Raw genomic sequence first — 71619 nt, 5'->3', positions numbered from 1 at the left:
GGTGGAAGGTGGTATCTTGTTGTGGCTTTGACTTGTATTTCCCTGAGGCAAGTGATGTTGAACATTTTGTCATGTGTCTGTTAGCTGTTTGCATGTCTTGGAGAAATGTCTGTTCATGTCTCTGCCCATTTCTTGATGGGGTTATTTGTTTTTTCGGTGTGGAGTTTGAGAAGTTCTTTATAGATCTTGGATATCAGCCCTTTCTATGACATGTCATTTGCAAACATCTGCTCCCATTCCGTGGGTTGCCTCTTTATTTTGTTGACTGTTTCCTTTGATGTGCAGAAGCTTTTTATCTTACTGAAGTCCCAATAGTGCATTTTTGCTTCTGTTTCCCTTGCCTTTGGTGATGTGTCTAGGAAGAAGTTGCTGTGGCTGGTCCAAGAGGTGACTGCCTATGTTCTTCTCTCGGATTTTGATAGATTCCTGTCTCACATTGAGGTCTTTCATCCATTTTGAGTTTGTAAGAGAATGGTTGAGTTTCCATCTTCTGCATGTGGCTGTCCAATTTTCCCAGCACCATCAATTGGAGAGACTGTCTTTTTCCATTGGGTATTCATTCCTGCTTTGTCAAAGATGAGTTGACCATAGAGTTGAGGGTCCATTTCTGCGGTCTCTATTCTTTTACATCGATCTACGTGTCTGTTTTTGTGCAAATACCATGCTGTCACAGTTTTGTAATATAGTTTGAGGTCAGGCATTGTGATGCCCCCAGCTTTGGTTTTCTTGATCAACCTTTCCTTGGATGTATGGGGCCTTTTCTGGTTCCATACAAGTTTTAGGATTGTTCCAATTCTATGGAAAAAATGCCCATGGTATTTTAATAGGGAGGGCATTGAATGTGTAGATTTCTCTGGGCAGCACAGACATTTTAGCCATGTTTATTTTTCAGATCCATGAGCATGGAATAGTTTTCCATCTTTTTGTGTCTTTCTCCTTTTCTTTCATAAATGTTCTGTAGTTTCTAGAGTATAGATCCTTAACCTTTTGGTTAGGGTTATTTGAAGTTATCTTACAGTTTTGGGTGCTATTTTAAGTGGAATTGATTCCTTAATTTCTCTTTCTGTAGTTAAATTGCTAGTGTATAGAAAAGCAACTGACTTCTGTGCATTGGTTTCATATCCTGCCACAATACTGAACTGTTTATGAGTTCTAGTAATTTGGTGGTGGAGTATTTTGCATTTTCCACATAAAGTATCATGGCATCTATGAAGAGGCAGAGTTTGACTTCTTTGCCAATTTGAATGCCTTTTATTTCTTTTCGTAGTCTGATTACTGATGCTGGGACTTCCAGTATTATGTTGAACAATATTGGTGAGAGTGGGCTTCCCTCTTGTGTTTCTGACCTGAAGGAAAGCGCTCTCAGCTCTTCCCCATTGAGAATGGTATTCACTGTGAGCTTTTCATAGATGGTTATGAAACTGAGGACTGTCTCCTCTATCTCTATACTCTGAAGACTTTTAATCAGGAAAGGGGCTGTATTTTGTGAAGTGCTTTTTCTGCATCTCTTGAGAGGATGCTATGGTTCTTGTCTTCTCTTTCATTAATGTGCTCTATCGTGTCGATTGATTTGCGAAAGTTGAACCACCCTGACATGTAAGGAATAAATTCCACCTGGTCGCAATGGATAATCCTTTTTATGTACTGTTGGATCCTACTGGCTAGGATCTTGTTGAGTATTTTGGCAATCATGTTCGTCAGGGATATTGCTCTGTAATCCTCCCTTTTGATGGGGTCTTTGCCTGGTTTTGGTCTCATAGAACGAGTCTGGAAATTTTCCCTCTGTTTCTATTTTTTGAAAGGGCTTCAGAGAAATAGGTATTATTTCTTCTTTGAATGACAGCCTTGCTGGATAAGGCATCCTTGGCTGCATGTTCTTCTCACTGAGTATCCTGAATATGTCTTCCTAGCCCTTTCTGGCTTGTCAGGTCTCTGAGAACAAGTCTGCCATTATTCTGATGTTCCTCCTTCCATACATAAGAAGCCTCTTCCCGTGGCTGCTTTCTGGATTGCTTTCCTGGTTCTAAGATGTGCAAGTTTTCCATTTTGAATTCTCATAGTATATTTATAGAAGATTTTGTATTTTCTATGTGCACCCTCATATTATCTGTGAATAGCCATAATTACCCCCTCAATTCTTACTCTTTTTGTTTCTCTTGCCTTATAACACTGGATAGATGCTCCAGTGCAATGTTAACTTATGTAGTATTGTTTGAAGATTTTAATATACCTTTCTCCATATGTGATAGAAGAAGCAAATGAAACATTGGTAACAAATGTAACCTAGTTGACATATCTGGAACATTACATGTTAAGTAGAGAATACATTCTTTTCCAGTGGTCCTAGGATATTGTCCCAAGTAGATGAAATGTTGGGCCATGAATCAAGTCTACACGTTTTAAAACCTGAAACTAAGTAGACTGGATTTTTAGACCACAGGGGAATTGAGACATAGTTATAAGGAAAGAAAAACAGGAATTCCCTCAATGTTTAAAAATTAAATTTGCTACATATCCTAAGGCTCAGACAGGGATCACAAGGGAGATTCTCAACATTTCCTGCATCAGAGCTCACAGACAAGGCCTCGCTATATGTGAAGAGCAGTAAAAGGAGCTAGACAGTTCAGCCTTAATTAAGTCAGGGTTCTGCCTGCCCGAGCCACACGTGGCGGCCGTGACCTGTGGTCCCCCCACACTGCCCTTTGTGGTATCCCTGAGCTAAAAGGGACAACATGGCCATATGGAAATGGGAAGATCCCTGCTCCTAGTGATGATGGTGCCCCCCGCCCACGCTGCCCTTTCTGATGGCCCTGACCTAAGGGGGACAGAATGGCCATACGGAAATGGGAAGCTCCACACCCCTAGTGATGATGGTGCTATTGTCTTGTCCTCACCAGTCCAACAGCATGCTTTCTGAGTGAAATATGACACAATAACAGCTTCTTGACCTTCCTTAAGGTTTGAAAATCATCTCGTGAGTCATGTCTTAGAAATATGGGTTCAACATGTGTTCTTTCTTCAGGAAAAGAAATAGACCCCAATAGTAATCATGGCTTCCTGATCCCCTGCTCTTGAGAGCCATCACGCTGGCTCTTTGTGGAATTCTCTCTCATAAACTTCCAAATATGATGTAAATACTATTGGGCACATTGTGTAGATGGTGAGGCAGGGGCTCAGAGATGATTCAAGTCACAGAGGATTTTAGTGTCAGAAACCCAAGTGAGATCCCCAAACTGACTCCAAATCCCTTTCGTTCCAAACAGTACTATTTCCTTCTTATCTTTGGTCTTCTCAATCTGGAAATAACTCAAGTCTCAGGATTTTCTTGTGTGGTTGGTCCACTGAAATGAATTCAGCTAGCCTTTTCACCTCTGCCCATCATGATCATTAAGAGTGGAGGATTTCTAAGTAAGATACCTAGGCATAGAGACATTGGAATATTTTTCTGACATTTTAAAGTTCCTGAGAGAACTATCTTTTTAAAATTGGTTCAGACTCTGGTATGTTCAGAGTGTGCTGTAAGACAGGTCTGAAATACTATTTAAAAATACTCTGCTCAGCCTCTTCTACAAAGTGTGCTAATGCTTATAAACATCACTAAACTATTCCCTCGCTTGTGATTACTTAGTTCCTAACCATCGTAGTGTTTATGTGGTATAACTATGACTTACATGAGTCAAAATCTGCATGGGAAAAACTAAGGCAGTGTAGCCAAGCTTTAGGGGGACTTCATGTTTCAGTTAGTGTTGTGACAATGAGCTACTGTTTCATTCTGTAGTATAAGGGAAGGGTGCCAGACATCTCTAAAATGTCGGGATGTTCTCAAATTTTGACTAAGTTATCTGTGTGCTTCAGAGATTCGGGCAGGAAAAAGGGAGGAGTTCTGTGAACACCTCTGTTACCTGTGGAAGGAACTTGGAACAGGGAACCTTCTGTAGGCATCATTTTGACTTCTTGGTAGTATTGTAAAGGTGCTTTTGTCTCAAGGTCCTCTCTTTAGTAGTGCTTAGAATGATAATGGAAATTTTAATCTTTTACCATCCATGGGCCCAGATCCTGGCTCCCAGGGAAGCTATCCTTTAACATTTTTCCAAGTTCAAAATGACTGGGCAAAACCTCAGACCATGGTCCCTATTTCTGCCCCAAGCACATGTTGTACATCTGCTTCAAGAAGGAAAAGCTCCCCCCCAAAATGCCATTACAAACATAAAGATAAGAAAAACAGAAGAACCTCTCCTGCTCTCATAAAATTAAAGTCATACTGACTTGCACATACTGGAAACATAAGGAAAAGTCTGTAACTTTATGGAATGTTCTTCCTCATGATTATGTGTAACTATGTAAAACAAAACAGAAGAAATATAGAAACCTACCTCAAATGTTCCTTCCCCAGAGCACTCCCTTCCTTGTGAAGAATGTGTCTCCCAGGCAGCTATCTTGACTTGGGTTTGAGTAAAACTCTCTTCCTTTCTTTCTCAAATGTTTAAAAGGGTTCATTCATTTAGTGTCGACAATAACAATATGTTTTCTTTTTAAGCGTAAAATCAGTGTTCCTGGTTCACAATTCCCAACAGCATCGTAGGGCGGTGTTTCTTGTTCATCCTGAAGCTTCCCTGCAGAACAAGCATGTGTATATATATTCCAGCACAAATGGGCTCATTCTAGAAAGGTGCTCCAAAGGTCTGAGAAGCACCGTCCACTCCATGGGTAAAAAAGGTGAAACGTACCAGAAGAAGGTGAGTCTCCTCCCGGCTAGAACATTACTTTCTGGGTCTTAAAATTGCCATGAAAATGTGGGAAACTATTGCATTTTCTAAAGCCCAAGCCTGGGAAGGTCTGAGAGCAGCTGACCTTGTCAGGAGTCAGGAACAGCTCTGCAGGCAGGGCTGGTGCAGGAAGGGAAGGGGGAGGCCTCTGAGGGTGGTCTGCAGGAGAGGGGTCCCCGGAAGGAGCCAGATGTCTGTAAGAGGGGAGGCCATGCCCACGACCCACCCATGTCTGCCTCACTAAGCCTAGTATTAGAGTGAGGAGGCCTCTCCAGAAGCACCTGAAAAAGCAGGGAGGTGCGGATGTAAGGGCGAGTCGCTGGATACAGACAGGTGCAGCACCTAATGGGCTCACGGAACCATCCTCCCTGACCAATCAGTGCATGGCGGTTGAGCTACATCTTCCGTGGGCAGAGCTTGAGCTGCCACAGAAAGCAGACACGGGGAAGGTGAGGGGGCAGGGGAGAGGGCTTGGGTGGGGAGGTCCTGAGTCCTTAAGTTCACGCTGTGTACCCAGGGCTGGGGGGTGCTTCCGCGGGTAGGGTCTTCAAAGGGCGGGTGAAGTGAGTTCATCATGATGACTCGGGTGGAATTTATTTTTCCCTTAAGTCTTTCCGCCCCATATCTGTCAACTGGCCCTATCCCCCAGACCAGTGAACTCCAGGGCGTCCACTCAGCCAAGCTTTTGTGGGATGGGTTGTGGTCATTTCAGGGTTCCCTGTGTTCCCCAGGAAGAGAGCATGTAAAGACAGCACACAGCCCCCAACTTCAGTGGGGTGCCTCTGTCTCCTGGCACAGTGCCAGTAATGGAACTTGAGCAGCCCCCAGGTCAGCAAGTTGTCCCCTGCACGCCCCACCCACAGGTGTGGCGCTAACAAGCCGCAGACCAGTTCCCTAGCTTCAGCATTTTGCGCCCAGTCTGTAGGTTTGGTGGAAATGGGCTGTCAGGGTCCTGCAGGAGGGTCCTCCAGGCTCCTGCCCCCGAGGCACAGTCTTGGCGCTAATAAACCCTGGAGCCCTCCCCCAGCTTGAGCAACTTGCCCCCTCCCTGTTCCAGGAGGTGGTGGTTGGGCTGTCAGCATCCTGCAGGAGCGTCCTCCTGGTGGGGGCCTGGAGGCTAGCGGAAACCAGATCCCACTCAATTTGATGAGGGCCGAAGAATTGGGTGTTTTTTTTGAAGAGTAACTTCACTTCTCCAGAAAGGACGGTGGCATTGTTCAACTTTAGAATGAAGCTAATTACTACGTAAGAAACAAGCATGTGTCTCCCGTCCTCCCAGGGACTGGAGCAGGCGTGCAGGCCTTGGGTCGGGGGTGACTTCTTATCTCCACCTGACAACACTTCCCCACCCTGGCTCCACAAGACCCAATTTTGAACTCAGCATCTGAGTCAGTCATGTGGCTTGTCACCGGACGTCAGCGTTCAGAGAGAGCAGCAGGTACATTGGGAGAAACGTCACATCCATTGTGGGGCGGGAGGTAAAACTTCTCTTTAACCCCAAACCTCCTGGGCTTTTCCCTTGTCTCTAGTGGAGCCACGAAGTCAAACCGAAGCAGCTGTCAGCAATCTAGAGCGGGTGCCAGAGTTCCTGAGTTTCTCTGCAGGGAGAACGGGGCAGGGGGTCCCATTTTCTCTGTTTATTTCTGGCTTACGAAGGTATTTGGAACATCTCTTTGGTAGGCAATCGCTTTGATTAGATAGAAAGGGAAGATGAGATTTCCTGTTCGTGTTTTTAACATGTAATGTGTTCCTTCATCTAATGGTGTTTATTTCATTGGGCTGAGGTTGTGGTGGCATGGCCGGCATCTAGTTAGGTGGCTGTCTGCGTTCAGGTAGAGACTTGGGTGATGTCTTTTCATTTGTGTGATGTTTCCTAACTGATTAGTCCTTTCATCAGAAGAGTTACAATTAAGGAATAATTCAAAATTATTCAGAGCAGACTTTTAACATTTAAAAGTTAAACTTGACTTTCTAGTTTCGCTCAATGGATCATCTAAATATTTGGACATGCTGTATTTTCTCTGTAGTCTCATTTCTGGTGGAGCCAGCAGGAGAGTCTTTGGGAGTTCTCCTGGACAGAGGCATGCTGGTGGCTTCAAGGGTCTTGACATGAGGAGCCCTGGGGTGAGTTCTGGAACTGCTTGCCGGGTGCTGGGTGAGTCAGGTTATCGCACAGAGTTTCTGTTTCCTCTTTATGAAATTGCTGGCAGGTATTATCTATGGAAAGCCTTTTTACACAGAAACTGTTAAGCCTAATGAAGGGCAACTAAAAATGACATGATTTGGGCTGTATTATTCTGTAAAAAAATAATTTTAAAACCCCCTGTCATAGGATATGGTACTTCATTGCACAAGGAGCCCTTGGACAGCTGCAGGGAAAGACTCAGATCTCAGAGCACGTTCATGTTCCATCGAAACGTGACTTACAGTTTGCCCAGGGAGGAAGGTAAGTGCAGAGAACCACGCCAGAAGGGGAAAGGAGGTGTTAACCGTTCAGGAAGGAGCCTCCTGTCTTTCTCCTGAAAGCCCTGGGCCAGTGTAATTTTGGAAGGGGGGGATCCTGGAGCTCTGCGGCAGACAGGGGAGCTCCAGGGCTGGGCAGAGCTGACAGGGGTCCCGGAGGAGAGCGGAGTGCATTCTGCAGGAGGCTGTGGGCAGGGCTGGCTGTGTGTCCCCTGACAGGTCAGGGCGGGGAGCAGGTTCCTGGCTGAGGACAGGTGAGGCACAGGCGGAGAGCTGGCAGAACACCTGCTTCTGTGCCACCAGCCTCCCCCAACGTGCACAACCTCGTCTGTCCCTGTCACTCCAGTTCAGACCTCTCTGCATTGCCAGGCCGAGACGCTGGTTTGGGCTTTGTTCTTTGCATGTGGGTGACATTTCAAAAGTCGGATGGTAGAAATGATGGGTCATCGGAACATCTGTTTCTCTATTATTTCCTGCTCTTCTTTCAATCACTATGTGAATCAGACCTGCCAGTGGAAGGAGCAATCTTTATGTTTTCGTTCCCGTTTTAATTAAACAATGGGAAAGCAGTCTTCTGAAATTGTCCAAGAATCCTTTGTGGGGGTCCATGTTTTTCCTCTTCCGTGAAACACGTCTGATATTGGAAATTATTTTTCAGGGGCGCCTGGGTGGCTCAGTCATTCAGCATCTGCCTTTGGCTCAGGTCATGATTCCAGGGTCCTGGGTTTGAGCCAGGCAGGGGGCTCCTGCTCGGCGGGAAGCCTGCTTCTTCCTCTGTCACTCCCCCTGCTTCATTCCCTCTCTTTCTGTATCTTTGTCTGTCAAATAAATTTTAAAAATCTTAAAAAAAAATAGGAAATTATTTTTTAAAGTGAAGCACAGCCTCAGGGGTGTAGCCAGGTTCAGTGCCTTTTGTGACAGGGAGAAATGGAGGAGCAGTGTAGGTTGTTTAGGAGCCTCGGGAGTGGCTCATTGTGCTCCCAATGGAACACAGGCCCCTGTTAGCCTTCTCTGGTGGCAGGGCCATGGCGGGGAGGGGGCGTTTGCTGCTCACCTGGTGGCCCATCCCGGGCTCTGAAACCTGACTGAATCACTTTTGACTTGAACTGTGAATTTATGAAGAAAACAGAATGAACCCAGAGGATGCCTGTATCTCTGCACTTGGACAAGTCCATGGAGCAAAGGAACGTATCCCCCATGAGGCATGTCAGGATCCGGCATGTCATGATCTGCTCTCCTCCGGGCTTTGCTTCATGGGAAGAGTTTCTGTCTTCATCCTGATCTGAACCGGAGCCATGTTGTCTGGTTATGGAGACCCAGACCTTTACGTGACCATGTCATTATTATTCTTGTGATTTTAAGAAAGCAATCCAGACAATGACTTTGAGATACAAATATCAAAATGAAAAATATTAGGTCAAATATGTATATATGAGGGCTGAATTTGTGGTATCTCTCATTAGTACGGGCAATGCAGGGCTGCCCGTGTGAGAATGAATGAGGCATTCTATTTGGATAGAAGTGTGCTGTGCCCACTTTTCCTTACTTCTCTGAAGGGAAAATAGAGTGGTGATTGGAGCTTGGTTTCTGACTTGAAGAAATGGGAGACAAGAGATTTGAAAGAGCAGGGTTCATGCTGACTTGGTGCTCCGTGCCCAGTGAGTGAGGGTTTGAAGCTTGGACTGGGGAGCATTGGTGTTCAGGGGTATATTGTCTGAATTTCCCACACCCAGAGTCACTCAGCTGCTCTGCCTCATCGGACCCGTTCCTGCCTTTTGAAGGGCAGCTTGAAGGTAGCTTGAAACCCGAGTATCTGAGGAATGATCTGGAAGGCACACGTGGGCGGGCCTGTGTAGACAATCCCAGGGAATTCTGTAGCTGATGATGAACACGTTTCTGAGACTGGAGTTTCTCTGAGCTTCTCTGTAAGCAGCACTGAGCTGGGGAGGAAAGCAGTCTCTGGGTCATAGGAGTCACTAGGTCAGCAGGTGTGAGCCCGGCAGGGTGGTCAGACTAGATAGATGGGAGGTTGTGAGGCCTGGCGGTGGGCCTTTGCTTGTGATGGGTGGACCAGCCTGCTCCAAGAATAGGACTCTGCTCCCTGGCCATCCCTCCTGCTGCAGATGTGATACAAAAATTGCTTCCTGTTGGCTTCTCAGGCCTTCATCTCAGCAGGGGCCTGATGGGAAGCAGCCCACAGGCAGTATTATGGACTCTTGCCCTCTGTTCCCCTTGCTTCCTTAGCTGAGGCACTGCAGGTCCTCTGCCTGGCATCTGTGAAGTCAGCCAGCAGCAGCACTTCTTCTAGAGCCACAGCCCTGAGAAATGCTCCCCTTTCCTGTGCTGTGTGCAAGAGGCCAGTTTTCATTTGGAACTGAAAGCTCAGCTCCTGCCATTAGGCTCCAAGCCACACAGCACACCAGTGTCCTTGATGCTCTAGTTCCACATGGGCCTGACGTGCAGGGCTGAGACTGAACATAGGGGGCCTGCTGCTGGTTCCTTCATGAAAACTGCAGCAAAACCTGGTTTGTGATGACGTTCCAGGAAAGAGGGACAGGTGCACCCTTCTGCCCCAGCACAGGAGGATGCTGGATGTCAATCACATCACACAGGTGGCTGGTGCAGGGAGGAGAGATTTCTGTTTCCTGGACCTCTGCCAGAGGGAGATTTGGACCCTGGGATGCTTCTCTGCTCAGCTTTCTCGGATGAGCACATCAGGCAAGGGGAGGAAGTGTGTAGTCACCTGGGATCGAGGAAGGTATCTGCCTTCAGGTTTCATGCACAAGTGGATCCTCTTATGGCTCATTTTCCTGATGGTCTTCAGGGTGCAGTAGGGGGACCCATTGTCCCGGGCATCTTGGCTGTGCAAGAGCTCTGGTCACCTTTTCTCACAGGGCTCTGCACTAGGAAACCATCCGAGTAGGCCTTTGTTTCTCCCTTGCTGAGATGGCCTGGTGACTGTGATAACTGTTCTGGAAATAGAAAGCAGGAGACAGGGCTGGAGGGAAGTGTTGCTTGCTATTCACTTAGGGGTTGGGTAGACATCACTACAAAGGTGATGCTTGAGTCAAGTTCTAAAGAAGGTGAGTGACATCTCATCAGGAGCCTTCTAAATGGAAAGGAAAGCATATTCAAAGGCCCTGGGGCAGGAGTATGCCTGGTATGTCCAGGACCAGCAAGAAGGCCCTGTGGCCACAGGAGACAGCTTAGGACATGGCCAAATGGAGGTGACAGTAGGATGACAAAAATCCATTACAGGGCCATGACCCCATGGGACTCTGTTTCACTGGGCCATCCTGGCTACACTATTGAGAACAGATGACATAGGGTTGAGGATGGGCAAGTGAGGTCAATGATGAAGTGTTCTAGGAACTTAGGCAAGAGATGGGCTTTGGTGTGGACCAGACAGGTGGCCTTGGAAGGAATGGTTAGTCCCATTCACGGTACCTATTGAAGATGGAGCTCACAGGATTTGCCAAAGGGTACGATATTGGGAACAGGAGAAAGGAGGAATTGGGGTAACTCCCAGCTCTTGTTGGTTGTCTTGAGCAAGGTGAAGGAGATTTCTGGGGGAAGGAGGTAGTCCATGTTCCACCTGCTGAGGAAATTGCCTTTCACAGTGGTTCTGCTGATGTTTGTGTCTGGGAGAACTTTGAACCTCTACCCTCTCAACAACATTCAAGCAAGTCTCCCCCACTTTTCTCAAAGTTCTTGGTAAGATACTTGGCTTACTGAAAAGATCTACGTTATTCCCCAGCTCCAGTAGCAGGAAAAAACCTAAAGAGGATTTCCCTCTTATGAAAAAGTCAAAAAGTGGGCATCGCATTCAGCATCTGTTTTGTGGGGAGCCACTACAGAGGCGGCGTGGGCACTGCTCCTTCCTGGGCACTGCTCTCCGCATCCAGCCACCAGCACTTTGAATTGGGTCTGTGAGCATCTGCTGGGCTTTATCTCCATTTATTTTGGGTTAGGATGTTGTGTGCTGAGGCCTAAGAGTCAAAGAGAAGGAATTTTTGGAGTCTGAGCACGCTCACTCATTTTTCTATAGAAATGAATGGTAATTCCCTTTTCAGTTTACACCATTTCTGCTGTGAAGGGTTTACTAGGAACCTTGTACTTTCAAATAGCCTGGGAGTCTGTACGCCATCCTGCGGGGGTAGCTTTAGTCTCCATGCTGCACAGAACATTCCATGACTTGCGGATTTTATCACTCAAACATGGCACCTTTGACCACCTTCACCCCTTTCCCCCCTTCCCTGAATCTGATGACCACCAATCTGTTGTCAGTATGTATGCGTTCAGTACTTCTTTGATTCCATGTGGAAAGTCCATGAAGGGCCTCGGGTGTTGGTCTTTCTCTATCTGAGTTACTTAGCATAATGCTCCCAAGGTCAATGTTTCCATGTCTGGTTATTGTGAATAATGCTGCAGTGATCATGGGCAGAATCTCTCTTTTTGAGTGAGTGTTTTTGTGTTCTCCAGAGAAATACTCAGTAGAGCAATTACCAGGTCATGTGGTAGTTGTATTAATTTGAATTAATTAATGGATACTGCACCTGTATCCATTCCCACCAACAGTGCACAGGGTCCCCTTGTCTACACCCTCTTGACCACACCTGGTGTCTGTCTCTGGGATGATTGTTGTTCTAACAGTTGTGAGGTGACAGCTGATTGCGGTTTTGACTCATGTTTCCCTGATGACAATTAGCAATGTTGAACAACTTTTCCCGTGTCTGTTGGCCACCTGTGTGCCGTTTTTGGAAAGTATCTATTCACATTTCTCCCCAGTTTTTATTCAGTTTTTGTTTAGATTTGAAGGAGTGTTTTGTGTATTTTGGATATTAGCCTCTTCTCACACGTAAGATTTGCAGATACTTTTTCTCAGTGGGTAGGTTGCCTTTTAAGGGTTTGATAGTTTCTTTTGTCATGCAGAAATTTCAGTTTTATGTCCTTACACTTGTTTATTTTTACTTTTGGCTTTTGGTGTCTGATGTAAAAACTCTTCACTAAAACCAATATGGAGAAACTTACTACTTGTGTTTTCTTCTTGGAGGTTTACGGATTCAACTCTTATGTTCAGGTCATTCATCCATTCATAATTTTTGTGTGTGGCTTAAGACAGTGATCCAGTCACATTCTTCTGCATTTAGTGTCCACTTTTCCCTGTACCATTTACTGAAGACACACTCCTTTCCCCACTGTATATTTTCTGCTGCTATGTCATAAGTTAAGACCATACATGTGTGGATTAGTTTCTGAGATTTCTTTCCTGGTCTGTCTTTCTTTTCTTTTCTTTCTTTCTCTCTCTCTCTCTCTCCCTTTCCTGGTTTCTTTCTTCCTTTCTATCTTTCTTTACCTTTCTTTTCTTCTTTCATCTCACAGTTTATTTGTAGGGAAATTATTTTTCCTGTCAGAATATATGCAGTGTGGACTTCATTGGTGACATCTTCACACTCTTTCTTAGGACTTTTCTCTGATGTCTGTGTTTTTGTAACTGACTAGCTGGCTCTATAGCTTTCAACAGGTTGAACATTGGAGCAGAACTACTTAAGTAGTATTCTATTCTTCCATCAGACACCAGATTGTGTCTGGTTGTCTCCTTTTGTGATGTTCTCAGTTGTGATGATGGATATCTATATTTCCTTTTCTGTGGTAGGTTTAGTAAAGTGAATTTAATGTCTCTTAAAAATGTGATTCTAAATCATCCTTATTCTATAATATATTTATAGAAAACAGTGTGTTTAAGGAAATGCATTTATTGGAAGCAACGGTTGGCACAGGACATAAATGTTACTAATTCCCATTCAGAGTTAATAATTCTATCACAGTTAAAATTAATTATTTTTATTAAAATATAATGTATTATTTGTCCCTGGGGTACAGGTCTGTGAATCGTCAGGCTTACACAGTTCACAGCACTCACCATAGCACATACCCTCCCCAACCACCCTCTCCATATAAATATACTTTGAATATACTAATGAATAAACTTTGCCAAAAGTACTATGATTATCAGCTTCTGAGCTTTCTGTTGTGTTCCATTGACCTGTGTGTCTGTTTTTATGCCAATCCCATACTGTTTTGATGACAACAGCTTTGTAATGTAGCTCGAAATTGGAGTGTGGTGACTCTAGGTCGCTCAATCGCTTGTTTGTCTTCTTTCTTTCTTCCTTTCTCCCTTTCTTTCTTCAGTAAGATTATTTATTTATTTGTTTTTACTTAGTTTACTTATTCATTATTAATATTTTTCTTTCATTTCTTTTTTATTATGATCATATAATGTGACATTTGTTTCAGGGGTACAGGTTTGAAGTCCTTCAGTTTTACACAACACACAGTGTTCACCACAGCACATACCTTCCCCAGTGCCCATCCCCCAGCCACCCCATTCCCCCAACCCACCTCCCCTTCAGAAACCCTCAGTTTGCTTCCTGAGATTAAGTGTCTCTTATGCTTTGCCTCCCTCTCTGGTTTCATCTTGCGTCCTTTTCTCCTCTGTTCCCCCTATGATCCTCTGCCTTGTTTCCTAAATTCCACATATCAGAGGGATCATATGATAATTGTCCTCCTATGATTGACTTATTTTGCTTAGCATAATTACCCTCTACTTTCATCGATGTCATGGCAAATGGCAAGATTTCATGTTTTTTTTTTTTTTAAGATTTTATTTATTTATTTGACAGAAAGAGTGATCACAAGCAGGCAGAGAGGCAGGCAGAGGGAGAGGGGGACGAGCAGAGAGCCCGATGTGGGGCTCAATCCCAGGATCATGAGATCATGACCTGAGCCAAAGGCAGAGGCTTAACCCACTGAGCCACCCAGGTGCTCCAAGATTTCTTTTTTTGATGGTCGCATATCATTCAGTGCTATACCATCCATCTGTCGATGGATGTCTGGGTTCTTTGCATACTTTGGCTTTTGTGGCATTGCTCTATAGATACTAGGGTGCAGGTGCCCCTTCAGAGCACTACATTTGTATCTTTGGGGTAAATACCCAGGAGTGCATTTGAAGGGTTGTAAGGTTGCTCTATTTTCAACTTCTTGAGGAACCTCCACACTATCTTCCAGGGTGGCTTCACCAGCTTGCATTCCCACCAATACTGTAAAAGGGTTCCTGTTTCTCCACATCGTCACCAACATCTGTCATTTCCTGACTTGTTCATTTTAGGCATTCTGACTGGGGTAAGGTGTATCTCATTATGGATTTGATTTGTATTTCTCTAATGTCATGGGATATTGAACACTTTTTTATGTGTCTGCTGGCCATTTGGATGTCTTTTTGGAGAAATATCTGTTCATGTCTTTGGCCTATGTCTTGATTGGATTATTTGTTCTGTGGTTGTTGAGTTTGGTAAGTTCTTTCTAGATTTTGGATACTAGCCCTTTATCTGATATGTCATTTGAAAATATCTTCTGTCGTTCTGTTTATTGTCTTTTGGTTTTGTTGACTGTTTCCTTTGCTGTGCAAAAGCTTTCAATCTTGATGAAATCCCAACAGTTCATTTTTGCTTTGGTTTCCCTCGCCTTTGAAGATGTGTCTAGCAAGAAGTTGCTCTGGCTGAGGTCAAAGAGGTTGCTGCCTGTGTTCTCCTCAAGGATTTGGGTGAATTCCTGTCTCACCTTGAGATCTTTAATCTATTTTGTGTCTATTTTTTGTGTATGGTATAAGGAAATGGCCCAGTTTAATTCTTTTGCACGGGACTGCTCCATGTTCCCAGCACCATTTATTGAAGACACTTTTTCCCCCCACTGGAGAGTCTATCTTGCTTTGAGGAAGATTAGTTGACCCTAGAGTTGAGGGTCCATTTCTGGTTTCTCTATTCTGTTCCATTGATCTATGTGTCTGTTTTTGTGCCAGTACCATACTGTCTTGAGGATTGAAGCTGTATAATAGATCTTGAAGTCTGGAATTGTGATACCGCCAGCTTTGGTTTTCAACATCTGTTTGGCTATTCTATGTCTTTTCTGCTTCCATAGAATATTGGGGATTATTTATTCAAGTTCTGTGAAAAATGTGGATGGTACTTTGATAGGGATTGCATTGAATCTGTGGATTGTTCTAGGGGGCATAGACATTTTCACAATATTTCTTCTTCCAATCCATGAGCATGGAACATTCCCCCCCCCCCTTTTTTTTGGTCTTTCTCCATTTCTTTCATGACTATTCTATAGTTTTTTTGAGTACAGATCCTTTCCCTCTTTGGTTTGATGGGTTCCTAAGTATCTTGTGGTTTGGGGTGCAATTATACATGGGAAGGACTCCTTAATTTCTCTTTCTTCTGTTATATTGTTGCTGTGGGCAAATGCCAGTGATTTCAGGGCATTGATTTTATATCTTGTCACTTTATAGAATTTCTGGATGAGTTCTAGCAATTTTGGGGTGGAGTCTTTTGGGTTTTCCACAGAAAGTGTCCTATTGTCTGCAGATGGTGATAGTTTGACTTCTTTGCCAGTTTGGATGCCTTTTATTTCTTTGTTGTTGTCTGATGGCTGAGGCTAGAAATTCTAGTACTATGTTGAACAATAGTGATGAGAAAATGGGCATTCCTGTTGTGTTCCTGACCTGAAGGGAAAAGCTCTCAGTTTTTCCCCATTGGGAATGATATTCTTTGTGGGGTTCTCATAGATGGCCTTTATGTTGTGGAGGTATGTACCCTCTATCCCTCCCTGATGAAGAGTTTTGAACAAGAAAGGATGTTATAATTTGTCAAATGCTTTTTCTGCATCTATTGGGAGGATGCTATGGTTCTTGATCTTTCTTCTATTAAGACAGTGTATTACATTGATTGATTTCCGGTTGTCGAACCACCCTTACAGCCCAAGAAAAATTCGATATGGTCATGGTGAATCATCCTTTTAATGTACTGTTGGATCCTATTGGCTAGTATCCTGGTGAAAATTTTTGCATCCATATTTATGAGGGATGGTGGTCAGTAATTCTCCTTTTCGGTGGGGTCTTTGTCTGGTTTTGGGATCAAGGTAATGCTGGCCTCATCAAAAGGGTTTGGAAGTTATCCTTCCAGTTCTATTTTTTGGAAAAGCTTCAAAAGAAGAGGTATTAAATCTTCTTTAAATGTTTGGTACAATTCCCCTGGGCTCTTGTTTCCTGGGGGATTTTTTTTTTTTAAAGATTTTATTTATTTATTTGACAGAGAGAAATCACAAGTACACTGAGAGGCAGGCAGAGAGAGAGAGAGAAGGAAGCAGGCTCCCTGCTGAGCAGAGAGCCCGATGCGGGACTCGATCCCAGGACCCTGAGATCATGACCTGAGCCTAAGGCAGCGGCTTAACCCACTGAGCCACCCAGGCGCCCTCCTGGGGGATTTTTGATGATTGCTTCAATTTCCTTGCTGATTATGGGTCTCTTCAGGTTTCCTTTTCTTCCCGGTTCAGTTTTAGTCATTTCTGGGTTTCTGGGGATGCATCCACTTCTTCAAGACTGCCTGATTTGTTGACATAGACTTGCCATCCTATGTTCTTATGTTTGTTTGTATTTCTTTGGTGTTGGGTGTGATTTCTCTTCATTCATTTGATATTTTATTGATTTGGGTCCTTTCTCTTTTCTTTTGGAGAAGTCTGGCCAAGGGTGTATCAATCTTATTAATTCTTTCAAAGAACCAGCTTCTAGTTTTGTTGATCTGTTCTACAATTCTCTTGGTTCCTACTTCATTGATTTCTGCTCTAATCTTTATTATTTCTCTTCTCCTTCTAGGTTTAGCTTTCTATGCTGTTCTTTCTACAGTTCCTTTGGGTGTAGGTTGTTGTGTATTTGTCTTTTGTTGCTTCTTGAGAAAGACTTGTAATGCTATATACTCCCCTCTTATGTCTGCCTTTCCTGCATCCCAGATATCGAACAGTTGTGTTTTCTCATTTGTTTCTGTGATTTTTAAAAATTCTTCTTGAATTGACTGGCGGACCCATTCATTCTTTAGTAGGATGCTCTTTAACCTCCATATATTTGAGTTCCTTCCAACTTTCCTCTGAGACTGAGTTCCATTTTCAAAGCATTGTAGTCTGAAAATATGCAGGGAATGATCCCTATCTCTTGGTACTGTTTGAGATCTGATTTGTGACCCAGTATGTGATCTATTCTGGAGAACATTCCATGTGCACTATAGAAGAATGTGTATTCTGTTGCTTTGGGATGGAATGTTTTACATACATCTGCGAAGTCCATCTGGTCCCTTATGTCATTCAAAACCTTTATTTCCTTGTTGATCCTTTGCTTAGATAATCTGTCCATTTCAGTGAAATGTGTGTTAAAGTCCCTACTATTGTTGTATTATTGTCCACATGTTTCTTTGATTCTGTTATTCATTGAGGTTTGGTGATGGTAAATATCTTTTCATGGAACCATTGGCCATCAGTATTTCTTCCTTGGAGAAGTGTCTGTTCATGTCTTCTATTTTTTAACTGGATTGTTTGTTTTTTTTGGGTGTTGAATTGTATCCATTCTATACATTTTGGACACTATTCCTTTATTGCATAGAATATTTGCCAATATCTTCTCCCTTTCAGTAACTTGTCATCTTATTATAATTACTTCTTCATAGTTCTTCTGCTGAGCAGAAACTTTTTATTTTGATATGTCCCAGTAGTTTATTTTTGCTTTTATTTCCTTTGCCTCAGGAGACAGTCTAGAAAAATGTTGCTTTGGTCCATGTCAAGAAGTTACTGTCTATGCCTTCTTATAAGATTTTTATGGTTTCAGATCTTCCACTGAGATCCTGAAACTTTTCAGTTTATTTGTCTGTATGGTGTAAGGAAGCAGAGTAATTTCATTCTTTTGTGCATAGCTGTCCAGTTTTCCCAACACCGTTTGATGTAGAGACTGTCCTTTTTCTTTTCGATCTTGCCTACTTTGTGGAAGATTAATTGGCCACAATATTGTGGCTTTATATTTGTGCTTCTATCCTGGTCCTTTTGTCGCTGTGTGTATTTTTGTGCCAGTACCATACTGTTAGGATAACTACAGCTTTGTAGTATAACTTGAAATCTGGAATTGTGACTCCTCCAGCTTTGTTTTTCTTTCTCAAGATTGCATTGGCTGTTCAGTATCTTTGGTGGTTCCATTCAAATTTTTAGGAGTGTTTCCTTAAGTCCTTTTTGTTTAACTTAAATTCAGCATATAATAACATGTCGCCAACATATAGCACATCATTAGTTTCAGATGTAGTGTTCAATAATAGATCCGGTGTGTATAACACCCAGTGCTCGTTGCACCATGTGCCCTCCTTAATGCCCATCACCCAGTTACCCCATCCCCCATCCACCTCGCCTCCAGCAACCCTCAGTTTGTTTCTCTAAGAGGAGTCTCTTATGGTTTTTTTTCCCTCTCTAGTGACTTCCCATTCAGTTTTCCCTTCCTTCCCCTCTGATCCTGTGTGGTGTTTCTTCTATTTTACATGTACCGATTGTCTTTCTCTGATAGACTAATTTCGCTCAGGATAATACCCTCCAGTTCCATCCAGGTGGATGTGATGCTAAGTCTTTATCCTCTCAGATGGCTGAATAATATTCCATTGTAGATATGAGCCACATCTTCTTTATCCATTCATCTCTCTGTGGAATCTGGGCTCTTTTCTTAGTTTCACTGGAGTGGATATCGCTGCTTTGAACATTGCGGGAGAGGTGTGACTACTTTTCACTCAATCTGTATCTTTGCGGTAAATACCTAGTAGTGCAATTGCTGGGTCATAGGGCAGCTGTATTTTTAAGTTATTGAAGAAACTTGATGACATTTGGCAGAGTTGCTGTCTGAGCTTGCATTCCCACCAGCAGTGTAAGAGTGTTCCCCATTTGCCACATCGTCGCCAACATTTGTTATTGCCTGCCTTGATAATTTTAACCACGCCAACTGTTTTAAGGTGGTATCTCATTGTGGTTTTGATTTGTATTTCCATGATGGCTTTTGATGTGGAGCACTTTTTTGTGTGTCTCTTGGGTGCTTGTATGTCCTTTTGGTAGAAAGTTGTGTTCATGTTTACACCTATGCCTTAAGCTGGATAGAATTAGTCCCAGAAGCATGGAAGATGTGATCTGCTTAGTTGTGGAGACCTTCAAGGACATTTGAATTAAGCACAATTGATTCAAGGACAATTAATTCAAGGACATTTGAATTAAGGGTAGAGTTAAGGACAGTATCAGGCTCAGGCTTTGCATTCAGTATAGTATGAAAGTATAAATAAATAATTGGTTCTTCTCTGTAAAATACTCTAAGAAATGGTTCAAGATTTCATTCAGATTTCTCCTGTTCTAAATCCATTCTAGGGTCCCAAAAGGTATGATTGATAACTTTGTTGTAGGAACACCTGCTTTGGCCAGATTCTCTGGGGGAATTCAAGGCAGTCGTCTGTACGTGGTCCTTTAAAAAAGCCAACCTAGGTTTAGGGTTGTGGCCTAGGATCATGGCAAATTCAGTCTGCCAACTGTATGGCAAGACTCCCAGAGCGCTGTGTTGAGGGCTTAGGTCAGGGGGAGTGTCAGGCTCCAGGCTGGTATGGAGTAGCCTCAGGTGTGCATGCTGATTCCTCATGCTCTGAATCACTTCCAGAGTTCCAAACTACATGGTTTCCTTCTGGGTGGCACGCAGAGTCTTCTGAATTGCTCAGGTGTCCACAGTACCTGGCGCTTTGGCAGAGGTCTCTGGGGATGCACCCCTCCAAGCCCAACCTAGGGTCAAGGTTGGGGTCACATTTAGGGTCAGGTTTTATGGTCACATGTTAGGATCAGGGGTTAGGGGTAGGGGTAGGTTTAGGAGTTTGCTAGGGTAAATTTACTTGCCTTTTAATACAAGATGTCCATGTTTAAATAAGACATTTTAGAGTATTTTACAGTGAGTAAAGGTTAGCATGTAACCCAGATAGTTAGGGAGAAGAACTAAATGTTCGAAAGCAACTCTTAAGACAATATTTCTTGCCATTTATATGGCAAGATAATTGAATATAGATAATTGAAAATAGAGTTGCTTGTCACTTTTTTCACATATGGGTTCACTGGCCCTGTCTTTCTAGTCTTGGCTGAAAAACATCTTCTTAATAGGCTTCCTTAATGGTTCTCTCTGAATAGCATGGCTCTCTTAGCCCTTAGCCTGCATTCCTTCCTATCGTTAATCTATTCATTATATCCCACGCTAGGACTAAACCTGTACATTTGCACTGAGTAGATACTCCAGAGTATATTTATTAATTGAAAAAGTGTGATTTTCTTTTTAATCAAAAATATCCATGTTTTATTAGTGAATTTTTACTGTTTCAGAATATATTTGGAGAAATCTGTTGCTCCATGAATACACATCTGTCAAGGCTGTGGCATCCTTATGCTCTGTGTCATGCTTCCCTGAGCTAGCTGGGGCACTCATGGCCCATGCATGAAGCTCAGCTTCAAACCTTAGGGGTGAGTTCTGTGAAGGGCCTGGGGAGGCATCTGGGGGACTTGTGCTGCTGGACACCACCGTGTCATCTGGGGCCAGATGGGATGTGAGCACCCCCTATTTCACTAGCTTTTCCCATCTTCGTCTACCCTGTGTCATCATGTGGGTTTCTACCCACCATATCTTTGCAACAGACTCTGAGATGGCCTATGGCTTGGGACTCCATTGACACCACAGAGTCCTGTTATAACCAGTTCAGAGGGTTTTGTGGCACTGACGTGACATTTGTTTGCAGAATATGCTCCACGAAGAGTCCCATGAGATTCTGGGAGTCCAGGAAAGATAAATGGGTGACTGTGGCTCTAGCTAAAGCCACTATGGGGATCATGCTGGAGGCCACCAACATCGCAGGCTGGCTCTTTTGCTGATTTGCAATATGACTTGGGAGAGTCACTTCCTTGGAGTTTCAGGCTCATCATTTCTAAAACAAGGAAATGTTTTTAGATTAACTGACTCATTCAAGACTATGGAATGAACTCCTTGGAAGTTCTTGGCAGTCTCCAAGATGGATTCTATCTCAGGAGTTCTGACTCCCAACCTCCCTGCTCCCACTGACTTCCCCATTGGACATAATAGCTGTTCCATGGAAATTTTGCAGGGCAGCATTGGACTGGCAGGTAGTTCAGGGTGCGCCCCCCAGGCCGTCTGATGTGGCTGAGGGGTCATGAGCAATTCTGAACCCAAACCAAAGTTTTGGCTGTGCTGTCTTACTTGCACGAAATCGCAGTGCCTGGATCACGGCTTCACTGCAACAGCTGAGCTGGCTTAACGAGGACTTTGCCCAGGACACTAGTCCCATGACACTGTGAGGGCACTCGGAGTCCACAGTTAAGTCATGCAATGCGACAAGTACATTGGGGTAGATGATGCAGAGTATAGTTTCACAGCAAACATGAAAAAAAATTTCAGTGACAGAATAGTATGTAGTTAAATGTACCATATGGTATTGCAGTGACGGGAAAAGTGAACGAAGAGGACTGAAAGGGGGGTGGGAGTTCCAAGAAGCAGGTTGAGGTGGTCAGCGGGGAGGGGCTGTCTCGTGGAGGAAGGGACCAGGAGGCTAGTCATGGGTTCCAGCAGTGGAGCTTCAGGGTGTGTGCTCTGCCTGACCCACGACTCCTAAGGCCACTGGGGGGCATTCTAGCTCCAGAGGATCTACAGACTGCATATTGGCCTGAGCAGAGCCTCAGTGTTATGTCTTCTTGGTTCTTGGGTGTGGCTCTTTCTGTGCTTCTTTGAAGCTGTTGGTGCTTTTATGTTCCTCTGAGCTGCACTATTTTGTGTGGGTTCAGTACTGTTAGTTGACATGAGTTCTTCCTGAAACCAAGTGGAGTAGAAGTCATCCTTGTTTCCTAAGTAGACCTGAATAGTTTCCACAGGACTGGCCTTTTCCCAGGCCACTGGGGCTTCATCTGCTCGCCAACTCCAAGACTTTAGAAAACATTTTTCTATTATAACAGATTGAAAGAATGAGTTTGGCTTTTAAAGAATTCAGCAAAGTCCCACTTTTCATAATCTATAAAATGATGTGTAAACATTGAATGGACAAGGTCTGACAGAACGAAGGAAGAATTGGCTTTGTACTGGGGTTTGTGCCGCTGTTTACTCACTGTTGCTCCCGTGTGGCCACTCTCCAGATAGCACATGGCCAAATGTTTTCCAGTTTACCAGACTGTAAGGGCATTAGGACAGAAGAGGGTTGGTCCCTGAACTCCTTAGCTCGTTAAAAACCGTCCTCTAATTTATGAGCGATCTTCTAAATCAAGTGTATCTTAACTAGATATTAGAGTTAGGCTCAAGGTCACATTGCATACATCAACTGTGGACAGCTTTTCGGATGTCAATCTTAACTGCCTAAAGTGTTTTATAAAATGGGAAAGGATATAGTCACCAAAGCACTGAGCACATTACCTGTCGCAGGAAATAGGTAAGGAAACATAATTATTGTTTCATCTCAGCTGAGGCAAGGGGCTGGTCCTACAGGTACCTGGCAGGTAGCATGTGTGGCCAGCTGCCCATCTCCCCCGATACCCACACCCAGCTCAGCACATCCTCTGCTGTGGTCAAGGGCAGCAAACAGATGGACCAGATGCAACTGTGACTCCCTCCTGTCAGGCATGGCTTGCTTCCGACAGGTAGAGAAGTGGACCAGCTCACATACACATGACATGTTCTTTGGTCCTTGCTATCAGACTCCCTTTTCTTTCACCCTGGTCCTGAACCTTTAGCTCCTGTGAGAACTTGGGTTTACAGGTTTCTGGTGACATTTCAAAGCGTAGATCTGTGTTGCCTTTGTTCCCTGTCCTTGGATCAAAGATGAAGGCAGAAAAAGTCATCATACTCTGAAAGCAACATAAAGACATATCAAGTGTACTCTGTCCCCGGCACCTCGACATGAAAGCAACGGCAAACTATGGACTTCATGTTCTACCCAGTGAGCTTTAGGGACTCCTGTATGCATGTAAAATGTAATTGTACTGAAAACACATCGTTGCCAATCTTTAGCCTTGCAGAAGACAGTTTAGGGTCACTGCACCTTGCCTACCTTTTCATTTCCGCTTTGGCCAATGCCTGGTCACACTGACACATGTAGCCGTACAAGGGCACATCTGTGACATCCTCTTGGTGCAATCCCAGTCCCCCCCACCCCTTGGTCTGGCCAATTCTGCACACCCCCAATCGTCCTGAGCCTCCCCTGGAGTGACACAGCTGTGATCATCCTCCTGGATCATTCCAGGTCTCCCTGCCCCCAGGTCTGGCCAATGCTGCACACTCCCAGGCCTTCCGAGTGTCCCCTGTCATGGCATCTGTCACACAAGACTGTCATTTATTTTCTCTCGGTCTGTGCTTTCTGCATGAGGTAGATCTCTCTCACAGATGCCTGTCTGCATGACAGGTGGAGGAATGCTTTCGGGATCTTTTGTCCTGGAAGAGCAGGCATCCTTCAAAACCCTGATGGCCAGGGGGAGTCTCTGTCCCTCTGTGTGTCCCCAGCCTCTGTGGAACATAGCGTCCAGGATGAGGGATTTGGGAGTCCTCACAGATGAAGTTTGTTCTCTGAAGGTGGCCTCCTTCTGAGATCATCATGGAACCCCATTATGTGGCCGTTCCTGTGGGACAGGAAGCACAGAAAGTACTGTACTGTGTTCTCCTTGCACACTGTGGCTAACATAGAGGAAATATACACTCACACTCACAAGTTCACACTTACACCTCCGTTTCTGAGCATCACGATCATGTAAACTACACTGAATTCCCACGGGCAGCAGACATGTGGACGTGCCACTCAAGGTATAAATACAGGAGGATGGAGATGGAGTTCTGGCTAAAAGAATGGAAGTCCTTGCCTCTGGGGATGAAGAAATTTGATTTTACCCAGAAGGCGCTACATTCCACTCAAAGAAGTGACGTGACCCTAGGATCTTTGGGATCAGCACAGACTTTTCTGTAAAATCTTATGTAAAGATTTTCAGGTCAGTGTTGCAATCCATGTGGTCTCTCTGACAGTGACTCCACTCTTATATTGAGGCTTGAAAGCAGTCACATACCGTCCACACCAAATGTTCCAGCCACATTTGATTGACAGAATACAGGGGGTGGTCCCATTTGGCCCTTGGGAGTAGTTTCCCACACCCCAGATTTGCAGCATGGTGGATGGTGGGGGGAGAGGGCTCTTCTTTTCCCGTGGCAGTTGGGAGTACACTGGGATCTCTCCTGGCAGACCCGGCCCCTCCACTTGAAGGGAAAAAAAGATGATTGTGGGATTGGCTAACAATTAAGTCCGCAGGAATTCCCCCACATTTCTCTGTAGGCCTCGCTTGCCAAAAGATGTTTGTCTGTGGTTGAATTCCATGTAGGTATTGCTTCGCTAAGTATGCCCTTATTGTCTCGCGGGTATATCTGTGGGTTATATACCACACAGATGGTCATCTTGTTCAGGCCAAGACCATGAGCACATTGAGGGTTCTCCAGAGTTAGCAGAGGTTCTAGCATGTGTGGGCCTCAGGACAATTCCAGTTCAGCCCTCAGCAATGTTATGGAGCCCCTGGCTTCCTGGGTCCTCATTGGCTCTGGCACAGGCTTGGCCTAGGCCACTTCTGTAGTTGTGATGGAAAACCCCTGGTCTGGGTGGTCCACCCCATGCCTGGCTCTGCAGGCTGACACCCGAGGTCCTCCCACCTCATTGGCTTGGACAAGGTCACATGTCAGTGGATGAGCCAATCCCTGGAGCCAGGGAGTGGAGCAGTGGAGGCTGGCACATGTTGTTAGGACCTCTGTTGTAATGATTTTTCTAATGGCTGGGGTGGTAAGATCTTCTAGGATGCATCTGTTAATAAAATGATTATTAATTTCTGATAATACATGTGTCCAAGATGCTGGCTTAGCACCTCGCACCTCAGTCCCAGCACCTCAGTACTACTGTACTACACTGCAGAGGCGATGGCTGAGAATGAGCAAGGTGGTTGGAAACTGGTCTGGAGTGCACAACGGAAGGGGGTGTGTGTGTAGGGGATTGGGGATAATAGCTCTGGCCAAGCTGTATCTCCAACTTACTTAGGTTCAAGAAGGTGCAGGGAATCCATGGTGTTTCACCTTCCATCATTTTGCAGATGAAGAATATGGCTTTTCCGTGGACTATGGCAAGACTTCTTCCAAGTATCTCTAGTTGATACAGAAGTCGGGGAGAGCAGAACCCTCCATCTGCTAGGATAGGCGTGAGAGGCTGTGTGCTCTCTAGAAGGGGTCTGGCTTTCGAGGGCTCACTGTGAGCCTGCATGCAGGACTAATGAGGGCATTTCATGGTTTAGTTCTAAGGATGGAGTATTGGAAGAATGTGGTGTCCCATGTAATACTGGGAAGAGGACAGGTCTGCAGTTCACTGTAGAGTTACTTCATGGGAGTGGTGGTGATCTGCAGTATCTGCCTCATGAGATGTCTGTCCTTTATTGAGTTCTGGGTGTGCTTTCTGGAACTGTGTTCTAATGGCTGGGATTTCCAAGGAGTGGGATTTTTTGGCATCACTGTAAGAGTTGGTCCACCAGGAGTGGGCAAGTCCCTTTCTGCTGCTGAGAATTGTGTCTCTAGCGGTTGGAGTGTGTATTACAAACCCTAGAGGTCAATGGTGAGGTGGTTACAGTGGTGAGCCTGCTATTGTTATTGATGATTTTTTTTTAAAGATTTTATTTATTTATTTGACAGAGAGAAATCACAAGTAGATGGAGAGGCAGGTAGAGAGAGAGAGGAAGGGAAGCAGGCTCCCTGCCGAGCAGAGAGCCCGATGCGGGACTCGATCCCAGGAACCTGAGATCATGAACTGAGCCGAAGGCAGTGGCTTAACCCACTGAGCCACCCAGGCGCCCCTGTTATTGATGATTTTTAAGGGTGAATTCCATAGGATGAGATGTTAGATCTTATGGTTAGGGATCCTCATTAAGTACCCAGAAAGGTGCTTTTTCAGAATTTCATATGTCTTTTTTATTACTTCTAATAGTCTTCCTCGTACTTGGTGTTCCAATGAGCAGTGCATTACAACATTGCCTGCATTTTACCCGTGTGTTAATGGGGATTTGAGAAAAGAAAATGTGTCAGTGATTCTACAGATTGTACACTGGAACAGCCAAATAGTGAAATTTTTTTTTTTTCATTTTTGACACAAGGTAGGATGTATCCTGCTGGGATTCTTAATTTAAACCAGGAGAGAGGGTCCTCTTTTGGTACTAGTTTTGAGTACCATAGGCCTTCCTAGGGAACATTATCAGATTCTGTTGGAAATTTGGTCTTTTTATTGTGCAAGAATCAGGAGTCAACCAATTTTTGTCTCCTGTTTCATTTTCTTTCTTTCTTTCTTTCTTTTTTTTTTAAAGATTTTATTTATTTATTTGACAGACAGAGATCACAAGTAGGCAGAGAGGCAGGCAGAGAGAGAGGGGGGGTGGGGGGGAAGCAGGCTTCCTGCGGTGCAGGGAGCCCGATGCGGGGCTCGATCCCAGGACCCTGAGATCATGACCCGAGCTGAAGGCAGCAGCCCAAACCACTGAGCCACCCAGGCGCCCCTCCTGTTTCATTTTCCATGAACATTTCCATGATATTTGGTTTCACACCTCTACCATTATGAAGTCATCCCAGCATTGGCACCAGTTCACCCTTCTCTGCCAAGGGGATGTTTGGGCCAAGATGAAAGCCGTTTCTGGGTGACTGGTAAACTCTAGTACCAGAATTCTGTCAGTAGGGAATTACTGGAATCCTAAGTTCCAAACCAGCTCCTGACAGCAAACGAAATATATTTCAGATTTAGACATATCAGAGAGAAATTTTGTGTTTACAGTGAAAACTGAAGAAAATGTGTCATCACTAAACCTAATGTTAACTCCTACCATTGATGCTGAAACCTAACCTGACTCTATAACCCAAGCTGGAACCCTGAATCCTAAAACTGAAATTGAGCCCAAAGCCTGGACTCTGAATCTGAGTCCTGGATCCAAGCCCGGAGCCACAAACCCTAACCCTAAACTAGAACTCTGAGTCATGAACCCTGATCTGAAATCCCAGCATGAAGCCAACCCCCAAATTTGACCTTGAACTTTTTACCATAAGCCCTGAAACTTAGACCCTAAATCATAAACCTAAAGCTCTAAACACTAACTGTTCCCTTGCCCCTCACTCTAAATCCTCACCCTAATCTTAAACCCTCTCCCTGATCTAGAATTCTGACTGAAACCTGAACCTGAGCCCAAATTCCAACCCTTCACCACACTTTGCTTATGCATTCGTCATTGATAGATATTTACAGTTTCTACCTTTTGATTTTTGTGAACATTGTTTAGGTTGAGGGCTAGGGTTAGGGTGTTGGATTGGGGTGAGGGCCAGGCTTGAGAGCAAGTTTAGGTCTGATTGTGGGTTTGCTTCAGGGCCAGTGTCATGTTCGGTGTCACTGTTTGAGGGACTGTTGTCATTCCATATTGTTTCCAAGTCACTGTTCCTTAGCAATTTTTGGAGAAGCTGGGGGTATATTGGGCTCCATGCAGCTTGAATTTCCGGAATGAAGTGGCTTCAGCTGGACCCTGGGGAGGGAGCAGGTGCTTCCATTGAAGGGTGAGCTCCCCTAGTCCTGCACTGCCCTCCCTCGCCAGCAGAGGGCGCAAGACCCCAGCTCCTGCCCTGAGCCTGACCTGGGCAGCTGCACTAGGGACAGGAGCCCAGCCTCATCAGGGCCTGCTGGGAGACTTCTGGAGGCACTGGAGTCGCTCCCACCCTGACAGAGGCCACTCCCGCCCTGACAGGAATCGCTGTGGAGGATGTGGGGTCGCGTCCACACTTACAGCAGTGCAGCCTCCTCAGGACCAGCCTCTGGAGGAGAAGGTGAGGAGAAGCCACCTGAGCGGAGACAGGGAAGGGGGTGTGTGGTCTCAGGCTCCCAGGGAAGAAGGGCAATCTGTGTACACAATGGGGCTTCCATGGTTATGTGTGCGGTGACGTGGCCTCCCGCAGTGCTATGTGCGGCTGCGGGTTCTCCCCTTTCTAGGCTTGGATGTGCGCCCCGGGTCCCACCTCTGTGTTTGGGCACATGCGGATTTGGTTCCTGGGGTTCCTCAGACTACAGTCAGGGAGCGGCCTCAGTGCTCGTCGCCCCCCACCCTGCCTTGGCCCTGCGGGGTCCTTCCCATGTCCACACCCGCTTCAGGGTTGGTCCAGAGTCTGGAAGTTCAGGAGCGACAGCGTGGACTCTGTAGACAGCTTTGGGGAGAGGATGTATATTCCCGGTGTCGGTTCCTCCCTGAGCACAGAGTGTTTCCCCAACTCCGTGTGTCTCCCTCCATGTCTGTCATCAGTGTTTCACGGCTGTCAGAAGACAGGTCTGTCACCTCTTCGTTCAGGGAACTCCTGGCTTTTTGGTCTTTTGGATGCAGTCGTAAATGAGATTGTTCTCCGTAGTCTCTTTCTGATGGTTCCTTTGGAGCATGTAGAAATGCATGTGATTAGTGTATATTGATTTTGTTCCTTGCAAGTGTCTGGAATTTATGAGTTCTGTTTGCCTTGAACTCAAACTGCCAGTTATTTGACCAGCCAGATGGGTTTATTTGGGAAGAGCAGAGAACGGCAGTCTGGGCTGAGCAAGCTCCGGTTCCATCACAGGCAAGTGCAAGAAACAAAGGAGAGGAAAGTTATTTCATGGAGAAGGAGGAAGAAGTTGGGAGGGGTGCTTGGAAGGAAAGTCCACTGAAGAGAGGCGGGGGTTCGGGGTGATGGAGGATTCTCCCTGGCTGAGCTGCAGGGATGGTGATTTCTGGTAGATGAACCTCCAGCTTCCCCTGTGGGGCCTGGAAGGGATGAGTCTCTCCTGTGGGGGATTCTGATGTGGGGTCTGTGATGGGCATTGAGCGGCAAGTGCCCCCTTCCACCCTCCCCTTCTGGAGTGCCTAGTCCGCTTTACTGAGGCTTCCCTTCATGCTAACATGTGGCCTCCTCCAAGGGTGAGTGGCCTCTGCACGGTGGGTGACCTGGATCTGGGAGGGCTTGGCCTTCATCCCGAAGTCCGATGTCCTCTCTGCTTCTGTGACTTTGTGCTAACATGGATGTTTGGGAGAGTCATTTACTCTGCGGTGAGTTCAAAGTGCAGGCATCTTGTCACAGCTGCACACATGCACTTTATAATTTTACCTCTTACATTTAAGCCTTTAACTTATTTTGAGTTAATGTTTATATATATGGTATTAGGTAAGGGTCCAGTTCCATCCCTCTGTGCGTGGATAGTCAGTTGTCCGGCACCCTTTGTTGAAAAGACAATTCTGTCCCCCCAGTGCAATGTTGACCACCCTTGTAAAAATTCAGAGGACCACAGGTGAAGGGGTTTATTTCTGGGCTCTCTATTAACTCCTACTGATCTGTATGCATACTTATTTTTTAAGATTTATTTATTTATTTGACAGGCAGACATTGATCACAAATAGGCGAAGAGGCAGGCAGAGAGAGAGGAAGAAGCAGTCTCCCTGTTGAGCAGAGATTCCCAATTCAGGGCTCCATCCCGGGACCCTGGGATCATGACCCCACTAAAGGCAGAGGCTTTAACTCACTGAGCCACCCAGGCGCCCCTGTATGCATACTTTAAAAAATTTTTTAAATTTATTTAAAAATTTTCAAATTTAAATTTAATTTATTAACATATATGTAGTATTCTTTTCAAGGGCTATGCATACCTTTAGGACAGGATCACAATGTTTTAGTTACTGTTGCTTTGTATTAAGATTCAAACATTGGAAGTATGACCTTTCGCCTTTGATTTTCTTTTTCAAGATTGTTTCGGCTGTCCTGTGGTCCCTGAAAATTCCATATGACTGTTAGGATTAGCTTGTGTGTTTCTTCCAAAAGGCCTTTGTGAAATGTCTTGGGAACACACTGAATCTCCACATTGCGTTGTGTACTGTTGCCATCTTACCAATAGTATGTCTTTCATCACCGTGGGGAGTCCTCAGACTGATGTAGGTTTCCGTTACTTTCTCTCAGCAAAGTTTCGTACTTTCCAGTGTACAAGACATGCACGTTGATTACCTCTATTCCTAAGCATTTTGTCAATGTTGGTGTTTCCTAAAATGGAATGGTTTCCTTAAATTCCATTTTGGATGATTCATTGCGTGTGTATACAAATGAGAGATTTTTGTGTATTGATATTTTGTCCTGGAACTTTGTAGAATTAGGGTATAAATTACAAAGGTGGTGGGTCGTGCACAGAGCATTAAAGTTCTGGACAGTCATTGCCTTGGGGTCCATCTCGTGGGTCTTGCTGGCATCTGGGAGTGGTTATGCTGGAGGGGTCATTGTGGTGCCAGTCAGGTCTTTGACTCTTTGACTTAAGAGATGAGCCTGAAGGAGGGAGGTCATCGGTTAGGAAGGTCAGAGTGCAGGTGGGTAAAGGCCTCTTTAGCTCAGAGAGCGGGAAGCTTCAGGCCCCTGCAACACACCTTGCCCTGTTCATTGCTTCCAGGTTCCTGGTCGTGAGTTCTGGCCTTCTAATGAACTGGTGAGGTAGTCAGTAACACGTTTCCCTGAGTTCCATGAGCCGCTATTAGAGCAGACTGCGAGCAGACTCTTAGAACCTGAGTAGGAGATTGTGGGGACCTCCGATCTGTAGCCCATAGCTCAGAAAAATGTGTGACCTCTCTGCCCAGCCACTGTCTGACCCCTAAGGTAACAGCATAGGGATCCAGTGACCCCACACAGCAAAGAACACAGACTTGACAAAGATTGCTCAGAAAAGTCACTGAGCCAACAGTAGCAACTACAACGAGCAGCCAGAAGGAGGCCTCGTGTAAGGAGGGTCTGATTTCAGAATGCTTCCATGAAAATATTCATCGTCACACCCTGAACTCATCAGTAGGGCCAAGTCCTCAAGCTGGGGTTCTGGTAGCTTCCAGGTAGCTTCAGGTTGCTTCCCAGGAGAGGGCAGATTTAACCAAGGTCCGGAAGATGGGATGGGCTTCCTGACTCCCCATCACCACCCCCTACCCAGGGCTGCAAGAGAGGACAGTTTCCTTCAGCCTCTCTTAAGGTCCCTGGTGGGGTCTGGAAATTGACAAAGAGAGGTGAACAGAGAAAAGCAGGCAAAGCGTATTGATTTTTTTTTGGTGGGAACCTCATATGAACATGGAGACCAGCAGAGGTGACTGGAGCAGGCGGCTCTTCTCCCTTTTAGACAAAGAAGCCATGGATGTGGGAAGAACTGAGAGAGACAGGGGTTGGGACTAGGGCTGGTAAATGATGAAGAGGTAACTAGGAAGATAAAGGTTCAGTTAAGCAGGTTTGTTCCTACAGCCTTTGGGGCCCTGATATCTTCCTTGACTCTGGTGAGAAGCATGTCCTCCCTGCGGTCTGGGCAGAGCAAGTGCCACATGGGAGTTTTCTGACCTGCTTCAGGGAAGAAGGGCTGATGGCTGGGGATCCAAGGAACCTTTCTGCTTCTGCTCAATGCAAAATTCTTTCCGTTTCTGTGTTGCCAAGGTGCCATATTTGGGGTAGTGTGTCCTGACCCTCACCGGCCTGGCACTGTGCTCCTTCTCCTCCTCGTATCCAGGACATTGGATGTGCTGCTTTGGAGATGTCCCAACCCTGGGGCCGTCCCTTGTTCAGGGAGCACCTGCCTGCAGGGTTGGGGGGGTGCCTACGACTTCCCACATGGGTGCCCGGTTGCTATGGGTGGCCACCCCTCCTTGGGGAGATAGTGTGAGAGTGTGCCGATCTTACTTCAAGAAACTGTCTTCATTCCTGCAATGTCTACCCGGTGGTGGGGTCATATAGGAGTTCTAATGTTAGTGTCTTGGGGAAGCTCCATTTCTTCCCACCATGGCTGTACTAACCAAAGTCAATTCTCGATGATTTTACCTAAAGCCAGAGATTTTTCTAGAACCTCACCAGCAGAGAACATGAGTACATTTTCAAGACCTTGCTAATTATACTAACCACAGGAACAAACTGATAACTCAGAAACTATTGAAATGAAGAACTGGGTCTCCTTCTCCCATGTCTGGCTAGTGCGCTGCGCTCTGGCTCGATCCCACCTCAGGCAGCTGGAAGGTTGACCTCCCAGGTCGGCTGCCACTGAGATGGCTACTGTTTCCAGAAATTCTTCGGGGTGTGGTCGGTGTTGCACACCTGTGCACGGATCATGTTGGCGACCTCTGACAGTGGAGCCACAGGTCCTCCAGACATGGTCCCTCCCCTGTCCCCCAGTGGAGCCATCACACTGAGGGTTTAATGGGACAGGAGCTGCCCCCAGGGAAAACCACCCGAGATTCCCACTGTCCCTACCTGACCTCCAGATGCTACTCAGTTACTCCTGAGCTTCTGGTGTCTTCCTGGGACCCTGACCTGGCTGTTTTCAGACAGCTCATCCAGTGGTACCCTCACTTTCTGGGATGGGGATTTGCTGGAGTCTGCAGTGTGTCAGGCTGCCTCACCTGGATCGCTTCTTAAAGGTACATCGTCTGCGCCATCTGAGGACCCAAGACGGTGGGTCTGTGGCCTGGAGGGTTTCTGAGCAGAGCTGGTGGGATGGGAGGGCTGTAAGGCCCAAGTCAGGTTTCCAGAAAGCTGTTTGTGGTCCCTGGCATCCTAGCAGTTTTGAATCAAGCCCTGAGATCTTTAAAATGTCAGCAGTATCACAGCGTGGGCCAGAAAATCAGGTCTCTGAGCGCCTAACCCCACCTAAACTATTGCCACTTTTTGCACTTGAGCTGAGGACAGAGGATTTGGAGTCGGGGTTTGAGGGGAGATTGTGGGCCAGATTCTGTGTTTGGGGACACAGGCCATCCAGAAAGCTTGTGCTGAGCCTGAGGAGGGGGCCTGTGTGGAGACCCCAGCTGCAGACACTGCTGTCTGCCGATGCCCCCTCAACCTGCCCCAGGGCACCTGCTGCTGGGGGAGCACCTGGCCCTCTCTCTGCGTCAGTGGTGCCACCTCCCCTAACAGTCACCGGCAGCCCGCAGCCTAGGAGGGTGGATACTGCAATGATGTCCAGCCCTGGGGACAGATCCCCTGTGTGTGGGACATGGTCTCCCAGCAGGGCTGAGTGCCAGGCCCCCCCGGTGCTCGCTCTCCTCCTGGGGGCTCAAGGTGGCACATCCCCAGTCAGGCTCCCTGGGCCCAACTCCTCCCCTTCTCAGAGACCACCCCTGGCCCAGGCTCCACACGCTGGGACTGCATCAGGTCATCTAGACCTTCTGGACTCGTGCTCCCATGGCCGTGACATGGGCACAGGCTGGCCTCACAGACTCGTCAGAGAGGACCCAGTGCAGGAAGATGCAGGCCACTGCAAGGGAGATGCCAAGTGACCCCGAGGGAGCACACAGGCCTGCACAAAGCATGGGGCTCTTGGAGCCCAGTGTGCAATGTGGGCACCCAGCCAAGGGGCACAGGAAATCCTGGCGAGGGTGTCCCGGTGGGGGGAGATAGACCACCAGAAGCTCACAGGAGAGGCAGGAGACAAGGAACATGACAGAACAGAGCTTCCCAAGGAGGTCGGTGGAAGGATCAGAGGCTCGCAGAGACCCTGGGAACACTCGGAGGCGCTGGAGATGTTGGTTGAAACACTGTCATTTGGTCAGAAACATTGTGTCACAAACCCACAGTCATCGCTGGATGATTTACTCTTTGTTGCTTGTAGGAATCAGGGAGTATAGAGCCATTAGCACTCATGGTGCATGAAGTCTAGGATGTATTTACTTTTCATCAATCTTGGGGACTAGATTTTCCTAGAGGAAGTGCTAAGCATGGGTCTCTCCATTGTTTTCTTTGTGCAATGGGCCTCTGTTTTAGGAGCAGATTCCTGGTGCTCATCACCACGGCTAGCCCTGAGGCCTGCCCCATCACCTCCCCCAGTGGACATGACCACGTGGGCTGGGGGTGCTCCCTGATGAAGCCCCAGTGGTCCTGCGGACCCCAGATCCTCTGCTGAATGCAGGAGGGCATGAGAGAGGGAGGGGGAGAAGGGAGGGAAAGGAGATGGAGCGGGACAACAGGGAGGGGGAGAGGAGGAAGGCAGGGGAGGGGGTGGCCGAGATGGGAGGGGGGCAGCGAGGGGGAGGGCAGAAGTGGAGAGGAGGAGGAAGGTAGGGTGGGGAGGACAGGCTTGAGAGGGAGAGAGGAGCACAAGGGAGGAGTGTCAGAGGGAGGGAGGGAGCATGAGAGGGAGGGGGGCAGGGTGGGTGATGCAGTGGGGAAAGGGGTGGAGGGGAAGGAGCAGGGGGTGGGGGGATGATGAATGGGAGGGTGAGTAAGTGGGGGAAGGAGGGAAACCCCGAAGCCAGGTGCACACATCAGGAACCATTATTTAGGGTGAGGTCGGAGGGCATCACAGCCCGGGCCCGGGATGGTGGCACTGGGCACGTCCATCTGTCCTCTCGGTGCTGTGCTTCCTTCTCCTTGGCCCCTTGTCACCCTGGATCCTCTCCACTTCCTCAACAACTCTGATGTTCCCAGGAGCAGGGTGGCAGGAGGGGGTCCCAGGAGGTGCTTTCTAGATCTCGTGCCCCCGATGACTCTGGGACAGTAGCTACAGGACATTCTGCCATAAGGACTGGGACTGAGGATCCCACCATGTCCTAGGGCGTTAGCGCTGTTCCATTCCCGGTCTTTCCCCCACCATTGCGCTGAACACTCCCGAAGGTACATCCGTGAAAGACCGCGCCAGAGTGGCCGGGAGTGAGTGCCAGGCCGGGCATGGCTAGGTGTGGCTGCACCTGCTGCCCAGGATAGGTGCTGCTCACTGTTCCCAGTCACCCTTCTCTCCAGGGGACCTGCATCGACCTCCCGATCTTCACCTTCTCCCCAGGGAGAGAGAAAGCAGCTCAGGGGTGCAAGCATCTGGGCTGGAAGAGAAATGGCCAGGTAGGGCTTTGGGTTCAGGGTCTCCTTTGGGGAAGGAGATATCCTGCAGCAATGTTCTGTCATGTGGTGGGTAAACACTGGGAGTGTAATTATACTCATGACGCGTGTAATTGAAAACAAGTATTTTATTTTTAAAACGAATGATAAATAGTATACAGAACATGTAAAGACAAAATCAAAATCAGTATGTAGCAGAAAGGAAAAATGTACACGTCGGGCACAAAACGTTCCTGCAGGTTGCCAGGGTCGGGGGATAGAACAAAGAGTAACTGTTTGTGGAGCAAGGCTGTGGGCACCAGAAGGGGCTCTGGGCGCTCCTCAGGAGGAGGAGTAGGGGGAGGAGCAGGGGCAGATTCCAGAGCAGAGGCACAGGTGTTGTCAGGGGCAGGATCCATAGCAAAGGCAGGCCCCAGGACAGGGGCAGACCCCAGCTCTTCCCGGACAGAGTCAGCCTCGCTGTGGGCAGGTTCCCAGTCACCTGCTGGCTCCGGGTCTCCTCCTGAAGTCCCTGCAGGCACCATCCCCACCTCTGGAGCTGTGGATGCAGGTGGGGCCGGCTCTGGCTCCTCCGACGGAGAGGCTATGACAGGAGGAAAGCGCACCAGCATGCCTGTCTCTCCATGTGCTTTTGCAGAGACAGAGCTCAGCCCAGGGCCTCCCGGAGAAGCCGCAGCCACGGAGGAACCCTCACCGGGACATCTCCCTGACTGCGGTCCGCCCGCTGCGAGCTCTGAGCCCAGGCCTGGCTCCTGGCCCCACACCAGCCTCTGGGGTCTCCTGCCCTTGGGGCCCGGCACCGACCCACCCGCAGACACCCACGTGCCCCAGCCCCGGCCTTCTCACCCTCAGGCTTGGCCTGCATGGGCTCTGGCTCCTGGACCACACGGTGGTGTAGGCACGCAGGCAGTGTCAGCGGCCTTCCCCCGGAGTCCCCAGTCCCTGCTTCTGCAGAGCCCGGTACGGTCACTCTCCTGGTCAGGGAGATGGAGCGGGTGTCCGCCAGCCTCCTTCCTATTTCATCGTCACTAGTGCTCTGCACAGACAGACCCCGGGAGCCAGCCCCGACCGTTAGAGCCCTGCCCAGCCGTCCTCACTGTCTTCCTGCCCACCCCCCTGCCGCTCCCAGATCAGACCCAGACGGTGTGTGCACAGCGCCACATCTGGCACAGGGACCCATACCTGCAGGACACGGGGTGCACCCTGGGGGGAAGCTACTGTCCCTACTCTCACAGGAGGCAGCCTCCCACGCCCACAACCCACCCAGCCAGCCTCGACCTGGGTGTGAACATGAACTGCCCACCGGGCATCTGACCCCTTGTCAGCCTGTTCTTGAATGGGGTGGGTGCACCTCACTAGAGCCTTTATACACACACACACACACACACACACACACACACACAAGCATGGGGAGGGACCTAGCGCTGTACAGGTTGAATCAGAGCATGTGGGGCTGGGGGCTGGCTCTGGGCCTCATGGTGTTACCTTTCTCTTCTTTTGGCCAAATGGCCAGAGCCATCGGGGAGCCTTAAGACAACATCCCCAGTGAGGGAAAGCATGTGCAGGGCATGATTTCTTCAGCTTGCAGCCTCCACATGTAGGAACACAACAGAACATGTTGCTTATTCAAAGATCCGCAACAAAATGAGCTGGGCGGGGGGCTGTCTCTGTGTGTGGGTGCCTGGTTACCTGGGTCCCCAATTGTGTTGGGCTCCATTGTGAGGAAAGTGAGGTCACCACTGCCTGGGGTCTGCTTACCAACCACTTCCTCCCACACAAGAGCCCCGCCCGGTGGGTCCCCCTCCCCCGCGTGCTCAATGCTCAGCCTCTGCTCCATGCCCTGTCCATACAGTCACAGCCACACAGCCCACCCACAGCACCTGCGAGGCCTGGGGGCAGCCAGTGTCCCCACTGTGAGAATACAGGGCTGGGTTCGGACTGGGTTCCTGCTCGTGCCCAGGGCTATGAGCCTGGACAGACCCTGTGCTTCTCAGGGCCTCCCCTGCTCCCCGACTGCCCAGTGGGGGCTTCTGGTTTCTACTCCTAGGGACGCATTCAGGGGTAGGACCTCCAAATATGTTCTGTACCTGCTCTCACAAGAGGCTGGTACGCACCCGTGGGATGCAGGGATGAGCAGGGGGCTGGGCGGGGCATAGAACACAGCTCAGAGGGGCCTCGATCTGCTCTGGGGACCAGGCAAAGCCACCCTCCTCCTGCCTGTCTCCCAGCCCTGTGGGAAGGTTGCAGTGAACTGATTCCGACCTTGTCCTCTCGTGACTCAGACTTCCAGGGAGGGACTCCCATTCGGTTTAGGCTCAGGTCCCAGGGCCTCTTCGGCACCCATGTGCTGGGCAGTCCACACAGTGGTTCTTGGCAATTCCCGAATCCTGGTCCCACATCCCTGTGGAATTCTCTGCCCTCCGGGGGGATGGCCTGTTTGACGGCGCTCTCAGGACTAGACTAGGGCGAAATCATGGGCTATTGTTCCCAAGCCAGTTGAACAAAGTCTTTGACTTCTCCTGGTTCCCTCTCTTGTGTTCTTTCTCTTGTAAGTCTTTGACTTCTCCTGGTTCCCTCTCTTGTGTTCTTTCTCTTGTCTCTGCCTTCTCTGTGTGTCTCCCTCCGTCTCTCTCCCAAGAACAGGATCTGGGAGTTCTGGGGGTGATGTAAGAAACCTCAGAAGACTCCCTTGTCCCTGTTTCTCTCTCCTGTCATGTGCTTCGTTCCTTCCTAAGGCCTCCTCACCCTGACCAGAGCCCTGACTCTGGAACCTCTTCCAAATGGGGACACTGAGGCTGCAACAGTATGCAGGGGGGCGGTTCCTGAGCTTGGTCCCCAGACCAGCGGTTCAGTGCTCTGCCACATTCTGCCAAGCCAGGTCATCAGGCGGCCGAGTCCCCAGGCTGTCCTGTGCTCAGAAGGACCTCCAGGGAGTACAAAGCATTTTCCCAGGACTGGGAGCACAGTGGGTCAGGGATGGAGACCCAAGGCCAACAGACTTTTCTACAAGCCTGCGGGAACCTAGGACATGCCATCTCTGCAGCCCAATTGACAGAAGAGTAAACTGAGGCCCTTTGTGCTGAAGCCCCATCTGGACTTGGGCATGGGGGAGTTATCTCTTCCTACTTCCAGTGGCCCAGGTGGTGATGGACCCCAGAACCCAGACCCTTCTCCCAGTGCCCTGGCACCCCCCTGGCCCTTTGGGGAACCCCCGACCATCAATCTGGCCTGTCTCCCCTCCCCATGCTATGGATCTGGGTTCTTGCCAGGGGTCCTGATGCCCCTGTCCCACGGCTCGGCTCTCTCTGACCTCTTTTTCCTTGCCTCCTTGTCACCCACCTCACTCCCAGGATGTCTTCCCATCTGATCCCCATCTGGTCAGTCTGAGTGGTGTGTGTGTGTGTGTGTGTGTGTGTGTGTGTATGTCCGTCCGTCCGTGCAGGTGTACATTTCTCCACCTGTCTGGGGATGTTGAAGTTCATGTCCCCACATGGGCCAGGGTGGGTAGCTATCCTCAAGAATCTGTGGGGCTCTCACCCCCAATGCAAACCTCATGGGGGGGGGGTTGGGGCTGCCCATGGCTGGAGAGCATCCCCGCTCCTTGGACTCTTTACCCCTCATTTGTCCTAGGCATGTCCCTGCCTCTCTTGACCCCACGTTCCCAACTCTCCCTAAGGGCTGGACATGGAAATGCTTGAACTTGGCCACTCCTCCAGGGGTAGGTGGAGGACAGGTGCACCAGGCCTCCCTCCCGAGAGGGCCAGTTGAGCACAGGGGCCCTGCACACAGTACCTGTACCATGAGCCAGCCCTGCTGTGCACATGAAAGAGACCCATGTCCTCACCTGACCGGGCCCCCACATTTCCTCATCACCACCAGCTCTGTGGCCCCAAAGTCCTCTGAGCCCCCGAATCATGCTCATCCTGGGCAGCAAGGCTCCGTGTACAAGGTCAAGGTACAAGACATCTGGGTATGCAAAGGTCACTGAATATCCCTCATCCAGGGGCCAGAAATGCATACTCAGTCCCAGGGTCCAGCTAAGTGCAGGCCTGTCCGCAGCCAGTCTTCCCTCCAGCCCCAGGAAATCCAGGAAAGCCAGCCCTATGGGGCCTGGTTTCGGGTCCTGGAGCCCCACAGTGAGGAAAGCTGATGCGGGACCGGAGCTGGGAGAGGACAGGGGGACTGTCCCTTGGGGCTATGGCTCCCTGGTCCCGCAGACTCTGTTGTGTGCTGGCCCCTAGGGCACCCAAACGCCAGCTCCAGGTAGGCTTTGGGGAGGGAGACCAGAGTGTGGCTCGTACTATGTCATATGTGTCTCTCTATCCTATAGCTACAGCCTGGCCCACCAGCTGCACTCCATCTCTGGCAGTGCAGCAACACTGAGTGGGCCAATTGCTGTCCATACATGTACACGGACAACATGCTAAGGAAGCACCAGAGGTGATCCTGGGTAAAGGGCCTCTGGCCAGCGGGACTGGTGGCTTCAGCACCCTCCAGCAGGCCCCATTTTCCTGGATGGGAATCCTCCTGGCGTCTCTGTCCTCAGAGCTCCCTTCCTGCTGGTTTCAGGCCCAAGGAAGGGACTGTGGTGTGTCTTAGAAGGCTCCACCCCAGCCTCCCTCCTGCACACATCTCTGCTCCCCCAGAAGCAGGGGCTGCTGCTCCCACATGCCCTACACAAGGCTGGTTTAAGGCACTCGTTCTCTCCAAGGCCCAGCTCCTCTGGCTCTGTCACATACATGGTGGCCATGGCTGCCTGGCTGGGCCAGAAGTTCCAGGTAAAGCTCTCCTTTCCCAGGATTAGGGTTCATATTCATGGCCAGAGAAAGAAATCCCATCTGTCCTCTGCCAGAGAAGGTGAATTCCTAGGCCGTTTGGCCCTCAGGTGCCTGAGGACATGGGTGTCCCCTGGAGAGAACGGTGATGGGAGGCCCATCGGGGTGAGCAGCGCCTAGCCCAGGCCGCAGGTGCACCCATCTCCTAGCCATGCTCGTACTCAGACTCACCCCAGGAAACTCTGGCATGATTTTTCACAGATGTATTTTCAGGAGTGTTCGCCACTGTCCCCAGCAGTGCGGGAGAGAGAAGGGAATGCACCCATACTAATGCCCAAGGAGATGGGGGTGTGTGTGTGTGTGATCAGTCAGTTAAGCTGCTGAATCTTGATTTTGGCTCAGGATGTGATCTCATGGTGAGGGACTGAGCCCCATGTAGGGTCTGTGTTCAGTGCAGTGTTAGCTCACAGTTCTCTCTTCCCCCCTCCTGCCTCTCCCACCAGTTTCGTGCCACACGGTCGCTCTCTCTAAAATAAATTAATGAAGTCTTTATAAAAATGGAATCATACAGAGTGTACTTTTAAAAAATCATAAGGAATCCTAACATTGATTTTGCCATTTTAAACATTTTCAGTATAAAGTCCGGTTTTGTTAAGTATATTTACACTGCTGTGAAACGTGTCTTGAGAATATTTCATCTTGCACATCTGAAATTCTGTACCCATTAGTATATGCTTTTCATGTAGAAAGCATTTTTCTTTATTTATTATGTTCAGTTAGGCATCATCCAGTACAACTTTTGTTTTTGATGTAATGTTCAATGATTCATTAGTTGCATGTAACTCCCAGTGCTAATCACAACACGTGCCCTCCTTAATACCTATCACCCTGTTACCCCGTCCTACTCCCGTCTGTAGCCCTCACTTTGGTGCCCAGAGTCCAGACTCTCTCATGGTTTGTCTCCCTCTCTGATTTCTTCCCATTCATTTCCCCCTCCCTTCCCCTGTGGTCCTCCACACTATTTCTTACATTCCACATATGAACAAAACCATCTCCGCCAGACTTATTTCATTCAGCACAATCCCCTCCAGTTCCATCCATGTCAGGGCAAATGGTAGGTATTCATCCTTTCTAATGGCTGAGGAATATTCCATTGTATAGATGAACTACATCTTCTTTACCCACTCATGTGTTGAAGGTCATCTTGACTCCTTCCATAGTTTGGCTATTGTGGACATTGCTGCTGTGAACATTGGGGAGCAGGTGTCCCTCCTTTTCACTATGTCTGTGTCTTTGGGGTAAATACCCAGTAGTGAAGTTGCTGGGTAGAAGGGTAATTCTATTTTTCACATCTTGAGGGACCTCCATACTGTTTGTCAGAGTGGCTGCACCAGCTTGCTCTCATCCTCGCCAACATCTGTCATGTCCTGACGTGTTCATTTTTGGCCATTCTAACTGGTGGAAGGTGGTATCTTGTTGTGGCTTTGACTTGTATTTCCCTGAGGCAAGTGATGTTGAACATTTTGTCATGTGTCTGTTAGCTGTTTGCATGTCTTGGAGAAATGTCTGTTCATGTCTCTGCCCATTTCTTGATGGGGTTATTTGTTTTTTGGGTGTTGAGTTTGAGAAGTTCTTTATAGATCTTGGATATCAGCCCTTTCTATGACATGTCATTTGCAAACATCTGCTCCCATTCCGTGGGTTGCCTCTTTATTTTGTTGACTGTTTCCTTTGATGTGCAGAAGCTTTTTATCTTACTGAAGTCCCAATAGTGCATTTTTGCTTCTGTTTCCCTTGCCTTTGGTGATGTGTCTAGGAAGAAGTTGCTGTGGCTGGTCCAAGAGGTGACTGCCTATGTTCTTCTCTCGGATTTTGATAGATTCCTGTCTCACATTGAGGTCTTTCATCCATTTTGAGTTTGTAAGAGAATGGTTGCGTTTCCATCTTCTGCATGTGGCTGTCCAATTTTCCCAGCACCATCAATTGGAGAGACTGTCTTTTTCCATTGGGTATTCATTCCTGCGTTGTCAAAGATGAGTGGACCATAGAGTTGAGGGTCCATTTCTGCGGTCTCTATTCTTATACATTGATCTACGTGTCTGTTTTTGTGCAAATACCATGCTGTCACAGTTTTGTAATATAGTTTGAGGTCAGGCATTGTGATGCCCCCAGCTTTGGTTTTCTTGATCAACCTTTCCTTGGATGTATGGGGCCTTTTCTGGTTCTATACAAGTTTTAGGATTGTTCCAATTCTATGGAAAAAATGCCTATGGTATTTTAATAGGGAGGGCATTGAATGTGTAGATTGCTCTGGGCAGCACAGACATTTTAGCCATGTTTATTTTTCAGATCCATGAGCATGGAATAGTTTTCCATCTTTTTGTGTCTTTCTCCTTTTCTTTCATAAATGTTCTGTAGTTTCTAGAGTATAGATCCTTAACCTTTTGGTTAGGGTTATTTGAAGTTATCTTACAGTTATTTGAAGTTATCTTACAGTTTTGGGTGCTATTTTAAGTGGAATTGATTCCCTAATTTCTCTTTCTATAGTTAAATTGCTAGTGTATAGAAAAGCAACTGACTTCTGTGCATTGGTTTCATATCCTGCCACAATACTGAACTGTTTATGAGTTCTAGTAATTTGGTGGTGGAGTATTTTGCATTTTCCACATAAAGTATCATGGCATCTGTGAAGAGGCAGAGTTTGACTTCTTTGCCAATTTGAATGCCTTTTATTTCTTTTCGTAGTCTGATTACTGATGCTGGGACTTCCAGTACTATGTTGAACAATATTGGTGAGAGTGGGCTTCCCTCTTGTGTTTCTGACCTGAAGGAAAGAGCTCTCAGCTCTTCCCCATTGAGAATGGTATTCACTGTGAGCTTTTCATAGATGGTTATGAAACTGAGGACTGTCTCCTCTATCTCTATACTCTGAAGACTTTTAATCAGGAAAGGGGCTGTATTTTGTGAAGTGCTTTTTCTGCATCTCTTGAGAGGATGCTATGGTTCTTGTCTTCTCTTTCATTAATGTGCTCTATCGTGTCGATTGATTTGCGAAAGTTGAACCACCCTGACATGTAAGGAATAAATTCCACCTGGTCGCAATGGATAATCCTTTTTATGTACTGTTGGATCCTATTGGCTAGGATCTTGTTGAGTATTTTGGCAATCATGTTCGTCAGGGATATTGCTCTGTAATCCTCCCTTTTGATGGGGTCTTTGCCTGGTTTTGGTCTCATAGAACGAGTCTGGAAATTTCCCCTCTGTTTCTATTTTTTGAAAGGGCTTCAAAGGAATAGGTATTATTTATTCTTTGAATGACAGCCTTGCTGGATAAGGCATCCTTGGCTGCATGTTCTTCTCACTGAGTATCCTGAATATGTCTTCCTAGCCCTTTCTGGCTTGTCAGGTCTCTGAGAACAAGTCTGACATTATTCTGATGTTCCTCCTTCCATACATAAGAAGCCTCTTCCCGTGGCTGCTTTCTGGATTGCTTTCCTGGTTCTAAGATGTGCAAGTTTTCCATTTGGAATTCTCATAGTATATTTATAGAAGATTTTGTATTTTCTATGTGCACCCTCATATTATCTGTGAATAGCCATAATTACCCCCTCAATTCTTACTCTTTTTGTTTCTCTTGCCTTATAACACTGGATAGATGCTCCAGTGCAATGTTAACTTATGTAGTATTGTTTGAAGATTTTAATATACCTTTCTCCATATGTGATAGAAGAAGCAAATGAAACATTGGTAACAAATGTAACCTAGTTGACATATCTGGAACATTACATGTTAAGTAGAGAATACATTCTTTTCCAGTGGTCCTAGGATATTGTCCCAAGTAGATGAAATGTTGGGCCATGAATCAAGTCTACACGTTTTAAAACCTGAAACTAAGTAGACTGGATTTTTAGACCACAGGGGAATTGAGACATAGTCATAAGGAAAGAAAAACAGGAATTCCCTCAATGTTTAAAAATTAAATTTGCTACATATCCTAAGGCTCAGACAGGGATCACAAGGGAGATTCTCAACATTTCCTGCATCAGAGCTCACAGACAATGCCTCGCTATATGTGAAGAGCAGTAAAAGGAGCTAGACAGTTCAGCCTTAATTAAGTCAGGGTTCTGCCTGCCTGAGCCACACGTGGCAGTCTTGACCTGTGGTCCCCCCACACTGTTTGGAACGTCAGAGGCAGATGACAAGGTTCATAACTACCCCCTGCTGAAGTCCCTTTAAGTATACCTGGGCATCAGGGGCTTCTACTGGGTGGGTCTCCCCTCCGGCCTCAGCCCATGTCCCACAGGGAAGCCCCTTCTGGAGAGGCCCTCATGCACAACACTCACTGTTCTTTGATTTTATTTGCTGCAGTCCTTCCAACCTCCTTCGTGTGGGCTTGGGCTTTGCATCCGTGCCACAAGTAAATGAGGGCTTTGTTTACGTTGAGGACAACCATGGAAGTCCTGGACCTCAGGCTACTACAGTGACAGGCCACTTCCAGCAAGTTTCCTTCCATGGGCACTTCTCCTCGCACACAGTACAGCCTCCACTCGCCTGCAGGGGGCACCAGCGGCACAGAGTTAGGCCGGGTGCTGCCAGGACAGCTGCCCTCCTTCCGCAGTCACCAGCCAACACAACCCCCCAGTCCGGCCCAGCCTGTGGGGAGCAGCAGCCAGCCTCCTGGTGGCCCAGAAGGGACAACTTTTTGGAGTTAGAAGCGGTTTATGATGTAGAAAGACCATTTTTACAAAATTTGTAAATACCCAAGTAAATCCTATAACCGGCATCGACACTAAGCCCTTTCTTTGTGGGAGGGGCAGGGATGTTGGCTAACCCAAATCTCAGCTTATAATGGACAACCCACTTAACTTTCTTCTCAAGAAGAGACAGAGTCATTGTGAGAATTCAGTTTAAGGTGGAATCATCTTCCAGCCTCCTACATGCAAAGCCGTATCCTGATGAAACTCCAGAGGACTGCGCGTGAGGGGTGGTGGGGGGGGTGGGGGGTGGTGGGGAGGGTTGGGTTTCCACTATGAGCTCCCCATACAGCTCATTTGCAAGGCCAACGTTAGGAGGCTTTCAGGAGTAAAGACACACCTATATAAAAGGAAATTAACTCTGGCCCCACTTTTATATAAAAATATCTTTCAGGAGAGGGAGAAAATACTAATTCCTACAGTAAAGTGACTTACTTTGTGCATTTTCTTCCTCCTCCTCCCGTCTCCCAGAGTGCACGACCATCCCCCCTTGGAAACACTGCAGAAAGCAGGGGGGCTCCTTTCCCTGCAGAACCTGGACCTTCCAAGGTAAACATACTCCAATAAGTAACACGTACTGGGTTTTCAGAGTCTTAAAAATAATACAGGCCTATGGTAGAAAATCTGGAAAATATCAAGAAGTGCAAACAAAAGCCAGTGATAATACTATTATCTGTCTCCAGATAACCACCATAGAAATTTTACAGCCTAGCTTTCCTTTCCAAGTATTTTTCAGATATATGTTTTTCCCAAGCAAAAATAGGACTGTTGTTTTATCACTTTATATTGATTTTCTTCGCTTGATGTTTTTCGGTCACCAAAGGCTCTTGAAACGTGAGTTTTGACGTTTTAATGGTATTCCATGGTGGAGATGTAACATGACTGATTTAAACACATTTTAAACAAAATCTGCTTCTCAGTAAGGAAAACGACTGATCACTTAGTAATTCGGAAGGGAAAGAACAGTCTCTTTTGCCACTGTGCCCAGAATCCACTCACGGAGCCATGTGCCTGCTGACCCCAGACCACAGCCTGCCCCTCGCCTGTGAACCACCATGTTCCAGCAGGTGGTAGCTGCTTAGTAAACCTGTGGGTTGACTCCACCCACTCTCACTTCTGCTAGACAGTTTGCTTTAATGGGAGACTGCTGGCTGAGCCTGGCAGTTGGGGCACACTGAAAGGTAGGAAGCATTTCCCACCAACTGTTAACCTGCAAATCTCAGGGCCTGTTCTGCGTAATTAAGTGCCATTTTGCAGTAGTGTTTCATAGGTCCGAAATGTTCTTATATCAACTGGCTTGACCCAAAAAAAAAAAAAAAAAAAAAAAAGCAATGCTCAAACTCGAGAGGTTAAAGCTCAAAATTCTAAAGGGGATTTTATAGGCATGATTAAAACCTGGCCTTTACGAAAATTAAAAAGGCAGTTGAGATGATCCATAATTAAGAATAAATTAAAATACAGTGGTCTCTAACAATTATTTACAATTATTATATGGTCTACAGGAGGAAAGGTATATCTTTTAGGGAAGAGAAGTGACTCTTAGGAAAAGCTAAGTGAGTGTTAATCTATTTTGGAGAAAATTCCTGTTCTCTTCCCTTTTTTTTTTTTTTTTAATTTTTATTTGTTTAGTGTTCCAAGATGCATTGTTTATGTACCACACCCAGTGTTCCATGCAATACATGCCTTCCTTAATACCTACCACAGGCTCACCCAACCCCCCACTCCTCCCCTCCAAAACCCTCAGTTTATTTCTCAGAGTCCACAGACTCTCGTGCTTCGTCCCCCCAACCCTGCCCACCGATTCCCCCAATTCACTTTTCTTTCCTTCTCCTAATGTCCTCCATGTTATTCCTTATGTTCCACAAGTAAGTGAAACCATATGATAATTGACTTTCTGTGCTTGACTTATTTCACTCAGCATAATCTTCTCCAGTCCCAGCCAAGTTGATAAAACTTCATCTTTCTCTTCCCTTGTGCTATCATTAACTACTCATTTAAGACCGTGAAGATATTTGTACATGGTATCATGTTCTCTCAAGACCCCATGGTCAACTCTTAATTCCTAAAGGATGGGACCTGATGCAAAGATAATCTGAACATCAAAAAGAACTGTTTACAAAGTCTTGGCACTGGTATTACACAGGCCCTGAGGCTATAATGGTGGGGAAGAACAGCAGGCACTGTCTCTTCCATGCTTGTAGGAAAAGGCAGATAATAAATAAGTAAACACAGTGTGTTCAAAATGTAAACGAAATGACAAATTGATTATGTGGTTTTAAGTAGTGGTAATAATACAAGTGCTATAAAACATAGTAACAGGACAGAGAATGGGAAGGGATTTGGATAAAATAGGTGACATCTGAACAGATCTCAATCTTCTGAGGTTGAAAGTTACTATGGAAATAGAGGAGATTGTGGGAAGGGGAAACTGTGCAAAGGCCCTGGGGTAGGGAATGGCAAAAAAAGGCTAGAGCAGCCCTGGCCATGGTGAGGGTGAGGGGTGATGTGGGAGAGGTGTGTAGGACCAGACACGAAGGTGCTAGCAAACCACCAGGAGAATGCTTTGACTGCAGTCCATTTGTGATGGAGGAAAAGGGAATGACATGATCTGACGTGATCCAAAACATCACTCAGGCTGCTGTGAGGAATGCAGATGATGGCAATACTAATTTTCATGTTAATCTCTGATATTTCCTTAGGATAGATCTGTGTAAGTGGAAAAAGTGATCAAAGTTTATGAGAATTTTAAGGTCCCTGAGCCAACCTGCTTTCAGGATGGCTGTTTCAAGCTATCCTTCCCAATGGAAGCATCCTGCTGAATCCTTACCTGCCCTGGATCCATTCTTCACAAAATCTCTACCAGTTTTAGAAGTGGAAAATAGTATCTCTTTGTTCTGTTTACAATTCCTTGAGTATTAGTTAAGTGGAAACTTAAAAAAAAACCAAACCCACCACTCACTGGCACTCTGTACTTGATTTGTGGATTTACTGTTTGCAGATAGATCTCGTATAAGAGCACATGACTGCTGGCCAGGCGGTGGAGACATGATTACGGAAGCCCAGACTGGAATCTAGGGGAGCTGGCCAGGACTAAACGTCGCTTGTGTGATGCTGTCTTTGTTCACTGGACTGGCTCTTCAGGGGGCCAGACCACACCCCCTGGAGCTCCCCAGGAAGGCCAAGACTCTCCTCCATGGGAGCAGCCACTGTCTAGAACTTACCTGGGCACCCCTCTCCTCATCCAGCTCCACAGTCATCAGAGCCGACGTGCCCTTCTCACTCACGGTCGACTGCCGGCCTTGCCAGAAGAAGTAGACACATTTCTCCTTGCCAGCCACCCGCACTGAGTGTTCTCCCTTTTGTCGACTTCCCACTGCAAACATACAGAAACCAAGAGGGTGAGGTAAACAGCTGAGAAGCCAAAAGAAGAGCAAATATATGGCTTTCTTCTCCAGGCTCCGTGAGGACAAACTGTGAAGAAATAGCTTTTGGCCACGGGGCTGAGGAGAAAAACCATCTTTCTTCTAGTTAACTGATCCCAAACCTCCAAACTGGAGAAAAAAATGATCTTGCCTTCTTGATACCCTGAGAAAAACACCTGTCATCCTACAGGAAGGCAGATCACTCCAAGTGTGTGACAGAAAAAAATGGCGGCTGCCAGAGCAGGCCTCCCAAAGACACAAATGCGTTTTCCATATCATGCCATTTTTTTGGCATAAGATTAGCCAGTAGAGAAAAGATATTAAAAACAACAGCTGGGCCAGCTTTAAGCACAAAGGGAAAAACTTAGTCTGTGAAAATGATTCAAGTTAAAAAAAAAAAAAACACTCTGAATTTTCCAAGTTCTGTCAGAAATGGAAGAGCTCTATTGCTGACATATCACTTCCATAAACGAATCTGGGATTTCAATTCTATCTGTCCCCAGGATGGCAGCCAGGATGGAGTGCCTGCTGTCCTTACTGTCCGCCACCTCCCAGGCACATTGGTCAACATTACCAGCACCCAGGACACAGATCTCATGAAAGAGCAGGTGTGGAAAGTTCACTGGTCAAGTGGTCATTTTAAAATGGCCATATTTCAGACCTTGCCTCGCTACTTTTAGGTTTATACTGCACTCCAGACTCCTCTCATTCATTCATTCATTCAGCAGATAGTCACTGAGCACCTGCAGAGGGCCGGGGCCTCTTCACAATACCAGGATAAGCAAGACACACAACCCCCTGCTTTCATTCTGACCAACAGATGAGCAAGACAGTTTCACAGAGTCCCAAGTGCTCTGAAGAAGACAGACAAGGGTATGTGACCCAGGGCAGGGTGAATACCGATGGGATTCCCTATTGAGGAAGGCCCCTCTGAGAAGGTGACCGATGACAAGATGACAGGACCTGCAGGCAGACCATTCTGGAATGAATGAGGTCAGGAGACTAAGCTGTTACCTCAAAATGCCTGCCTGGGTGGTCCCAGATAGTGGTGGTCCACAGGGGAGAAAACAGTTATAGCCCCCACGCTTGTTGAAAATTAAAGATGATAACTGGATTCTCTGTTTCTGTATGAACTCAATTTTTCTCACCTCTGAACCCATTTATAACATCACAGCTGTCTTGGAGTTTGAAGGTAAGAAGAAAGCTCATTTATCTTAAGTTCTTAAGAGACCAGGGCCATATTTATTTGATTTTTTGGCCCTTGAGCAAAGCACTCTATAAACCATTTTCTTAAATGATTATAATACTCCTTATAGCACTTTGCCTAAGCATGGCTTTTAGTGCCATCTTTTGTGGACCTGAACTGGTCAAGCCCATGTATTTCTTTTTCTTTTTTTTTTGAAATTCGAATTGTTCATGATTCTTTTTTTTTTTTTCAGCGTAACAGTATTCATTGTTTTTGCACCAGACCCAGTGCTCCATGCAATCCGTGCCCTCTCTAATACCCACCACTGGTTCCCTCAACCTCCCACCCCCCCACCCCTTCAAAACCCTCAGATTATTCTTCAGAGTCCATAGTCTCTCATGGTTCACCTCCCCTTCCAATTTCCCCCAACTCCCTTCTCCTCTCCATCTCCCCTTGTCCTCCATGCTATTTGTTATGCTCCACAAATAAGTGAAACCATATGATAATTGACTCTCTCTGCTTGACTTATTTCACTCAGTATAATCTCTTCCAGCCCCGTCCATGTAGCAACAAAAGTTGGGTATTCATCCTTTCTAATGGAGGCATAATACTCCATAGTGTATATGGACCACATCTTCCTTATCTATACTGCAATCTATACTTTTAATCTATACTTTAGCAATCTATACTTTTAATGCCATTCTGATCAAAATTCCACCAGTATTTTTCAAAGAGCTGGAGCAAATAATCCTAAAATTTGTATGGAATCAGAAGAGACCCTGAATTGCTAAAGAAATGTTGAAAAACAAAAATAAAACTGGCAGCATCACGTTACCTGATTTCAAGCTTTACTACAAAGCTGTGATTACCAAGACAGCATGGTACTGGCATAAAAACAGACACACAGACCAGTGGAACAGAGTAGAGAGCCCAGATATGGACCCTCAACTCTATGGTCAAATAATCTTCGACAAAACAGGAAAAAATATACAGTGGAAAAAAGACAGTCTCTTCAATAAATGGTGCTGGGAAAACTGGACAGCTCTATGTAGAAGAATGAAACGCGACCATTCTCTTACACCATTCACAAAGATAAACTCAAAATGGATAAAAGACCTCAACGTGAGACAGGAATCCATCAGAATCCTAGAGGAGAAAGTAGGCAGTCACCTCTTTGATATCAGCCAGAGCAACTTCTATCAAGATATGTCTCCAAAGGCAAAGGAAACAAAAGCGAAGATGAACTTTTGGGACTTCATCAAGATCCAAAGCTTCTGCACAGCAAAGGAAACAGTCAACAAAACAAAGAGACAACCCACGGAATGGGAGAAGATATTTGCAAATGACAGTATAGACAAAAGGTTGATATCCAGGATCTATAAAGAACTCCTGAAACTCAACACACACAAAACAGAAAATCATATTAAAAAATGGGCAGAAGATATGAACAGACACTTCTCCGATGAAGACATACAAATGGCTATCAGACACATGAAAAAATGTTCATCATCACTAGCCCTCAGGGAGATTCAAATTAAAACCACATTGAGATACCACCTTACACCAGTTAGAATGGCCAAAATTAGCAAGACAGGAAACGTGTGTTGGAGAGGATGTGGAGAAAGGGGAACCCTCTTACACTGTTGGTGGGAATGCAAGTTGGTGCAGACACTTTGAAAAACAGTGTGGAGATTCCTCAAGAAATTAAAAATAGAACTTCCCTATGACCCTGCAATTGCACTACTGGGCATTTACCCCAAAGATACAGATGTAGTGAAAAGAAGGGCCATCTGTACCCCCATGTTTATAGCAGCAATGGCCACGGTCGCCAAACTGTGGGAAGAACCAAGATGCCCTGCAACGGACAAATGGATAAGCCCATGTATTTCTAAGTGAACAAAATAAAAGAGAAACTATCAATGAAGAGGTCAGGCATTTTCACAGTTAGTTTGGAAGGCACTCCTTTGAAATTTCTGCTACTTTAGATAGGAACAAAACTTTGCCTTTGATTAGCAATCTCACCCTTCAAAGCAGTGAAAATTAGTCCTGTCAGCTGGGGAAAGATATGCTTAAAACAAGTCACAGAAGTTTAGACATATCTTGAAATTTGTTACCACTTAAATACATTGTGTAAGTATATACTCAGTTTCAGGAAGAATCAGTGTTTTACCACCTACCATCTTAGTGTGGACTGCAGTACCCACACCTAAAACAGAAGTATTTTCTTAAAATGGTTCATAATGTGTTCAGTACTTTTCCTTGGAGTTTTTGTCAAAATACCCAAATTTCATCCTATACACAACTTAATTTTTAGTTCATTTATTTTTAATTTTAGCCAAGTAGAGACTCAGCTTTCAGCAGTAAGACATGACGGACTATAACCTTTATAGCCTTGATCAGATGGCCGATTTAAAGTGTTCACTGTCCCATGCCTCAAAATACTTCCCAGAGTCAATTTGTGACCAGGAGTTTCATTTAGGAGTAATGGAAGACACAAAGAACATCAAGGACTTCTCCTGATCAGGTGGTCTTGAGGCAGAGTCCTATTTACTGCTCACCTACTTACAGTAGCTCGGCCTATATCACGCTCCCGAGTTGCCTGACCTGGTTCTGGGTTAGGACCGACCCCACCAAAGCCTTCGGTCTCCCTTCCCTGGAGCACACAGTTCACTCCCCCAAGGAGCTTCTCTGTGGGCCCGTGCAGGCTGGCTGGCGTCCGCGAGGAGGACAGCTGTCCTGCCTCTACAGCCTCTGGCTTCTGCTGACCCTGCCCCAGAAGAGCTTTCCAAGCTCCAAGTTCAGTCCTGTTTGCAGGTGTGGCCCTTGTGGGGTACGAGTGATGAGGGGCTGGACCACAGTCCCCCAGGGGCCACTGTTAATGTCACTGGGCTATGCTTCTCTGCTCCCAGAGGGACCATCTGGAAATCTGAATGCTCCCTGCTCTGACTTAATGCTCTGCAGCTGGACTTGTTCAGAGTTGTGGCTGTGCAGATGCTGCCGGAGCCGGCTGGGAGATGTGCGTGGAGTATACTGGGAGGAAATACAGAAGAAAGTATCTGCCTGCGCCAAGTCATTATTTCTTAGGGGCCTCCAAGAGAATAGGCTGTGAAGGCCTCCTAACTCTTAGATTCACCTGATTCACAATGATCTTGCTTTTGTTGCTCAGGACATCGGTGATGATTATTCCTGTGCCGGGCCCATGCTAAGCATCATCTGTGCCAGATTATAATAATCTGTGAGCTGGGTACGACCTCTGTTTTCTAGGTGAGAACATCGATGCTCGGACAGGCTAAGTCACTTTACCCACCTTGCAGAGCTGGTATGTGGGACCTGAGAGAAGATGCGGAGCTGGGCTGTGTGGCCCCTGGGCCTGTGGCCTTTCTTTCAAGCCCCAGGTCCTCCTTACACATGGGAAAGGCAGTTTTAGGGTCCTAACCTGCTCTCGACTTGCTGTGTGACTTTGGGCAGGTGACTTAAGCGTGTGTCCTCTTTCTCACTGAGCAATCGGCATAACAACAGGGTACATCGCATGAAGCCTGGGGAGGCACTCAGCCAGGGTGCGCAGCAAAGCCACCAGTGCTGTGCCTCGTGAACCAGGTGGGCCTCCAGGACCGGGGCATACCTAGACAGCTCTGGGCACGGCCTCCTGTCCCACCAGGCGATGCCCAGCCAGGGGCCTCCCACAGAGCCAGCCTCGGGAAACCCAGCTCTCCTCCCATGGCATGGCACAGCTGCTTCTCCCCACACTGGCCTTACAGTTATTTATGCCATATGTATTTAGAAGGTAGGGCCTGACGTCTTTACTTCCCCTTAAAATGTATGTCTTATACCCAGAAGAGAGATTAGGTGCTCAGTAAATGCCATCAGCGATTAACAGACTGAATTAGGAAAGAAATAAATGGGTTTTGAGTCTACAGGGGTCTGATCAGCAGACCACAGCCTCCACCCCCCTGGGGCCCTGGGGGAGCCACATCTGGACAGCAGAGAAGCTGTCTGAGAGGTGAGTGAACTCTCGAGAGCTGAATCTCAAGACCACAAAGCTGTGACAAACTCCTAAATGGTGCTGAGAATGGGCTACTTCTTGGCAGGGAATAGGGATTCTCCCTCCAAAGTCCACTGACTCTCCCTGCTCACAGCCTCTCGTGCGAAGCATACGACTGAGTGTTTTCCTCGAGTGTTTCACTGACAGGAACTGTGAGCAGCTGGACTATGTATTTCTTCTACCAGATCCCCAGAGCGCGCTGGTGCTCTCATCCTCAGAGGAAATAGCTCCTTTTAGTTCTCATCAATCTCTGGTGCGTTCCCACACCATGTGGTTCTAGTTCTAAGCCATCCGGATACGCTTCACAAGACTTTAGGCAGCAGACAGCCACATGGTAAGTATCATTTGGAGGCAAATCACCACTTTCCTAGAGAACATCTGGGGACAGAGCTGGGGAAGGAGTGAGGGGAGCAGAGAAACCTTAATGCGCGTGTTTAACTTCTCAAGGGAACCATGACATTCACTAGCAACACTGGCTCATTGGGACCCAGCTTCAACGTTGACCAAATGGTCCTCAGAGCAAACCATCAGACTGGCACACTGTCCGCGTGGCTGAGGGAAAGGCAGCGCACACGGGGACGGGGCTCCAAGACAGGCTCGCTGCCACCCCCAAGCTCCCCAGGTCGGCGCACAGAAAATGGAAGTGCTCACTAACCTGCGGTGCTCACCATGTACTTCCACTTGACCACATAGGCGTCCCCCTCGTGGAACTGCCCGATGCTCTGTTTGGGAAGCCTGCTGTAGTCGAACTCCAGGATGTGCCAGACATCCACAGACACGCTGGCGATCTCAAACTGCCTCCTGTCGTCCCCTTCCACCAGGCCATAGCCACGACCCACGTTCACCCCGTCCAGCACCGTGCCCGCTGTCGCCTGGGGCACCGGCACCATCAGCGCCACATCATATGGCTTGGCTTCGGCCCTAGGATCTTCCTACGAGGGAACGGAAGGATGCTGGTTCAGTGGCCTGTTTCTAAAGCCACTTCTTGTGACACTCACTGCTGTTCCCCTATTAGTGGGACAGTGCAAAAGGCTTTGCAGCTCTGTCTCGGCATTTCACTGCATTTTAGGGTAGGGCTGTGGGAGTCCTAAATAGCCCCCCACAACACTGATCTCCCAGAAACCCTAGGAAGGCTTTTAGCATCCAGGCCTCTTCTGCTGGGACCTCGAACAAAGCCTGAGGTTTGAGACTTGCTTCCCAAAACTACCTTTGGCTGGGCAAGTTCACTGGCGCTCTTCTCATTAGGTCTCTTCAGTTCAGTCCAGTCAAGGAACTTCTCCTTGAACAAAATTGTCTCATTGTGTTCTGTAAGTCTCCCGAAAATTGCCCAATCAGGTCGCCCCTGTCCTTTCCTGCAAGGGTGGGTGGGAGGGGGAGGAGACAGGAAAAGAACAGAGATTAAGCCACGTGTAAACAAAGGAAAGAGACTGAAAACAGATACACGTGGCTACCGAAAACAACTCAGAATACATTAGTGGTATGGAGAATGAGTGGTTCGTGTGCTCAGGTAAGTGGTATTTTAGTATTTCAGCCTGAGGCCTGGCAAGACTTTGTGTGCGTGGAGTTGAGATGCCTAAGTGGGATGTGAACCCCGTCAGGAGTGGACTTTTCTAGCAAATGGTATCTGGGACCCGCTGAGGGCGGTGCACTAGCCTGGGAGCCAGGAGAAGGCAGGAGCCACATGCCCCCAGAGTCCCCAGCAGATGCTCACCATGTGTCTGTCACTTTAATGGGTAGATGGGAGGGAGGCCCTGAATTCTCTATTAAGTCATGTTAGGATGAAGCTCTCTGGCGTCCAGGAACAGATGAAATTCTCCCGTTACTAAAAGGAGCATACTTTCATAGATCATTAAAAGAATTTCTGCATATTTATTTCTAATCCACCAGACAAGACAGTGGCCCGGGGGAGCATTAGTGCACAGAAAAGGAAGTGGCACAGCCCAACCTGGAGGCCTGGTCCTACCTAGGATCACAGAGCTTGAAATGGCTCCAAACACTGGTAACTCAGAAACAAAGTCAAGGACATGGTGGCTGAAGAGGGCTCAAGAGAGCACTGTTCATCCTTCCACATCAGTCTTTGGTTGTGAACAGAGACTGGGACGCTACACCCCACAAGACTGCTGAGCAGCGCTCACTGGGGCCCGTGCTCCGTCACTTCCTGTTTCATTAGGACTCGGCTTCTGACGTCACAGCTAGGGCCCATCAAGGAGGCTGCCAGCCCCTAGGGAGGCTGCTGGGGGACAGCACGGTACACACATGCTCCCACCGCGTACTCTCGCAGGACTCTGGGAACCAGGTACCAGCAACTCTGGAAAATGCAGGGCTCCCTTGTGAGGCTGGGGTCTTTCACGAGAGTACGCGGTGGGAGCATGTGTGTACCGTGCTGAATGATCATCCTTCATATAAATTTTACTCTGCAGAGTTCACTAGGATGCCTATCGGCAGAGCGCTTGCTTTCAGCTTTAGACAATGATTTTTTATGCTGGGAGTCAAGCAAGCACGAGAGGCAGTGGTGGCAGGGGGGCAGGAGCGCGCGAGCACTTTCCTCCGTGCTGACTTCCATGTTCAAAGTGGGCTAAGTCTGGACACCTCAGTGCTTCAGGCCCCTCTTCGGGTAGGAGGGGCTCTGGGCTTACTCTTGGCTGCCCCTTAGGAGAGGCCGCAAGGAGGCTCTTAAGACACACGGACTCACAAGCCCTACCCCACATGAACTGAGAATACATCCCAGGGGCCAGCGCTGGGGCTGGGCCTGGCACATGCATTTTTTTGAAAGCTTCTCAGGTGATTCTGCTCTGGGATGTGCTGAGAAGCCCCAGGTTAGGTGCTCGCTCATCTACTCCCAGTCGGAAATATTAAAGTTACAATGATTTCAATACAGTATCCTCCCTCTCACTCCCTGTCCCCCAAAAGGCACAGACGTCATCTACTGCCAAAGAAATGGTAAATCCTGGACTTTGAGAGCTATGCTGAGGAGGCGTGAAATGAGAAGAAAATATGTCGCTTTTGCCCCTTCGGATCGATGCTGTTATTGCAGGTCCTGGAGCCTTTTCAGATCCGCATGTAATTTGTTTCAACAATTGCTACTCATCGGCCAGGACAGCTCCTGGGAGGCCGCAGGTGGGAACAATTTGTTCACCTCAAGAAAGGAGAGACTGAACACAGCATCGGGAAGATGACGGCATCCGTATTTCCACATCAGTTAGGCAAAAGCTAAAGAAATACTCTTTTTGTGAGTATTCAGGGTACTGCCTGCAGTCAGTGATGAAAAGGAAACCCTAGGAAGAGTGACAGCAGGTGAGCGTGGGGGGAACTCAGGCCCGCTGAGGGAACCTGCTTGATCTCCCACACCACTGGCGGCTGACGGAAATACCTGGGAATAAGCGGGTTGCATTCTCCAGGATCCAACGGGTTGATGTCACAGTTCTCATAGTCAAAGGTTCCGTTCCATAAGTGCTTTGCCAGCTGAAAAGCTATTTTCCGTTGTGCTAATGTGACTTCTTTTCCGTGCCACACGTACACTTCACTACCGAAGTCGAACACCAGTACCTGGAAAGGCCGCAGAGAGCAACAGGCTAACTTCAGAGCCCTGCTCCGGTTGAATGAGGTGTGCACTGACCAAGTCTGATGGGGCGACAGCTGGCACTGCCCTGCCACGCTGGCCCCTGGCCTGTGGCTCTGATTTCCGTCTTGTGCTGAACTCACCAGCTTCCATGGCAAGTTATTTAACTGCATTTTCCTACCTGCCTTCTTTCCCTTCTTTCTTCCCTGTCCCCCTGCTCTTTCATTCCCTGAGCATATACAGTGGCCACTTCTTAAATGCTAGGCCCTGAGGACCACTGAGGCGGACTCCCCTCTGTACAGTTCCAGCACCCTCCAGGGCAGAGACCATACCGTACTGACATTTACAGGACCTTAGGAAGTGTTTGCTGAGTGAATGCATGAATGTAATGCCATTTCTTATTTCCGTACCTCTGGTTTATCTAACTCTTTCATCCTAGAATAATTTCTTCCTTCCTGTCCGGCAATCCACATCCTACTCAGCTCCCAGCGAGGCTCAACTGCACCTTCCCTTTAAAATTACTCCTGATTATTTCTTCTCTGTGATTTTGCTTTTCCATTTAAATGCCCACAGGTGTCATACAATTGACCTAGCTCTGGAAGACCTTCTTTCTAATACTCCTCTACCCAATAGAATTTAAGGATCTTTCGTGTCTTCCACTTTTCGTGTCTTACCAGACGATGGTAATGACAGTGTATGTGATTAGTAAATACTTACTGATATAGGAGGAAAAAGCTAGTATATTACTTGGTAAACCCAAATTATATAAACATGTATCTATTATTCCTGAAACTTTGTTTATAGAAAATCAAGAGATAGGGCTAAGTAGTATTTTTATCTTATTCCCTGGTTATACTGATAAATACTTGCACACAGTGCCATATAAGTGTAAGACAGAAGGCACAATGACTTGATTTACATGTACTGTGAAATGATTACCACAATTTAGTTCAGTTGACATCCACTACCTCATACAGATAAGAAAAAGAAAACAATAAAAATCCTCCCAAAAAATAAAGAAAAAAAATTTACATTTTGCCTAAAACAGAAGGCCTTCAATGACCCATGACTCCTCTGAACAATGTTCTGAATTCTGGGGGCACCTGGGTGGCTCAGTCATTGAGCGTCAGCTCAGGTCGTGATCCCAGAATTCTGGGATCAAGTCCCGCATCGGGCTCCCTGCTCGGCAGGAAGCCTGTTTCTTCCTTTCCCTCTGCCCCTGCTTGTGTTCCTCTCTCACTGTGTCTTTCTATGTCAAATAAATAAATAAAATCTTTTAAAAAATCTTAAAAAAAAATCTTAAAAAAAATATTTTTTGAATTCTATCCTCATATTTAAGATGGAGTGATGGTTTGCATTCACAAGTAAATATCCTGTAAAAATACGTCACTGTTCCACACCAGGCACAAACGCCGGCCAGCGTTTCTCTGGCACGTGGGGTGGGTGTTACTGGGCAACCCCGTGCCAAGTGCTCTCTTGGCGAGGACGGTGCCCACGCGCTGTACCTCTTTGGACTGCAGAAGGGAGCACTTGGGAATCTTCCCCCAGTAGTCGTCATCAGGGACAAGTTTGTCGTCCATCAGACGGTAAATGCAGTTTGTTTCAATTATGGCTGTTTCATAAAGTTCATCTTCTTTTGGGTCTCCAGCAGCTTTTGGATGAGAACAAGAAGACAGGATGACATTTTACACTGAAAAGTGGCCAGTTTAGAAGAAGGAAGTAGGGGATTAGAAAAGCCTCACGAGGCTCTGAAAATACAGTAAATTCTCACACTGGTAACTGGTTTGGCCGCCCAGAAGCTTCCAGAAGTCTTTGGCCGCATGAGTGTGTGTATTAATTCCTTCTTCAATAGTCTGGACGTAAGTAGCTCTACAACCAAGTTCCCTCTTCGTCTGAATTAAACTTGCCAGTTCTGAGGCCTGGAAAAAGGGAGGAGCACAATTACCTAGATAGACAAGCCTGTGGTGAGGCAGAGTGGTGCATACTGAAGCTGGAGGCAAAAATGGCAGGTCTGCAGGGGAGACCATGTGACCACAGGGGCTGCAGGCACGGGGTCTTGGGTATTTTCAGCAAGGTCAGGAGAATGGAACTCAAGGACCAGGGGGCACAACTCTCTAGAGCAACCATTCTTTATTTTTAAATACAATAGGTTACTCATGAAGTTTTGGAAAAATACCCATTCTCTGGGCTTTTGCCCATGAGGTTTTCTATTCAATAAGCTGGTTGCAGCATTTCATAGGTACCTGGGATAAACAGCTTTGAAGGGATGTGCCGTTCCTTTTTCACACAGGAGTGGAATAGGAGTTAAAAACTGGTGGGATAGGTCATAATCCTTCTAAAACTTCCCACTCAAGCACCGAATGAATGCGTGTTTGAGAGACATTCAGCAAAAGAAATACTGCCTCTCTCCCTTCTCACTTGCATGAAACATTTGGCATTTGAGAAGCCCTGTAAAGACCTAGCAACTGGTAAAACATTCTATCAGTGCGTAAAGGAGGTGTTTAACTCAACATTTCTTATTTTTCAGATACCAACCTTTGCCTTTTCTATGACATTTGCAAACTCTCCTACCCACACAAAACAGTAATGGGGAGAGAGCAGGAGGAAGCAGTCCCCACTGTTGAGGGACGAAGCTCGAGGTTCAACCAGTCTGGTCTGCACATGTCTTCTTCCTGTAAGGCAGGAGGCAAAGAGTCGCCATCTTGCCAGAGAGGAGAACTCTCCAAGCCACAGGAAGGGCCAGGAAGCACCCCTGCTACAGACTCTTACAGTTCTAAAGATTCTCGTCTACCAACACGGGGTCCATGACAAACAGTGATAGAAGGGGTTTCTAGTGAAGGCCTTCTAGATTACTCTCCCGTGTTAGTGCTTTCTTACATGTCATCATGTGTCTTAGGACTGCCACTGGGGTCCTTTTACAGCATGTGTGTGGATTCATTAAGTTCCTTCCTCCAGGAAAGTTAGTAAACGTGCTCCTTTTTCCCGTTCAACTCCTCCCCTGACCCCTTTCTCTGTGCCCAGCCCACCTCCTGCATTTCATAGCCCCTGCCAGCCACACTGCAGGCGAGGGCCTGCCTTCCCAAGCATCATCTTCCTGAGGTTTGCACGCTAAACCCAGGGCAGTCTTAAAGGCAATCAGCTTGGAGGGAAGAACTGCTTTGTGCTGCTTTCCACAGCTTCTCCTAAAAGACTATTGATTTAGGCCTTTCCATGATCACACTGATAGTGTCATCTCTGGGTCAGAACTTGGGGACTAGACATTGGTTATTTGCACTTGTCACTAGTCCTTCGAATGCACTAAAAAGGCCAGTGGTCACGAAGAAACACACGGGACACCCTCCGTGAAGGATATTCCACCAGCCTCCTCTTCATTATTACTCTAGGATTGCCACTCGGAGGCAGCCAAGGCTCTCCTCACAGCCCATGGTCTCTCTGGTCGTCTCCCTTGCTCTTGACAAAGGGGGTGCTGGAGTGGAAAACTAGGTTGGCTTCAGTTGCCTCTGCTTTCCCTGGATTCCCTCTCCAAGAACTTGCATCTCTGCCTCTGGCCCACACTAACCTTGCTCACCTCAGCGAGGAGAACTGAGTGGAGACAGCCCCCACGAAGACTTCGGGGACTGCTGGAACTACAGGACAGCGTGCTGATGGGGCTCAGAGGGCAAGGGGAGGCGGCCGCAGAAGCTGAGCTTCTGGAATGGGAGAGACCTGGATGCAAATCCACCTCTGCCACTCAAACAGCCGCTGTGACCTCAGGTGCATCACTAACCACACCAAGCCTCAGTGGGCATCACATCTGCCACCTCATGGGATTTTGTGAAGCTTAGATGACTGGAGGTAGCACAGTGCTCTGCCCACAGTAGGTTCTCAAAGAGCATGCACTCCCTCCCCCTGAAGGTCAGGCCTCTCGGTGTTACCAGACTCAAACCCCTGCTCTATGCGTGGTTCCTCCTCACGGCTCCTAAGTACCTTTAATCTGTAGGAGCATCAGCTTCTTGTAGGGCACCGCACTGTTGTTGGAATTCTGTTCAGTCAGATTGACGCTCCGCAGGCTGATGTTGCTGAAGTTTTCTTTACTGGCTAAACCTGCCAGAGTGACTTCAGAGAAGTTGGAGTTGGCAGACACTGGAAGGGTTGAATAAGGAAACAGTGGGGAAGGGGGAGCAAGACGGGCCGGTGAAATGACATTTGCCACCAGAGATTCATCATCAACTAGCTTTTTCTCAGAAGGTTAATCCTGAGGGGGGGACCATCCTCAGGTTTAGGTGACGAGGCGGTACAGGGCTGAACTCCTGTACTCAGGATTCAATTCTGTCCCCAAAGTACCAGCTGCTTGCGGACACACGTCACATCTCACCTTGCCGGGGGGACAAGAATCGAGGGACAGTGTGGACCAGCTCTTTTGCTACAAAATCAGGAGCTGGACTCCCATGTCCCAATTCCACTGAAAGTGAATATAATCCCTAACAATGTTTGGATGTTAATGTCAACACACTCACAAGGAAGGCTATGAGGTATCTTTCAACAAAGTCTTTACATGTAGAAAAGCAGGCACTCTTGTAGGGATGGGTTAGTCCTAATCTTTTTCCTGGAGGCAAAGTGATCAACTAGATAATCCCTTAAAGTCTTCTGCCCTCAGAATTAAGACCATTGTAAGAAGATGCTGGGTTTTCCATGTACACCAACGAATGTGTACATGTCAGTCATCACAAAGCCATCTCCAAGCCCCCAAAAGTGGAGATAGAGGAAAAATACCTAAAATTTGTGCCAAGAAAACTTTATTTCTTCAACTGTTTTTTAAGAAATGTCTAGGCTGAAAGAAATTGAGAAAATTATTTTGCCGGGATTAAGGTCTTATACTACTTGACAATTCGTATGGCACAGAGGTTTTGAAATATCTTCTTAGTCAATCAGTTATAATGAAAAGACCAAATACTTCATGTAAATACTATATTTCTAAGAAAAACTTTCAGAAGTAGGTTTACAAGTGCTAAAGGAAAATACAAATTATAGCCAGACTATTCAATCTGCAAATGGTGTATACCCAAATTACGTCCACAAAGAAAACCACTGTTTCAGAACAAGGGACCCTACCTCATCGGGCTGAGGAGAGCAGAGCAGCTGAGCCAGAAGTGGGACACAGGGCACAGAGCTACTGCCTCACTCATATTCACCACCTCTACCCCAAAGCCCCAACAGTACCCAATCCACATCCCCAATTTCCAAGGCTCCTATTAAATGAAATTTGGAAAGCATTGGTTTATACATTAATTAGTAATATGAAAATCTAGGATTAGGAAAAGCAGCCATTTGGCACATTTTCTCATGAGAAATTTTCTCCTTTTCTCATGAGAGATCTAATGATTTGCTCTCAAACAAGATTAAGTGGGGAATTACTGTGTTTGGGCTCTACGGAGCTGAAAATGGGTTGAACTACAAAACCCTTCTCCTCCAATCTCTTGAACAGAAAACTCAGCAAAACAGGATAACTTAAATACAGGGCGCCTGGGTGGCTCAGTGGGTTAAGCATCCACCTTTGGCTCAGGTCATGATCTCAGGGTCCTGGGATCGAGCCCCGCACCGAGCTCCCTGCTCAGCGGGGAGCCTGCTTTTCTCTCTCCCTCTGCCAGAGTACTCTCTCTGTCCCATAAATAAATAAAAACTTTTTTAAAAAATAAGAAAATGAGTTAATGTAGTGAACAGACACTCCACGCTCTAAGAAGTTCTGCAAAAAGCCTTTCCATTTTGAGGCAGGTGTGCACGTACGTCTGTGCAATCATTTTTATTTGATGAGTGTCTTTTGAGCACATGACTGACCCCAGCAAGGCAGAAAAAGATTAAAATCACCTAATCGCCAGACGCCCACAGAGAGGTGGAGCAGTGGTTCCACATACTCACTTTTTTCTACTTTCATGCGCTTCGACTCCATGAAGGCAACGTTTAGTCTCTGCTCCGTGTATTCCTGAAGGAGGTCTTCTCTGGCTGCCAGCATTTTCAAGGGGTTTTTGGAAGCCTGGACCCGACGCTTGGGCCTCACTGCACGCTTGTGCTCGGCCACAGAGGAGGTCAACCTGGGAAGCAAAGTGGAGTTGTGGCCTTGGTCTGCTTATTGTCCACGCCGGGGTTATCTGGGGCTCTCCAATGTGAAATAAGTCTCTTATCATTTTATTTTCTGATTTCATTGTCTTACAAGTCCTCCTCCTGCCCGTCACTCCCGGACATGTACACATAGAATCTTGGAGATGGGGGATTCAGGCCCATTTAGTCCAAGATCCTGGAGGCTCCGGGCCCCACACACCACAGCACACCCTGTGGTCTCTGCCTGGCCGTGCATCTGAAGCTTTGTGGGGCAGCTCATTCCACTACTAGAATGCTCTGAAGGGTAGAAAGTTCGTTCCTACCCTCATCACACCCATGGACTGGAGTATTAGGCACGTCTACTCCTGTCACTGGCGAGCCCTTCAGGAATTTACAGCCAGTCACTGCTTCTCGATTTCTCTTTCCTCCAGACTAAACTTTGTTTTCTGTGAAAAAACTGGTTTTCAGCTGCCTTCGGAACTCCCCCACAACCAGCCTCCTCTCAACTCTTTGCGCCTTTCTGAAAAGTAACCACCCTTTGAAGACTCTATTGAAATAAGACAGGCCCAAGAAGCCAGCAACAACGGCCACGCACTCACACGACTCTCTGGGGGCAGACCAGACACGGGGAGGGGGGCGATCCGGTCACACGGTCTCCTGACAGATTCCACTCCTACCCTCAGTTTCCAACTGCACATCCTCTGTGCTCTGATACATAATTCTGTCCTCTGTGTGACAGTGTGTGTATAAACACAGCTATAGCTATACCGAGATAGATACAACGATTTAAGCAATGACATTTGGGTTGGGAGAAGAGGACAAATGTGCAAATACATAAAATTCCATTTAAAAAGTTGGGAAATGGAAAGCTGTTCATTTTTTAAGATAGAAAATTGAGAAAAACTGAACACCACCCCCTCCCGAAATATGCAAAAAATGTATTTGGAGCAGCTTACAGGAAAATGTATGATGACCCCACAGTCTTCTGGAAGAGGGAGTCACTCAGATAAATTTGTGGGGAGGAAAAAAATGTGATCTGTGGCTGTGGGGGTAGCCTGCCCAGCATATATTCTCCCTGGCTTCCGGTAAGAAAACCTTGACACTGGCTCTGGCTCTGAGGGGCAGGCGTCCAGAAACCGGCTCTGGCCAATCCTCACCTTCCATCCCCTTGGCTATGATTGCTTTAGGACAGGGCTCGGACCCTAGAAAATCCAGCCTGGAACTTGGGTTGGAGGGAACTGCTGAGGAGAGAAGCTGCCGTACTAGAGTGACCAAGCCAGTGGCTGAAACAGCCACACCAGATGGTGGCCATCGTCTGCCACGTGGTTACAGCTTGGCAACAGCAAAGCAGCCCCAAGAAACACCAGCAAGAGAGAGACCTCGTTCTGAGGAGCCTCTGGAACCTTGTTCACACTCACACTTTCCGGTAAGTGGACCTATAAATCCCTCCACACCTTTCGTTTGTCAAAGTCCATTTGACTTGGATTTCCTTCTGGCACCTGCAACCAAAGGAATCCCAAAACCACAATGGCTTTCCTGAGGTGGTTTAGTCATGATCCTGTGTGAAGAGCGACCCTTGGTCATCCCTGAGAAGACTCTCAAATCTATTCACTTCATAGATTATTGGAGGGTAAGTAACCTGCTTTATGTATTTTCTAGTCCATTCTGTGAGTCTGAGCCCATGTAATCCAAATATTTTTCAAGGTTACAAGTATGAGTTCAATGTCAAATCAAAGACAGCATTGAGATTGCTGGCCAAATTTATGTGTGTCTAAAAATCTGCAAAACAATATTCAATTATGTGACAAACGCAGTGACCTTACTTTTATGGGCGCGGGCAAACACCCACGGCACACACGGTCTTCACCGACCTCCTGCCCGAGCGCATATCCGTTCTGGAGCGCGCATGTCACCTACTCTAAGTGCCTGGCTCTAGAGAATAACCCTGTGTCTGTGAGGAAGGTCTGCGGCAGAAGGAGGTGGCAGCGAGAGAAGATCCTCATGGAGGTACCGTGCGAAGGCTGACGACAGAATCATCCCTTCTCCGTGGGTGAAAGAAACAGAAATCACTCACTTAGGGGCATAAGGATCAAAAATGACATCGAAATCCTCATCCAGCTCCACAGGGCTTCGCGGGATGGTGTCATCCATGCTGCGGTAAAATCTGGCAAAGGTCTCGTCATCGTCCAGCTTCATGACCTCCTTCACAGATTTCCCAGTGACCGTGAGTACGGTCTCTCCGCCAACTATGACAGACGAAGCGAATACATGACCTTGGATTGGTGTCAAAACACTACCCCAACTACGCTTCACGAGGTCTTCAAAATATTTCCCCCGAATGCCAAGAGAAGAGAGAACGTGGTAGTTTCTGGGCCTTCCTGACGTCTCATGGAAGGACTGTCCATTGCAAAAACCTTGCACCCGGCAGGTGTTAGGACAGGAGGCGATAAAGGCCCACCGAGCATTTCTGAACCACGGGAGGCAGAAATGGCCTCGGCCTCATTCTAGATCAGAAATCAGTAAAAACTTTTTCTGGAAAAGGTCACATGGCAAACACTATAGGCTGTGCGTGGCAGGTCATAGGGCCTATATGGCAAGCACTCACCTCTGCTACTGGGCAAAAGGGACTCTTCACAATACATTAACAAGGGAGCATGACTTCGTTCCAAACAAACGTCATTAACAAAAACAGGTGGAGGGCTGGATTCGTTTCCTGACCCCCTGAGCTAGATCACCATTATACATATGTAATAGGCTTCAAATTGTTTGAACTCCTTGCCTTGCCAGTCGTTATAACCTTACACTTTGATGTTGCTGGTATAAAGCATTTGTCTACATTATCCCCAACCTGTTAGGAGGTCACGGTCAACAGTAGCGACTCCAAGTGCTTAGTATGTGATTGGTTTCAGGTACTGGACGTTTTTATTGAGATGACGCTAGTTCTGCATATTATTCCTTTACTTCATATACTTTAAGGACTTTTATACTGACATATATTTCAACATGTATTCAAAAATCACTTGCAATATGTCATCTGCTACCTTATTAGAAACTGACAGATAGGGGTGCCTGTGTGGCTCAGGTCATGAGCCCAGGGTCTTGAGATAGAGCCCTGCATTGGGCTCCGTGCTTCTGCCTCTATCTCTTCCCTGGCTCACGCTCTCTTCCTTACTCTCTACCTCAAATAAATAAATAAAATCCTCAAAAAAAAAAAAAAAAAACCTGACATATACAATTTAAACTTCATCCAGTGTGTGATCATGTCAATTTTGTGTAATATCTGCTTTCAAGCATAAAAGCAAAATTACTGTGTTTCCAGTCCTGACTGGGTGACATCCCAAGGCCTGAGTGGGACTCAGGAACCCATCTTACTGGAGATCCCCGAACTAGTACAGTAAGAAGTGAATCAGACCCACGTAATCCAATCATTTCTGACTTCCTTTTTCAAACCAATGGTAATGAAGATAATACTTTCACTATGACTTGGTGAAGTCAAACAGAAAGGAGACAATTTAGCTGAGGAGAAAAAGCAATCAGAATCACGATTTAGAGACTGAGAGAGAAGCGGGGTTTTCTGTTTAGGTTCCCTTAGCTATTCATTGGACTATGAATGACAGCCGAGCTACAAGCTCAAAACCCCAAGCCTCGCTCTGGCTTCCGGTATGTACCTTTGTTATTCAGCCTCCTCAGAAAGGTTTCCAGCCTGTCAAGCTTCAGGTCCGATTCCAACTGCATGTCTGGTCTGGCTTCGATATCTAGGTAGGCGGAAACCATCCATGAGACAGCGCCATGGGGACTCTTCTGGTCTTAGACCCATGGGCATATCAGGTGCCTCGGTGACTTACCTTCCAAGGGCTTAGAAACTGGTGTGGTGCCCCTTGTTTTACTACAGATGGGAGACGCCACTGGGGTTATGGCCGTGGGTGATGCCAAACCTGCAGAACATCAAAGGAGCTAGTTAGTATCTCAGGATCATTTCTGGAAATTCCAGGGACCCTGCCGGATCTCCAATAGTCGCATTGTAGGCTTTACAACTTACAGACCTCACACACAGGCACACATGTGCACACGTATGTACATTCAGCAGGTATCATTGCTACGTAGGACAGCTGCAGATATGAACAGAGTTTTAGAGTTTCTAAGCCCTACAGTAGCTGAGAAGCTGCCACTCCAAAAGGAACAATGAAGACAGGTGAGAAAACGTGCCTGGAACACGTAAGTGGAATAGAAGAGTACATAAGGCATCAGATTATACTAAAACACAAGGAGTTGTGAGTCCTGAAGGCCCTTTAGGTGGTGGAGGTAGTTCAAGAGAAAGTATATTTGCACCACATCCCCCAGAGGCAGCGGAGAATGGGCCGTGTCATACCAGCTGCCAAGCGGCCCCTGGCACTGGGGTCTTCCTGCAGGATGACCCAAGGTAGGGCAGTTTGGCCTTTGGGGGCATCAGTCAGAGAGTGATTTTACTGAACAATAACCTAAGGAATACAAACCTTTTAGAAGAAGGACACAGAAGAGGATACATTTAAATTGATTTATGACCGCTGAAGGGTCATTTCTATCTCGGGTGTGGCTGGGAACTAGCTAAATGCTTTCACATACATTTATCAAGGAGCAGAGGTGGGGGTGGGGGATATGCCTGGGCAGTGCAGTCGATTAAGAGTCTGCCTTTCGGCTCAGGTCATGATCCCAGGGTATTGGAATCAAATCCTGAGTCAGGTTCCTTGCTCAGTAAGGAGCCTGCTTCTCCCTCTGCCTGCTGCTCCCCCTGCTTGCATACTCTCTCTGCCTGTCTCTCTCTAATAAATAAAATATTAAAAAAAAAAAAAAAAGCAGAGTGGGGAATTTTTTTTTTTTTTAAAGTGTAAGTGTTAGGGACATATGAAAGAAAGGCATTCAGCATAGAGAGGGTTTCTGGTTGGAACAAGAAACCTTAATAAGGACAAAGATGAGTACCTTTTTCCTCACCTAAGTAAAGGGATTGCAAAGGAAAGTAATTAGTGCATTTACAAAGAACAAAATGAGATGTTAATGTTCTTTGTATTCATTTGTAATAAATGTGAAATCATTAGATGACACTGTCCCTTTAAGCATCCCTCAAAGAACAGCATTTGAGGAATATGTAACTCACTATAGCTGACTAGGAAAAATAAATGAATGAATTGCTCTCCTCCTGTTCGCTGGAGAGGGATGTATAATAACATAAAACTTTTAAAGAAAAAATACAGAAATGTGGCTTAAAACTTCAGTTTTAGGTGATATTCTAGAAGTACTTCTTAATAGGTACATACATTTGCTTGATGATGTCCATAAAAAATCCAAACATTTGTTTCAATGAAAAAGGTTTATGTGAGAAAGTCAACTTTCTTGAAAGATAATAAAGTAAAATTTGGTAACACAGCCTGTACAGGTGCCGTAAACCATCACCTACTAAAAGGATGCAAGGGAGACAACAGAAGAGTTTCCAAGCTCTGAAGTGCAGAGAACTTGGCCCTCCGGACTGTAGGGCCGCCCCCTGCTGCCCATTCAGCCAGCAGCATGTACAAGAGCTCCCAGAGGTGGGACGTTCCCTTTCCCAACTACTGGCAAAGGTTTCTCCCTAACTCAACACTGTTAAACAAAGCACTCCCCGCACCCCTTCTCAGTGAATTCTACCTGCAATAACCAGCCACCTACTCTCTTCAGAGACATCTTCCCAGCTCTCTTATTCAAAGGCATATTTTGAGAACTTTCAGGAGAATTGTCAAATGCCACAAGAACTAGAGCACTAATCCTTAGGTATAGTCTAGGAACATCAAAACATCTTAACGAAGTAAGAGAAGGGAAGGAAAATCAGGGTTAATATGTAGCAACACGCTGAGCTGAGAAGTCTCTGTGGCTGTGGCGTAGGGACTGTTATCCTGCAGTGAGGATATTACTGCAAATCAGAAAGAGCTGATGATTCCAGTGAAACATGTAACAGCAGAGGGTAAAAATATTAGAAAAACAGGATACAGTTTTTTTCCTTACATGAAAAGTATAAGACATTTATTTCCTGAGCCAGCCATATAGCACCTGTTAAATAAAGACCCTGGATTTGTTCAAGAAATGTGAAAGCAAACTCCTGCACTAAGGGATACAAACGTCTCTGACCTTGTTCTCCAAATCTACTTCCTCTGATATCCCTGTGGACAAGGACAGTGTATTTGGTAATAAGGGCCTGGTTACAAATAAGTGGTAATTTTTAGGACGGAAGAAGAAGAAAGAAACCAAAGTTCAAAGTTATTGGGATAAAAGTCCAAGCTAAAAGTTGGAAGATGGGAACTCTGGTTCAAGTTCCCAGCTTGAGTTCTTAACCATCATGGGCCTCAGGGTCTGCTTTTGTTAACACAGGAACAGGGCTCGGGCCAAAGTTGTTTAACATGTGTACACAGGTCTCTGATCTGAGGAAGAAAATACGCAGTTACCACCTCATTCAGTGGGAGCAAATTACCTTCTGTTTTCCTACACCAAGATTTGAGTTAATCACAATTCAGGGCTTCCCCGCCCTTCCTTCTGCAAATATTTATTATGTGCCTACAATGAGTTAGGCACTATTTATAAGTGAGGATCCTGGAAGTTTTCCAGGGAAGAGAAGCATGAACTAAGAAAGTTGATGACAACATACATTAACTCTAAGTGCGTGTGAGCACTTATATCACGAAGTCAGGAAATTTGTTTTCAAACAATACCTTAGGAAATGAAAGTTTAGGCATATAGGTGATGAACGGACCCCAGATTTTAGGCATTTCCCACAGGATATGGAGGCTCAAAGCTTTACTGATCACGTGAGGTAAAAAGTGACTTCACTGACCGTGTGAGGCATTGGTCAATTTCATAAATCTTCCAATACCGACTTCAAATCAGTTTTAAGAGCTCAGCAGCAAAGAAGTGACTGTCTGCAGGGAATCCTACTTCCTCAGGATGGCATACGTCTTTTAAAGATCTATTAAAACCTCTCCAGAAATAGGGTTTTGTAAGCCAACAAACTCTAGTTCGATGGAAAGGGACCTAGGAACTCCTCTAAAAAGAGAAGATGCAAACTCCCTCTTCACTGACCAAGGCTTATTTGGGTCAACTGACTGCCAGGTGGCAAGAAAATGAAAATAATTTTAAAGCAATTATGGGAAAGGACTAAGATTTTTTAGAAGATTTGCCATTGCTTTTGAAACCTGTGCTCAACTTCCAAATGGCTAAACTCTGGGTGGCTCAGTTGGTTAAGCGACTGCTTTCGGCTCAGGTCGTGATCCTGGAGTCCTGGGATCAAGTTCCTCCTCAGGCTCTCTGCTCAGTGGGGAGCCTATTTCTCCCTCTGACCTTCCCCCTTCTCATGTGCTCTCTCATTCTCTCACTCTCAAATAAATAAAATCTTAAAAAAAAAAAAAAAGGCGCCAACTGGCTAAATTCTGAAATGTGACTAATTGAATTATACTTCTTACATGAAGATGATGCCATTTAGGAAGAAAGGGTTTCCAGTAGGAAGAGCTCCCCAATCTATGCCCCCCAAAATCTGTACAACTTCAATAAGAGTAAAAACTAAAAGAGACCATGGCTTGATTTTTTAAATTGGGTTATCACAGGCCATCCTCCCTTCCGTGGGCAACTGAATCTGTGTGTGTGTCCCCCCACCCCCCGGCATGCACACATGCACACGCACACACACACACACACACACACACACACACACACAGACTCTGACCTTTCTTCACCATCCTGCCAGCCACTGTAAACTGGGTGGAGTCGTTGGCCGCCCCTTTGCTTTCGTCTTCCAGGCTTCTTCTCTCACAGAGATGAGATGCTTCCTCTCTTCGATAGTCATCTGGCTCTCTCGACTTTCTGTGACCCGCTGTTTACAAAGCATGCCAGAAAGAAAAGAGGACAGGGAAATGACAGAGCTGTGAATTTCAGCATGTAGCATATTGTGAGCTGAAGAGCAGGCAAACAAACAGGAGGGCTACACTGCCCAAAAAATGTCTGTAACTGTTCTAGCGGAAGTAGTTGGAGCGCCCTTACTCCCAGCTTGGGTGAGAGATCACCAAGAGCAACACTGAAACTTTAGGTTAAAACTTTGATTTTTTTTCCCCACTTATTCGTTTGGACTACTGGACCACCCAAATGACACCCTGTAAAAATAAACAAAAATAGAGACTCTCTTCCAGGCCATCAATTTAAAAGTTGCTCGACTGTGCCGAGTTAGCTAAACTCCATTGATTAGGAAATTTCATCCATCTGTTCTCACAAAAGACATGGTCAATCCAGAAAAATCTTACCCACTTCAGTTCACAAGGATCACAGTCAAGTATAAAAGAGAGAAAGCTGAGCAGGAATCAGGTGTGCTACAAGAAGGTTTTCTGGAACTCAGCAGGTTTCCTAGACAACTCTGGTAGATGGGCAGTCAGGGAAGCAGGTCAGCCCCCAAAAGGGACTTCTGGGTCCCAGCGTGTCTGATGACGGAGGATGAATGGTGCTATGGACATAACCTACATTCAGACCAACATTTCCACCTAAAAACTACTTTCAAAAGCTTCTAGTTGGGGTTCTGGAGATACCTGCTTCTTCAGTTTCTAAGGCCTTGGTGAACTCATTTGGCCTGAGAGAAAAAGGCGTAGGGAACTGAGGGAGGCCGGGAGAGGGGAGGAAAGAGGACAGGACTGGGCTGAGGTGAGAGGAGGAGGAACAAGAAGAGGTGGCAGAAAACTACGGAAAGAACCTAGATGTCCATCAACAGATGCATGGATAAAGATGTGGCGCATA

The 71619-nt window shown here is 46.8% G+C and overlaps 1 protein-coding gene and 1 long non-coding RNA gene across 2 annotated transcripts; both read right to left on the bottom strand.

Annotated features, from left to right (window-relative positions):
* Positions 1–35883: 35883 nt before the first annotated feature.
* LOC309857637 lies at positions 35884–37429 on the bottom strand. The gene is made up of 3 exons (XR_014307820.1): positions 37297–37429; positions 36520–36623; positions 35884–36070 (listed from the first exon to the last, which is right to left on the bottom strand). It is a non-coding gene; the product is annotated as an uncharacterized lncRNA (long non-coding RNA).
* A 6689-nt stretch (positions 37430–44118) lies between these two features.
* LOC309857636 (supervillin-like) lies at positions 44119–70726 on the bottom strand (the record flags this gene model as incomplete). Its single annotated transcript, XM_082750360.1, is given in 16 exon segments — positions 44119–44360; positions 44999–45104; positions 47785–47936; positions 53869–54145; positions 54421–54565; positions 56584–56759; positions 58278–58423; positions 58544–58691; positions 59308–59444; positions 60739–60894; positions 62668–62840; positions 64922–65093; positions 66516–66602; positions 66693–66782; positions 70565–70624; positions 70627–70726. Coding segments are annotated over 16 exon segments (2337 nt in total). The 3' UTR covers positions 44119–44148.
* Between the last annotated feature and the right edge of the window lie 893 nt (positions 70727–71619).

The sequence above is a fragment of the Mustela nivalis genome (assembly GCF_964662115.1).
Source record: "Mustela nivalis genome assembly, contig: HAP1_SCAFFOLD_1007, whole genome shotgun sequence".
NCBI classification, from domain to species: domain Eukaryota; kingdom Metazoa; phylum Chordata; class Mammalia; order Carnivora; family Mustelidae; genus Mustela; species Mustela nivalis.
The sequence above is the reverse complement of the archived record's forward strand: the minus strand, read 5'-3'. Positions and strand labels throughout refer to the sequence as shown.